Source organism: Pseudophryne corroboree, chromosome 6 (genome assembly GCF_028390025.1).
Source record: "Pseudophryne corroboree isolate aPseCor3 chromosome 6, aPseCor3.hap2, whole genome shotgun sequence".
Classification (NCBI taxonomy): Eukaryota; Metazoa; Chordata; class Amphibia; order Anura; family Myobatrachidae; genus Pseudophryne; species Pseudophryne corroboree.
The window spans coordinates 816432532-816504620 of NC_086449.1; the positions used below are offsets into that span (position 1 = coordinate 816432532).

Sequence of the window (72089 nt, forward strand, 5' to 3'; positions counted from 1 at the left end):
GGATACAGAGCTGTGATATATAAGTAGAGATACAGAGCTGTGATATATAAGTAGAGATACAGAGCTGTGATACATAAGTAGAGATACAGAGATGTGATATATAAGTAGAGAGGCTGGGCTGTGATATTTAAGTAGAGAGACAGAGATGTGATATATAAGTAGAGATACAGAGCTGTGATATATAAGTAGAGATACAGAGATGTGATATATAAGTAGAGATACAGAGCTGTGATATATAAGTAGAGAGGCAGAGCTGTGATATATAAGTAGAGATACAGAGCTGTGATATATAAGTAGGGATACAGAGCTGTGATATATAAGTAGAGATACAGAGCTGTGATACATAAGTAGAGATACAGAGCTGTGATATATAAGTAGAGAGGCAGAGCTGTGATATATAAGTAGAGATACAGAGCTGTGATATATAAGTAGGGATACAGAGCTGTGATATATAAGTAGAGATGCAGAGCTGTGATATATAAGTAGAGATGCAGAGCTGTGATATATAAGTAGAGATACAGAGCTGTGATATATAAGTAGAGATACAGAGCTGTGATATATAAGTAGAGAGGCAGAGCTGTGATATATAAGTAGAGATACAGAGCTGTGATATATAAGTAGAGATACAGAGCTGTGATACATAAGTAGAGATACAGAGATGTGATATATAAGTAGAGATACAGAGCTGTGATATATAAGTAGAGAGGCAGAGCTGTGATATATAAGTAGAGATACAGAGCTGTGATATATAAGTAGGGATACAGAGCTGTGATATATAAGTAGAGATACAGAGCTGTGATATATAAGTAGAGATACAGAGATGTGATATATAAGTAGAGATACAGAGCTGTGATATATAAGTAGAGAGGCAGAGCTGTGATACATAAGTAGAGATACAGAGATGTGATATATAAGTAGAGATACAGAGCTGTGATATATAAGTAGAGAGGCAGAGCTGTGATATATAAGTAGAGAGGCAGAGCTGTGATATATAAGTAGAGATACAGAGCTGTGATATATAAGTAGAGAGGTAGAGCTGTGATATATAAGTAGAGATACAGAGCTGTGATATATAAGTAGATACAGAGCTGTGATATATAAGTAGAGAGGCAGAGCTGTGATATATAAGTAGAGAGGCAGAGCTGTGATATATAAGTAGAGATACAGAGCTGTGATATATAAGTAGAGATACAGAGATGTGATATATAAGTAGAGAGGCAGAGCTGTGATACATAAGTAGAGATGCAGAGCTGTGATACATAAGTAGAGAGGCAGAGCTGTGATATATAAGTAGAGATACAGAGCTGTGATATATAAGTAGAGATACAGAGATGTGATATATAAGTAGAGAGGCAGAGCTGTGATATATAAGTAGAGAGGCAGAGCTGTGATATATAAGTAGAGATACAGAGCTGTGATACATAAGTAGAGATACAGAGATGTGATATATAAGTAGAGAGGCAGAGCTGTGATACATAAGTAGAGATGCAGAGCTGTGATACATAAGTAGAGATACAGAGATGTGATATATAAGTAGAGAGGCAGAGCTGTGATACATAAGTAGAGATGCAGAGCTGTGATACATAAGTAGAGATACAGAGATGTGATATATAAGTAGAGATACAGAGCTGTGATATATAAGTAGAGAGGCAGAGCTGTGATATATAAGTAGAGATACAGAGCTGTGATATATAAGTAGAGATACAGAGCTGTGATGTATAAGTAGAGATACAGAGCTGTGATACATAAGTAGAGATACAGAGCTGTGATATATAAGTAGAGATACAGAGCTGTGATATATAATTAGAGAGGCAGAGCTGTGATATATAAGTAGAGATACAGAGCTGTGATATATAAGTAGAGATACAGAGATGTGATATATAAGTAGAGAGGCAGAGCTGTGATATATAAGTAGAGAGACAGAGCTGTGATATATAAGTAGAGAGGCAGAGCTGTGATATATAAGTAGAGAGGCAGAGCTGTGATACATAAGTAGAGATGCAGAGCTGTGATACATAAGTAGAGATACAGAGCTGTGATACATAAGTAGAGATACAGAGATGTGATATATAAGTAGAGATACAGAGATGTGATATATAAGTAGAGATACAGGGCTGTGATATATAAGTACAGATACAGAGCTGTGATATATAAGTAGAGAGGCAGAGCTGTGATATATAAGTAGAGATACAGAGCTGTGATACATAAGTAGAGATACAGAGATGTGATATATAAGTAGAGAGGCAGGGCTGTGATATATAAGTAGGGATACAGAGCTGTGATATATAAGTAGAGAGGCAGAGCTGTGATATATAAGTAGGGATACAGAGCTGTGATATATAAGTAGAGAGGCAGGGCTGTGATATATAAGTAGGGATACAGAGCTGTGATATATAAGTAGAGAGGCAGAGCTGTGATATATAAGTAGAGATACAGAGCTGTGATATATAAGTAGAGAGACAGAGCTGTGATATATAAGTAGAGATGCAGGGCTGTGGTATATAAGTAGAGAGGCAGAGCTATGATATATAAGTAGAGATACAGAGCTGTGATATATAAGTAGAGATGCAGAGCTGTGATATATAAGTAGAGAGGCAGAGCTGTGGTATATAAGTAGAGAGGCAGAGCTATGATATATAAGTAGAGATACAGAGCTGTGATATATAAGTAGAGAGGCAGGGCTGTGATATATAAGTAGAGAGGCAGAGCTGTGATATATAAGTAGAGAGGCAGAGCTGTGATGTATAAGTAGAGATACAGAGCTGTGATATATAAGTAGAGATGCAGAGCTGTGATATATAAGTAGAGATACAGAGCTGTGATATATAAGTAGAGAGGCAGTGCTGTGATATATAAGTAGAGAGACAGAGCTGTGATATATAAGTAGAGATACAGGGCTGTGATATATAAGTAGAGAGGCAGAGCTGTGATATATAAGTAGAGATACAGAGCTGTGATATATAAGTAGAGATGCAGAGCTGTGATATATAAGTAGAGTTACAGAGCTGTGATATATAAGTAGAGAGGCAGAGCTGTGATATATAAGTAGAGATACAGAGCTGTGATATATAAGTAGAGATGCAGAGCTGTGATATATAAGTAGAGATGCAGAGCTGTGATATATAAGTAGAGAGGCAGAGCTGTGATATATAAGTAGAGAGGCAGGGCTGTGATATATAAGTAGAGATACAGAGATGTGATATATAAGTAGAGAGGCAGAGCTGTGATATATAAGTAGAGATACAGAGCTGTGATATATAAGTAGAGATACAGAGCTGTGATATATAAGTAGAGAGGCAGGGCTGTGATATATAAGTAGAGAGGCAGTGCTGTGATATATAAGTAGAGAGGCAGAGCTGTGATATATAAGTAGAGAGGCAGAGCTGTGATATATAAGTAGAGATACAGAGCTGTGATATATAAGTAGAGATGCAGAGCTGTGATATATAAGTAGAGATGCAGAGCTGTGATATATAAGTAGAGAGGCAGAGCTGTGATATATAAGTAGAGAGGCAGGGCTGTGATATATAAGTAGAGATACAGAGATGTGATATATAAGTAGAGATACAGAGATGTGATATATAAGTAGAGAGGCAGAGCTGTGATATATAAGTAGAGATACAGAGCTGTGATATATAAGTAGAGATACAGAGCTGTGATATATAAGTAGAGAGGCAGGGCTGTGATATATAAGTAGAGAGGCAGTGCTGTGATATATAGGTAGAGAGACAGAGCTGTGATATATAAGTAGAGAGGCAGAACTGTGATATATAAGTAGAGATACAGAGCTGTGATATATAAGTAGAGATGCAGAACTGTGATATATAAGTAGAGATACAGAGCTGTGATATATAAGTAGAGATGCAGAACTGTGAGCTGTGATATATAAGTAGAGATGCAGAGCTGTGATATATAAGTAGAGATGCAGAGCTGTGATATATAAGTAGAGAGGCAGAGCTGTGATATATAAGTAGAGAGGCAGAGCTGTGATATATAAGTAGAGATGCAGAGCTGTGATATATAAGTAGAGAGGCAGAGCTGTGATATATAAGTAGAGATACAGAGCTGTGATATATAAGTAGAGATGCAGAGCTGTGATATATAAGTAGAGTTACAGAGCTGTGATATATAAGTAGAGAGGCAGAGCTGTGATATATAAGTAGAGATACAGAGCTGTGATATATAAGTAGAGATGCAGAGCTGTGATATATAAGTAGAGATGCAGAGCTGTGATATATAAGTAGAGAGGCAGAGCTGTGATATATAAGTAGAGAGGCAGGGCTGTGATATATAAGTAGAGATACAGAGATGTGATATATAAGTAGAGAGGCAGAGCTGTGATATATAAGTAGAGATACAGAGCTGTGATATATAAGTAGAGATACAGAGCTGTGATATATAAGTAGAGAGGCAGGGCTGTGATATATAAGTAGAGAGGCAGTGCTGTGATATATAAGTAGAGAGACAGAGCTGTGATATATAAGTAGAGAGGCAGAGCTGTGATATATAAGTAGAGATACAGAGCTGTGATATATAAGTAGAGAGGCAGGGCTGTGATATATAAGTAGAGAGACAGAGCTGTGATATATAAGTAGAGAGGCAGAGCTGTGATATATAAGTAGAGAGGCAGAGCTGTGATATATAAGTAGAGATACAGAGCTGTGATATATAAGTAGAGATGCAGAACTGTGATACATAAGTAGAGATACAGAGCTGTGATATATAAGTAGAGATGCAGAACTGTGATATATAAGTAGAGATACAGAGCTGTGATATATAAGTAGAGAGGCAGAGCTGTGATATATAAGTAGAGAGGCAGAGCTGTGATATATAAGTAGAGATGCAGAGCTGTGATATATAAGTAGAGAGGCAGAGATGTGATATATAAGTAGAGATACAGAGCTGTGATATATAAGCAGAGATGCAGAGCTGTGATATATAAGTAGAGAGACAGAGCTGTGATATATAAGTAGAGAGGCAGAGCTGTGATATATAAGTAGAGAGGCAGAGCTGTGATATATAAGTAGAGATACAGGGCTGTGATATATACGTAGAGATACAGAGCTGTGATATATAAGTAGAGATGCAGAACTGTGATATATAAGTAGAGATGCAGGGCTGAGATATATAAGTAGAGATACAGAGCTGTGATATATAAGTAGAGATACAGAGCTGTGATATATAAGTAGAGAGGCAGAGATGTGATATATAAGTAGAGAGACAGAGCTGTGATATATAAGTAGAGAGGCAGAGATGTGATATATAAGTAGAGATACAGAGCTGTGATATATAAGTAGAGATACACAGCTGTGATATATAAGTAGAGATACAGAGCTGTGATATATAAGTAGAGATACAGGGCTGTGATATATAAGTAGAGATACAGAGCTGTGATATATAAGTAGAGATACAGAGCTGTGATATATAAGTAGAGATGCAGAACTGTGATATATAAGTAGAGATACAGGGCTGTGATATATAAGTAGAGATACAGAGCTGTGATATATAAGTAGAGATACAGAGCTGTGATATATAAGTAGAGAGGCAGAGATGTGATATATAAGTAGAGAGGCAGAGCTGTGATATATAAGTAGAGATGAAGAGCTGTGATATATAAATAAAGATACAGAGCTGTGACATATAAGTAGGGAGGCAGAGCTGTGATATATAAGTAGAGAGGCAGAGCTGTGATATATAAGTAGAGATGCAGGGCTGTGATATATAAGTAGAGATACAGAGCTGTGATATATAAGTAGAGATGCAGAGCTGTGATATATAAGTAGAGAGGCAGTGCTGTGATATATAAGTAGAGATGCAGAGATGTGATATATAAGTAGAGAGGCAGAGCTGTGATATATAAGTAGAGAGGCAGAGCTGTGATATATAAGTAGAGATACAGAGCTGTGATATATAAGTAGAGATACAGAGCTGTGATATATAAGTAGAGATACAGAGCTGTGATATATAAGTAGAGAGGCAGAGATGTGATATATAAGTAGAGATACAGAGATGTGATATATAAGTAGAGATACAGAGCTGTGATATATAAGTAGAGATACAGAGCTGTGATATATAAGTAGAGATGCAGAGCTGTGATATATAAGTAGAGATACAGAGCTGTGATATATAAGTAGAGAGGCAGAGCTGTGATATATAAGTAGAGATACAGAGCTGTGATATATAAGTAGAGAGGCAGAGATGTGATATATAAGTAGAGATACAGAGATGTGATATATAAGTAGAGATACAGAGCTGTGATATATAAGTAGAGATGCAGAGCTGTGATATATAAGTAGAGATACAGAGCTGTGATATATAAGTAGAGATACAGAGCTGTGATATATAAGTAGAGAGGCAGGGCTGTGATATATAAGTAGAGAGGCAGAGCTGTGATATATAAGTAGAGAGCAGAGCTGTGATATATAAGTAGAGAGGCAGAGCTGTGATATATAAGTAGAGATGCAGAGCTGTGATATATAAGTAGAGAGGTAGAGCTGTGATATATAAGTAGAGATGCAGAGCTGTGATATATAAGTAGAGAGGCAGGGCTGTGATATATAAGTAGAGAGGCAGGGCTGTGATATATAAGTAGAGAGGCAGGGCTGTGATATATAAGTAGAGAGGCAGAGCAGTGATATATAAGTAGAGATGCAGAGCTGTGATATATAAGTAGAGAGGCAGGGCTGTGATATATAAGTAGAGAGGCAGAGCTGTGATATATAAGTAGAGAGGCAGAGCTGTGATATATAAGTAGAGATACAGAGCTGTGATATATAAGTAGAGAGGTAGAGCTGTGATATATAAGTAGAGAGGCAGGGCTGTGATATATAAGTAGAGAGGCAGAGCTGTGATATATAAGTAGAGAGGCAGAGCTGTGATATATAAGTAGAGATACAGAGCTGTGATATATAAGTAGAGAGGCAGAGCTGTGATATATAAGTAGAGATACAGAGCTGTGATATATAAGTAGAGAGGCAGAGCTGTGATATATATGTAGAGAGGCAGAGCTGTGATATATAATTAGAGAGGCAGGGCTGTGATATATAAGTAGAGAGGCAGAGCTGTGATATATAAGTAGAGATGCAGAGCTGTGATATATAAGTAGAGAGGCACGGCTGTGATATATAAGTAGAGAGGCAGAGCTGTGATATATAAGTAGAGAGGCAGAGCTGTGATATATAAGTAGAGAGGCAGAGCTGTGATATATAAGTAGAGATACAGAGCTGTGATATATAAGTAGAGATACAGAGCTGTGATATATAAGTAGAGATGCAGGGCTGTGATATATAAGTAGAGATACAGAGCTGTGATATATGAGTAGAGAGGCAGAGCTGTGATAAATAAGAGGCAGACATATATAAAGCCATATGAGTAGAGCTGCAGAGTGAGAAGGTCTGAGTAATAAATGTAGTAACTGCATATGAGCTGAGTGTGGACCTAGTGCCAGTAAGAGCCTCATAAAACATGTGTAATATGTTTGGGTTCCCAGGAACCATGAGATGTATATATTGCTATTGTCATAGTGCACTGGTGGCACGTCCACATTCAGCAGCTGCAAGAAGTCATAAACTTTCTATCGGCCGATGTCGGACCGCATGACATCATTACACAATAACCTTACAATAAATATGACTAACTTAACTTATCTAGAAGTAAATGACACAGAGAAATAACGACACAGACCACTGAAATGCCATTAAAATCGGTCAACCGTTATTTATTATGATATCTTTAAACTAAGCATGGTGGCAATAAGAAAGAACGGCCAGATAAACAGTGACATTACGACTTATTGCCGCTACGCATGTCCACGACATGACTTTATTATCACATTGGCTATGCCAATAAGTGCTCGGTTTCCAACTCTCTCCCCAATACACCACAATGGAGCCGGCCAGACAGCCGAGCCCCAATGACCCCCGGTAAGGAGGGCCAGAGTATACAATGTATTGGGCAAAGAGCGCACCCATAAACAGCGGCGCAATAGCCACTGTAACTGCCGTTCTTTCCCGCCACAGAGAGTGGTTGACAAACCCCAACCGGCAAAGAAAAAAGGTTGGGGAAAACGTGACTCGGGACGGGAGGGTGGGAAACTCCTGAGAGAAAGAGATAGGATGTAGTTCCTGTCTGACTAAAATGTCTGCTAGCTCCTCCCAACACTCCCACTATTCTTATTAAGACCAACCCCCCCCCAAGCCTATTAACTATTAGATAACCTGCGAAAATTGTGCAAAGCCCATGCTATCCTAACAGCCTAGAAGTTTACGCCAGCTTGCGCTATTCGCACGCGCTCTTCATTACCAGTCGTTTACCTATTCCCCACAGTGGAGGGGACAAGGTAAACGCCCATATACCATATATGTGTAATTGCATACCCTCCAACTGTACCTTTTTAATAGGTACAGTACCTTTTTTTCATGGTCTGTACCGATTTTTGGCTCTCCAAACTTCCATTGAAAGTATAGGAAAAGGGGCGTGACCACGCCCCTTTTACCCGCGGTCACGCCCCTTTTTCGGATTTGTACCGATTTTTCAGTGTAAAATGTTGGAGGGTATGTAATTGTTCTTAAAATTCTGTCTTTGCGTTGGACACATACATATATAAATAACACATCACAGTATGCACAGTCACATCTGCGAGTTGAACTTACCCAATACTTACACCCCACTTCCCCTATTTGTGAGGTAAACGCTATTAACATATTAGCAATGTGGATTGCAGCAGAATTATGCTACATCTCCTATATATTTGCCCTGTGACTGTGTGTGCCTGGCCCTCTAACGCTGGGTGGAGTCACAGTGGTGGGCGGAGTTAGCAGCTCCTCCCCTGTCCCAGCACACCACTAGCAGGACGGAGCTGCAGACACATAATCCGCCCACCAGCCTAATGAGGAGAAGTTTATGCAGCAGCTCCCTCCTCCTTACACTGTCCGAGTGACAGTGTGAACCTGGCTGCTGCCGCTGCTGGCTGCCTGTAGGGGGAGCTGCAGCGGAAGCGCGCAGCTCCTCTCAGGCAGTACAAGGGGCCATGAGACAGAGCTACGTGAGGCAGTGGCTGATGTCTTCTGCTCCCACTGTAGTGTAAGGTGAGGAGGGGGTTCTGTTCAATGTTACTGGATGTGTGTATTGCTATGTAACATGTATAGTGTGTGTGTATTACTGTATGTATGCTAAGTACATGTATAGTGTGTGTGTATTACTGTATGTATGCTAAGTACATGTATAGTGTGTGTGTAACTATGAATGTTTGCTGTGTGCATATATAGTGTGTAACTATGTAAGCTGTGTGTGTATGTATATATGCTGTATGCATGTGTACACCATACTTGCCTACCTGACCCTCTCCATGAGACGATGCTGAAGTTAGCTTCTTATTCGGCCAGCTTCTTATTCACTTCTTATTCAAGCTCCAGCTTCTTATTCACTTCTTATTCGAACTCCAGCTTCTTATTCACTTCTTATTCAAGCTCTAGCTTCTTATTCACTTCTTATTCGAACTCCAGCTTCTTATTCAGATCATTCAGTTTTGCAAGGGTTAATGAGTCTTGGGCCACAAATTTGACACCTGAAATCAACAGAGTTGGTTCCCTTACATATGACCCGCTTGTATTTTGCCTGGCCCAACGATGTTTTGGGCATGAAATACACTGGCAAAGTGGGCACACACACCATATTTTACCATTTTGAATAAGTAGCTGTAGTTTTGCAAGGGTTAACCAGTCTTGGGCCACAAATCTGACACCTGAAATCAACAGAGGGTGGTCACTTACATATGACGCAGTTGTATTTTGCCTGGCCCAACGCTGATTTGGGCATGAAATACACTGGCAAAGTGGGCACACACACCATATTTTACCATTTTGAATAAGTAGCTGTAGTTTTGCAAGGGTTAACCAGTCATGGGCCACAAATCTGACACCTGAAATCAACAGAGGGTGGTCACTAACATATGACGCAGTTGTATTTTGCCTGGCCCAACGCTGTTTTGGGCATGAAATACAGTACACTGGCAAAGTGGGCACACACACCATATTTTACCATTTTGAATAAGTAGCTGTAGTTGTGCAAGGGTTAACCAGTCTTGGGCCACAAATTTGACCCCCAAAAACAACAGAGGGTGGTCACTTACATATGACGCAGTTGTATTTTGCCTGGCCCAACGCTGTTTTGGGCATGAAATACACTGGCAAAGTGGGCACACACCATATTTTGCCATTTTGAATAAGTAGCTGTAGTTTAGCAAGGGTTAACTAGTCTTGGGCCACAAACTTGACCCCCAAAAACAACAGAGGGTGGTCACTTACATATGACGCAGTTGTAGTTTGCTTGGCCCAACGCTGTTTTGGGCATGAAATACACAGGCAAAGTGGGCACACACACCATATTTTGCCATTTTGAATAAGTAGCTGTAGTTTAGCAAGGGTTAACTAGTCTTGGGCCACAAATTTGACCCCCAAAAACAACAGAGGGTGGTCACTTACATATGACGCAGTTGTATTTTGCTTGGCCCAACGCTGTTTTGGGCATGAAATACACTGGCAAAGTGGGCACACACACCATATTTTGCCATTTTGAATAAGTAGCTGTAGTTTAGCAAGGGTTAACTAGTCTTGGGCCACAAATTTGACCCCCAAAAACAACAGAGGGTTGTCACTTACATATGACGCAGTTGTATTTTGCTTGGCCCAACGCTGTTTTGGGCATGAAATACACTGGCAAAGTGGGCACACACACCATATTTTACCATTTTGAATAAGTAGCTGTAGTTTTGCAAGGGTTAACCAGTCTTGGGCCACAAATCTGACACCTGAAATCAACAGAGGGTGGTCACTTACATATGACGCAGTTGTATTTTGCTTGGCCCAACGCTGTTTTGGGCATGAAATACACTGGCAAAGTGGGCACACACACCATATTTTGCCATTTTGAATAAGTAGCTGTAGTTTAGCAAGGGTTAACTAGTCTTGGGCCACAAACTTGACCCCCAAAAACAACAGAGGGTGGTCACTTACATATGACGCAGTTGTAGTTTGCTTGGCCCAACGCTGTTTTGGGCATGAAATACACAGGCAAAGTGGGCACACACACCATATTTTGCCATTTTGAATAAGTAGCTGTAGTTTAGCAAGGGTTAACTAGTCTTGGGCCACAAATTTGACCCCCAAAAACAACAGAGGGTGGTCACTTACATATGACGCAGTTGTATTTTGCTTGGCCCAACGCTGTTTTGGGCATGAAATACACTGGCAAAGTGGGCACACACACCATATTTTGCCATTTTGAATAAGTAGCTGTAGTTTAGCAAGGGTTAATGAGTCTTGGGCCACAAATTTGACCCCCAAAAACAGAGGGTGGTCACTTACATATGACGCAGTTGTATTTTGCTTGGCCCAACGCTGTTTTGGGCATGAAATACACTGGCAAAGTGGGCACACACACCATATTTTACCATTTTGAATAAGTAGCTGTAGTTTTGCAAGGGTTAACCAGTCTTGGGCCACAAATCTGACACCTGAAATCAACAGAGGGTGGTCACTTACATATGACGCAGTTGTATTTTGCTTGGCCCAACGCTGTTTTGGGCATGAAATACACTGGCAAAGTGGGCACACACACCATATTTTACCATTTTGAATAAGTAGCTGTAGTTTTGCAAGGGTTAACCAGTCTTGGGCCACAAATCTGACACCTGAAATCAACAGTGGGTGGTCACTAACATATGACTTCAATAATGAATAAGTAGCTGGGGAGGGTCAGTCAAGCCAGATGACCTCTCCTTAAAGCAACAGTCTAAGTTATCAACATTCACTATATATATATTTAACATACTATCCCTTTAAACAAGGAAACTCATGAATTACACAGGTTCTGTGGCTGCTGACTTCAAGCCTGCATTTCACTTTGTTTTAATCAGCCACAGAACCTGTGCAATCTATGAGTTTCACAATTTATTTATTTTTCTGTAGCGGGGTACACTGCAGTGACGTGCGGTGGGGTGAGGCAGGTGAGGATGAGCCTTTCTGGTGCAGTTTTATTGTTTGTAATAATTTCTGCATTGTACCTGTGACTGTGTGTGCCAATAGCTGCTGTGTGGTTCTTATTCCATGTATCTCTCCCTATATTCTGTACCCTGAGGGGGCTATGTAAGTCAGGATCATAAATAGATAGATAGATAGATAGATAGATAGAAAGAGAGAGAGTTTCACAGGAAATACTACATCGGTATCTTTTTCTGTCTATTTTAGTCACCATATACTGCTTAAATCCTCTGTTTGTGTTCTGCATCTGCAGTCACACTCCACAGGGGGTTTATGTCAGGTAGTGCGTCTGGCTATGTTGTACTGTTACGCCCTAAGTCTATGTTTCTATATTATGTCTGCATCACAGGGCGAGAGATCCATGGCGAATCCTGCGTCATGCAGTGCTGACGCCGAGGATTTATCTAAGGAAAATATTCCAGCTGAGGGTCGAAGTACCGATGGCTATGTAGCCCTCAGTCAGCCTGTAGCACTGGTGGCTTACCAAGAACCACCTCGGACTGCCTTTTCTAATGTGCTGACTATGCTAATAACGAGACTTACGCCCCCTGTGGGACCTCCTGTGCCATTACAGCCACATATTGTCCCTGCAGTTAATCCGCCTTGGGCAGATATGCTGTCAACTCATGTACAGCAATTAAATCGGTCTCTGGTTAAACAAAAACCTAGCCCTCGCGCCCCCTAAGACCAAAGGGTAATCTAAGCGGACAATTACCTCCTCACAATCCACGCATGTAACGGATACTTCATCACATGAAGATGGTGTATACACTGACCCCACAGACACTGATGCAGATGCTTCTGATGGGTAATCTATTTTTCACAGGTGGATGTTCTTGACCTCCTTGAGGCTATCAGGCTGATTCTTTTGATGATGAATCTGCACCTCAAGATATGTCTAAGAAACCTGATAAGTTCAAACGTCAGAAGGTCACTAAATTAATTTTGCACCATTCTGACCATTTAGTTGACATACGTCAGGAATCCTGGGAGTCTCCAGGAAAGAAATTTGCCCTCTCTAAGAAAATGCTAGCTCATTATCCCCTCGCTGCAGAGTTAAGTATGAATTGGGAAACTCTGCCACCAGTGGACTTGCATGTCTGGTCTGTGGATCCAGACTCTAAAAAGACCTTGGAGGTTATCCCTTTTAAGGGAGACATCCTTTTTGGGGAAGATTTGAACAAAATTGTTGCTGACTTAGCGTCTGCTACAACTGCATGTATGACGTGTACTAATCCTTCCGCTCCGAAGGCTAAAAGTACCACTTTTCATTCCTTTCTACCTCCAAGTAAAGCAAAGGGTCAGGCGTACTGAAAACAGGCTTACACTTCCAAAACCTCTAAGCCCAAACCTAAACGTTCCTGGGTGGGCCGTCAGCCTGCTTCTAAACCAGAAAAGCCTGCTGCATGATGGGGTGGGCCTCCCCTTGGGGGATCCCAGGGTGGGAGGCCGACTTCTAAGGTTCGCACAGGTATGATTACAGACCACTTCAAATGACTGGGTAAGGGAAGTCGTCACTCACGGATACGCTATCTCTTTCAAGAAATGTCCCCCTTGCCAGTTTTGCTTGACAAACATCCCCTCAGACACGGTAAAAGCAAAAAGTCTCCATTTGGTGGTACAATCCCTTCTGGACACAGGAGTGATAGTAACGGTGCCTCTGGCTCAGAGAGGCAGGGGGTACTATTCAACGTTGTTCCTAGTTCCGAAACCGAATGGATCCTCCCGACCTATTCTAAACCTCAATTCTTTGAACAATTTTGTGAAGGTTTCCAAGTTCCGTATGGAAACCCTTCACTCTATTGTTCTGGCTTTGGAGCCCATGGACTATATCGTATCTATGGACACACAGGAAACTTACCTACATATACCTATTGCCATATCGCATCAACAAAACCTGCGGTTTGCTATTGGCAACCTACATTATCAATTCCAGGCCTTACCTTTTTGCCTGACCACGGCTCCACAAATCTTCAACAAGGTCATGGCAGTTATGACTGCCCTACTCCGCTGTTAGGGTATCAGGATCCCAACAGGTCTGGACGATTTGTTTATCCTGGGAAACTCCCCAGAGGTTCTCCTCCGTCATCTGGAACTGACGGTCCAATTTCTGCAAGCCCACGGGTGGCTTATCAACTGGAAGAAATCCTCCCTGGTCCCTGCTCAAAGCATGGTGCACCTGGGGGCATTGTTGGACACACTCAACCAACGGTTGTTCTTGTGTCAGGAGAAGGTCCTGAAGCGTCAGGACAGTATACAATACTTCCTTTCTCGCCCACGAGTGTCGATACACTCGGCGATGCAAGTACTAGGCCTCATGGTGTCGGCTTTGGACATGGTGGAGTATGCTCAGTTTCACTCTCGCCCTCTGCAGAAGCTAATCCTTGCCAAGTGGGACTGCCTGCCTCACAGGATCAGATCTCGCATGATATCCTTGACTCCAGAGGTTCGTCTGTCACTGACCTGGTGGCTACAGGACCAACAATTGAGCAGGGGTCGTCCCTTCTGGATCTCCAACTGGGTCCTTCTGACGACGGATGCCAGTCTGCGGGGTTGGGGTGCAGTGTTGGAACTACATTCTCTTCAGGGTCGGTGGACCAGGTAGGAATCTCTCCTCCCGATAAATATTCTGGAGTTGCGGGCAGTGTTCAATGCTCTGAAACTTGCCCTGACTCTGGTGCAGAACAGGCCTTTTCAAGTACAATTGGACAATGCTACCACGGTGGCGTACATAAACCATCAAGGCGGCACTCGAAGCCGCATGACAATGTTGGAAGTGTCAAAGATCCTTCACTGGGCGGAACGCCATCTGCCAGCCATATCGGCAGTGTTCATTCTGGGGGTCAGCTGGAAAGTGGACTTCCTCGGTCGTCAGAACATACACGCCAGAGAGTGGAGCCTTCATCCTGAAGTATTTCAACTCCTAGTAGACAAGTAGGGTCTACCAGATGTAGACCTGATTGCGTCTCGACACAATGACAAGGTTACGGTCTTCGGAGCAAGAATAAGGGATCCTCAAGCAGCGTTCGTAGACACACTGTCAATTCCATGGAACTTTCGGCTGCCGTACGTGTTCCCTCCGGTGTCACTCCTGCCCAGGGTAATAAGGAAGTTCAAGCAAAAAGGAGGAATCCTACTTCTACTCGCTCCAGCATGTCCCAGAGTACATTGCTTCTCAGACCTACAGGGTCTCTCGATAGAGCGTCCTCTTCTACTTCCACAATGCCCAGACCTCCTAGTTCAGGGCCCCTGTGTCTAACAGGATTTGTCCCGTCTGGCTTTGACAGCGTGGCTCTTGAAGCTTCCGTCCTGAGTGCCAAAGTTTTTTCTGAGGTGGTCATTCAAACGATGTTGAAAGCCTGTAAACCAGCTTCGGCTCGGATTTATTATAGAGTCTGGAATTCTTACTTCACCTGGTCTGCGGCTAAGAATTATGATGCATACAAGTTCAGTACTGCAAAACTTTTGGCATTCCTGCAACAGGGCCTGGACTTAGGCCTTCGTCTGGCCTCCCTCAATGTTTATATTTCAGCCTTGTCGATATGGATTCAGAGAAAAATTGCGTCTCTGCCTGACGTTCATACTTTCACTCAGGGTGTTCTAAGGATTCAATCTCCCTATGTCCCTTCTGTGGCACCTTGGGATTTGTCTGTTGTTCTAGATGCCCTGCATGAGGCTACGTTTGAACCTCTTAAGTCTGTGGACCTTAAGTGGCTTACGCTTAAGGTTTTGTTTTTGCTGGCTATTGCCTCTGCTAGACGGGGTTCGGACTTGGGTGCCTTGTCATGTTGGTCACACTTTCTGATTTTTCACTGTGACCGTGCGATTCTTAGAACTCGCCCTGGTTATTTACCTAAGGTTGTGTCATCATTCCACCTTAGCTAAGAGATTGTGGTTCCGGCCTTTATCTCTCCTGATTTGTCCTCCAAAGAGCGGTATTTGGATGTGGTACGGGCTCTCTGTATCTACGTGAAGAGAACCGTTTCCATTAGGAGATCGGATTCTCTATTTGTTCTTTTTGGTTTTCATAAACCGTGGCTGGCCTGCTAATAAGCAGAACTTGGCCAGATGGATTAGAATGGTGATTGCACAAGCTTATGTACAGGCTGGTCTTCCAGCTCCTGCAACTATCAAGGCCCATTCTACTCGGGCTGTTGGACCTTCTTGGGCGGCCTGCCGTGGCTCCTCCCTCGAAAAATTGTGCAAGGCGGCTACGTGGTCCTAAGTGAACACGTTCATGAGGTTCTATGCCTTTGATTATTCCGCCTCCCTTGATGCTTCCTTTGGACGCGAGTTTCTTGTGCCCGCTACACTGCATCCCCACCCATGAGGAACTGCTTTAGGACATCCCCGATGTTATTCCCTGTGGAATACTAATGTACCCAGCTGCAGAAAAGGAGATTTATGGAAAGAACTTATCCTTTGTTAAATCTCTTTCTGCGAGGTACACTGGATTCCACAGGGCACCCACCCTGACACACTTAGCTTCTTTGGGTTTGTATGGCATTAGCCGCTGGTACCTTCTCCTGTTGTGAGAATGTGGGTCTGTGTGGCTACTAACTGTTGTCGTATCTTTTACCTGCTACTGCATTGGACTGGTTAACAAAACTGAGCTCCTGTGCATGCAGGCGGGGTTATAGAGGAGGCAGTGCAAGGCATCCTGGGAACAGTCGAAGCTTTAGCCTATTGGTGCCTCGGATCAATATCCAACTCTACACCCCAATGTTATTCCCTGCGGAATCCAGTGTACCTCGCAGAAAGAGATTTAACAAAGTTAAGTTCTGAAAATAAATCTCCTTATTATCAGATTCTTATATAGCGCAGCAAATTCCGTTGAACTTTACAATTGTAAACAACTGTGAAAAAACAAAAACTGGGTAAAAACAGACAGATATAAGGTAGGAAAAATGTACAAACAAAGACTAGTTAACCCTTGCAAAACTACAGCTACTTATTCAAAATGGTAAAATATGGTGTGTGTGCCCACTTTGCCAGTGTATTTCATGCCCAAAATAGCGTTGGGCCAAGCAAAATACAACTGTGTCATATGTAAGTGACCACCCTCTGTTGTTTTTGGGGGTCAAATTTGTGGCCCAAGACTAGTTAACCCTTGCTAAACTACAGCTACTTATTCAAAATGGCAAAATATGGTGTGTGCCCACTTTGCCAGTGTATTTCATGCCCAAAACAGCGTTGGGCCAAGCAAAATACAACTGCGTCATATGTAAGTGACCACCCTCTGTTGATTTCAGGTGTCAGATTTGTGGCCCAAGACTGGTTAACCCTTGCAAAACTACAGCTACTTATTCAAAATGGTAAAATATGGTGTGTGTGCCCACTTTGCCAGTGTATTTCATGCCCAAAACAGCGTTGGGCCAGGAAAAATACAACTGCGTCATATGTAAGTGACCACCCTCTGTTGTTTTTGGGGGTCAAATTTGTGGCCCAAGACTAGTTAACCCTTGCAAAACTACAGCTACTTATTCAAAATGGTAAAATATGGTGTGTGTGCCCACTTTGCCAGTATATTTCATGCCCAAAACAGCGTTGGGCCAGGCAAAATACAACTGCGTCATATGTAAGTGACCACCCTCTGTTGTTTTTGGGGGTCAAATTTGTGGCCCAAGACTAGTTAACCCTTGCTAAACTACAGCTACTTATTCAAAATGGCAAAATATGGTGTGTGTGCCCACTTTGCCAGTATATTTCATGCCCAAAACAGCGTTGGGCCAGGCAAAATACAACTGCGTCATATGTAAGTGACCACCCTCTGTTGTTTTTGGGGGTCAAATTTGTGGCCCAAGACTGGTTAACCCTTGCAAAACTACAGCTACTTTTTCAAAATGGCAAAATATGGTGTGTGTGCCCACTTTGCCAGTATATTTCATGCCCAAAACAGCGTTGGGCCAGGCAAAATACAACTGCGTCATATGTAAGTGACCACCCTCTGTTGTTTTTGGGGGTCAAATTTGTGGCCCAAGACTGGTTAATCCTTGCAAAACTACAGCTACTTATTCAAAATGGTAAAATATGGTATGTGTGCCCACTTTGCCAGTGTATTTCATGCCCAAATCAGCGTTGGGCCAGGCAAAATACAACTGCGTCATATGTAAGTGACCACCCTCTGTTGATTTCAGGTGTCAGATTTGTGGCCCAAGACTAGTTAACCCTTGCAAAACTACAGCTACTTATTCAAAATGGTAAAATATGGTGTGTGTGCCCACTTTGCCAGTATATTTCATGCCCAAAACAGCGTTGGGCCAGGCAAAATACAACTGCGTCATATGTAAGTGACCACCCTCTGTTGTTTTTGGGGGTCAAATTTGTGGCCCAAGACTAGTTAACCCTTGCTAAACTACAGCTACTTATTCAAAATGGCAAAATATGGTGTGTGTGCCCACTTTGCCAGTGTATTTCATGCCCAAAACAGCGTTGGGCCAAGCAAAATACAACTGCGTCATATGTAAGTGACCACGCTCTGTTGTTTTTGGGGGTCAAATTTGTGGCCCAAGACTAGTTAACCCTTGCTAAACTACAGCTACTTATTCAAAATGGCAAAATATGGTGTGTGTGCCCACTTTGCCAGTATATTTCATGCCCAAAACAGCGTTGGGCCAGGCAAAATACAACTGCGTCATATGTAAGTGACCACCCTCTGTTGTTTTTGGGGGTCAAATTTGTGGCCCAAGACTGGTTAACCCTTGCAAAACTACAGCTACTTATTCAAAATGGCAAAATATGGTGTGTGTGCCCACTTTGCCAGTATATTTCATGCCCAAAACAGCGTTGGGCCAGGCAAAATACAACTGCGTCATATGTAAGTGACCACCCTCTGTTGTTTTTGGGGGTCAAATTTGTGGCCCAAGACTGGTTAATCCTTGCAAAACTACAGCTACTTATTCAAAATGGTAAAATATGGTATGTGTGCCCACTTTGCCAGTGTATTTCATGCCCAAATCAGCGTTGGGCCAGGCAAAATACAACTGCGTCATATGTAAGTGACCACCCTCTGTTGATTTCAGGTGTCAGATTTGTGGCCCAAGACTAGTTAACCCTTGCAAAACTACAGCTACTTATTCAAAATGGTAAAATATGGTGTGTGTGCCCACTTTGCCAGTATATTTCATGCCCAAAACAGCGTTGGGCCAGGCAAAATACAACTGCGTCATATGTAAGTGACCACCCTCTGTTGTTTTTGGGGGTCAAATTTGTGGCCCAAGACTAGTTAACCCTTGCTAAACTACAGCTACTTATTCAAAATGGCAAAATATGGTGTGTGTGCCCACTTTGCCAGTATATTTCATGCCCAAAACAGCGTTGGGCCAGGCAAAATACAACTGCGTCATATGTAAGTGACCACCCTCTGTTGTTTTTGGGGGTCAAATTTGTGGCCCAAGAGTGGTTAACCCTTGCAAAACTACAGCTACTTATTCAAAATGGTAAAATATGGTATGTGTGCCCACTTTGCCAGTGTATTTCATGCCCAAAACAGCGTTGGGCCAGGCAAAATACAACTGCGTCATATGTAAGTGACCACCCTCTGTTGTTTTTGGGGGTCAAATTTGTGGCCCAAGACTAGTTAACCCTTGCTAAACTACAGCTACTTATTCAAAATGGCAAAATATGGTGTGTGTGCCCACTTTGCCAGTATATTTCATGCCCAAAACAGCGTTGGGCCAGGCAAAATACAACTGCGTCATATGTAAGTGACCACCCTCTGTTGTTTTTGGGGGTCAAATTTGTGGCCCAAGACTGGTTAACCCTTGCAAAACTACAGCTACTTATTCAAAATGTCAAAATATGGTGTGTGTGCCCACTTTGCCAGTATATTTCATGCCCAAAACAGCGTTGGGCCAGGCAAAATACAACTGCGTCATATGTAAGTGACCACCCTCTGTTGTTTTTGGGGGTCAAATTTGTGGCCCAAGACTGGTTAATCCTTGCAAAACTACAGCTACTTATTCAAAATGGTAAAATATGGTATGTGTGCCCACTTTGCCAGTGTATTTCATGCCCAAATCAGCGTTGGGCCAGGCAAAATACAACTGCGTCATATGTAAGTGACCACCCTCTGTTGATTTCAGGTGTCAGATTTGTGGCCCAAGACTGGTTAACCCTTGCAAAACTACAGCTACTTATTCAAAATGGCAAAATATGGTGTGTGTGCCCACTTTGCCAGTGTATTTCATGCCCAAAACAGCGTTGGGCCAGGCAAAATACAACTGCGTCATATGTAAGTGACCACCCTCTGTTGTTTTTGGGGGTCAAATTTGTGGCCCAAGACTAGTTAACCCTTGCTAAACTACAGCTACTTATTCAAAATGGCAAAATATGGTGTGTGTGCCCACTTTGCCAGTGTATTTCATGCCCAAAACAGCGTTGGGCCAAGCAAAATACAACTGCGTCATATGTAAGTGACCACGCTCTGTTGTTTTTGGGGGTCAAATTTGTGGCCCAAGACTAGTTAACCCTTGCTAAACTACAGCTACTTATTCAAAATGGCAAAATATGGTGTGTGTGCCCACTTTGCCAGTAGATTTCATGCCCAAAACAGCGTTGGGCCAGGCAAAATACAACTGCGTCATATGTAAGTGACCACCCTCTGTTGTTTTTGGGGGGCAAATTTGTGGCCCAAGACTGGTTAACCCTTGCAAAACTACAGCTACTTATTCAAAATGGCAAAATATGGTGTGTGTGCCCACTTTGCCAGTATATTTCATGCCCAAAACAGCGTTGGGCCAGGCAAAATACAAGTGGGTGATATGTAAGTGACCACCCTCTGTTGTTTTTGGGGGTCAAATTTGTGGCCCAAGACTGGTTAATCCTTGCAAAACTACAGCTACTTATTCAAAATGGTAAAATATGGTATGTGTGCCCACTTTGCCAGTGTATTTCATGCCCAAAACAGCGTTGGGCCAAGCAAAATACAACTGCGTCATATGTAAGTGACCACCCTCTGTTGATTTCAGGTGTCAGATTTGTGGCCCAAGACTGGTTAACCCTTGCTAAACTACAGCTACTTATTCAAAATGGCAAAATATGGTGTGTGTGCCCACTTTGCCAGTGTATTTCATGCCCAAAACAGCGTTGGGCCAGGCGAAATACAAGCGGGTCATATGTAAGGGAACCTACTCTGTTGATTTCAGGTGTCAAATTTGTTACCCAAGACTCATTAACCCTTGCAAAACTGAATGATCTGAATAAGAAGCTGGAGTTCGAATAAGAAGTGAATAAGAAGCTAGAGCTTGAATAAGAAGTGAATAAGAAGCTAGAGCTTGAATAAGAAGTGAATAAGAAGCTAGAGCTTGAATAAGAAGTGAATAAGAAGCTGGCCGAATAAGAAGCTAACTTCAGCATCGTCTCATGGAGAGGGTCAGGTAGGCAAGTATGGTGTACTGTGTGTATGCACAGTATGCTGTGTGCATGTATAGTGTGTAACTATGTATGCTGTGTGTGTGTGTGTGTGTGTGTGTGTGTGTATGTATATATGCTGTGTGCATGTGTACTGTGTGTATGTTGTGTGCATGTATATTGTGCGTGTGGCTGTGTGCATGTATACTATGTTTGCATGTATACTGTTAGTATGTAAACTGTGTGTCCACATGTATGCTGTGTACAGTATGTGCGTATGTCTATGTACAGATGTTCTGTGTGTGTGTGTGTGTGTGTGTGTATAAATGTGTGTATGTACGTACGTATGTATATACATACATACACACACACACACACACACACACACACACACACACACACACACACCTTGTGCAGTGTGCTGGCTACTCAATTACGAGCACACACACATACATACATACATACATACACGCGCGCGTGCACGGAAACACCCCCATGAAAATCCTGCGTTTGCCACTGAGCCAGAAGCCACCGGGGCATGGACACCCCACACTGCCTGGTAACAGACCCCTCCCGTGCCACCTACACCCCAATGCCACCCGCACCACACACCCCAAACCCCCCTCCAGCAGCCACTGAAAGCCCAGACACCCCCGACCCCGACGCCTGCATAACTCACCAGCACACACTGCCCAGCCTAACCCACCGCACCGAACCCACCCGCCGCACAAGCCAGCACCTCCCACAGCCATCCGCGCCATGGACACGGTGGCCGGGCCGTGCCGCCCGCACCACGGCCGACCAGACAGCCGCAGCCCGCACCACCCTTCTCGCCCTCCACATACCCCCAACGCCAGCTCCCGCACTGCAGCAGCGCCTGGGACCCACTGTCCCGCCAGACGCCGTCCGCACAATGGATGAAGAGATTGCAGTTACGGCGCAGCATCACCCGCGCCTGTAACTGCTGCCGCCGCTGCCATACACATCAGGAGGGACGGATGGTGCAGGAGAAGGCTTGATAGCCCCCCCTGCGCCGGTACAGACACCCGCTGCCTCCTCCGCACACCGAACACAACGCTGCCTCCCACCATCCCCAGATTCCCGGACTGTACACCACAGGGCCTGGGCTGCCGGCTCCACAGGCCAGAGACGGGGGACAGCGCGCCTGCTAATGTGGCAGCTACACCAACTTCACAGGTGAGAGTGCACAGGCAGCTCCGCCTCTCTGCGTTCCCTCCCAGCCGCCCGCGTCTCTGCGTCCCCTCTCTGCCACCCCCGCATCTCTGCATCCCCTCCCTACGTCTCTGCGTCCCCTCCCTGCCGCCCCCGCATCTCTGCATCCCCTCACTGCGTCTCTGCGTCCCCTCCCTGCCGCCCCGCGTCTCTGCGTCCCCTCCCTGCATCCCCTCCCTGCCACCCCGCGTCTCTGCGTCCCCTCTCTGCCACCCCGCGTCTCTGCATCCCCTCCCTGCCACCCCGCGTCTCTGCGTCCCCTCTCTGCCACCCCGCGTCCCCTTCCTGCCACCCCCGCGTCTCTGCATCCCCTCCCTGCATCTCTGCGTCCCCTCCCTGCCGCTCCGCATCTCTCTATCCTCTCCCTGCCGCCCCATGTCTCTCTATCCCCTCCCTGCCGCCCGCGTCTCTGCGTCCCCTCCCTGCCGCCCCGCGTCTCTGCCTCCCCTCTCTGCCGCCCGCGTCTCTGCGTCCCCTCACTGCCGCCCACATCTCTGCGTCCCTCCCTGCCGCCCGCCTCTCTGCGTCCCCTCCCTGCCGCCCACATCTATGCGCCCCCTCCCTGCCGCCCGCCTCTCTGTGTCCCCTCCCTGCCGCCCGCCTCTCTGTGTCCCCTCCCTGCCGCCCGCCTCTCTGCGCCCCCTCCCTGCCGCCCGCATCACTGCGTCCCCTCCTTGCTGCCCCGTGTCTGTGTCCCCTCTCTGCGTCCCCTCCCTGCCTCTCTGCGTCCCTTCCCTGCCGCCCCGTGTCTCTGCGTCCCTTCCCTGCCGCCCCGCGTATCTGCCTCCCCTCCCTGCTGCCCGCCTCTCTGCCGCCTCTCTGCGTCCCCACATCTCTGCGTCCCCTCTCTCCCCGCATCTCTGCGTCCCCTCCCTGCTGCCCCGTGTCTCTGCGTCCCCTCCCTGCCGCCCGCGTATGTGCCTCCCCTCCCTGCCGCCCCGCCTCTCTGCTTCCCCTCCCTGCCGCCCCGCCTCTCTGTATCCCCTCCCTGCCACCCTGCGTCTCTGTGTCCCCGCCCCGCGTCTCTGTGTCCCCTCCCCGCGTCTCTGTGTCCCCGCCCCGCCGCCCCGCGTCTTTGTGTCCCCTCCCCGACGTCCGCGTCTCTGCAGGGGTTAAAGGGGCGCAGCCCCTTCCAACGGTGTGAAGAGCGCCCGTAGGGCGTGATGAAGCACCTAGTACAGTATATTTGTTAATCCAGACAGATTACCAAGCAGCATTAGCGTCACTACGGTGGGTGTCACCTTGTGCGCCTACTCACCCTGCCACCTCTATACCTGGATGTAAAAGGGGTTGTGGTCTTGTGTCGTTTTTTTGGGGTGACCACATCTCACTCTCCCGTTTTCATCACGCTTGAGACACAGGGGCGTCACTTACCTTGCAGAATGTGAGGACACAGAGGGTGCTGCTATGGTTGAGCCTGATCATCAGCCCCCACGGTCCTCCGGACATTCCCTGCAGCTGCGATCACGGTCATGGTTTGTGTCTCCATCTCAGAAACATTTGGACAATCAGGGGGTATTCTGGGTACTCAGACCATCCCCCCCCCCCCCCCTTCCCCTTGCATGCACATCTGAGTGTACATGGTAAGATATATTAATAAATACTAATATTATACTTATCTAGTTACACAGTCACAGCAATTACTTTGGTCAATATTCATTATTACAAATTTGGAACAAATTAACTGTATTTTTTACTACGTAATCTGTCCCTTAGTTTAAATGAGCTCAGCCTCGCCCTGTGTGCAGAATGTGACCCCACTGGTATCTGAGTGACAGCTCAGCCTCGCCCTGTGTGCAGAATGTGACCCCACTGGTATCTGAGTGACAGCTCAGCCTCGCCCTCTGTGCAGAATGTGACCCCACTGGTATCTGAGTGTCAGCAACTTTCACTTTCATTTCCCTCTCCTGCTTCCAGCGATGGCGTCTGCTGATCTGAGACAGGAGCTGCACTGTTCCATCTGCCTGAGCATTTATACAGATCCTGTAACCCTGAGATGTGGCCACAACTTCTGCCGGGTCTGTATTGATCGTGTGCTGGATACACAGGAGGGGGCTGGAGCTTATACCTGTCCTGAATGCAGAGCAGAGTGTCAGGAGCGTCCTGCAATGATACGGAACATTCCTCTGTGTAACATAGTGGGGAGGTTCCTGTCTGCTCGGCCAGATCAGGAGGAGACTGGGATCTTCTGCACTTACTGTATTCACTCTCCTGTACCTGCTGCTAAATCCTGTCTGCTGTGTGAGGCTTCTCTGTGTGATAAACACCTGAGAGTACACAGCAAGTCAGCAGAACACGTCTTATGTGATCCCACCACTGCCCTGGGGAACAGGAAATGCTCCTTCCATAAGAAGGTCCTGGAGTATTACTGCACCGAGGACGCTGCCTGTATCTGTGTGTACTGTTCAGCTGGAGAACATCGGGGACACCATGTGGAGATGCTGGATGAGGCCTCTGAGAAGAAGAAGGAGAAGCTGAGAAATGTTCTGCAAAAACTGACTACAAAGAGAGCGGAGACTGAGCAAAGAGTCCAGAGTCTACAGGAGCGCAGGAGAGAAGATCAGGGAAAAGTGGCTGATGTAAGAGAGACAGTCACTGCCTTGTTTAGAGACATCAGGAGACAGCTGGAAGACCTGGAAAAGAGAGTCCTGAGTGAGATCTCCAGGCAGGAACAGCGCGTTTCACTCTCAGTTTCTGATCTGATCCGGCAGCTGGAAATAAAGAAGAACGAGCTGTCCGGGAAGATGCGTCACATTGAGGAGCTGTGTAACATGTCTGACCCAGTGACTGTCTTACAGGAACCAGACACAGGGGACTTGTGTGATACTGAGGACACAGAGAGACATGATACCCAGGTCCGCGGTGCAGGAGATCTGGATGTGGGTCTCATCTCAGGGACATTACACACATCTGATATAACAGGTATAAATACAGGTGACTTGTGTGATACTGTGTACACAGAGAGACATGATAACCAGGTCCATTGTGTAGCAGATCTGGATGTGGGTCTCTCAAGGACATTACACACAATATCTGATATAATAACAGGTATAAATGTATGCTTTTATTTTCTGGAACCGATAAACATATTACTGGATGTAAACACAGCTGGTAATAATATACACATATCTGGTGACAGGAAAACTGCATCCTGGTCACCAGACCAGATTCCTTCAGAAACACCAAAGAGATTTCAGTGGCCTCAGGTAATAAGCACCAGGGGATTCTCCTCAGGGCGACATTACTGGGAGGTGGATGTCAGTAAATCAGGGCGATGTATGGTGGGGATGTGTTACCACAGTATAGACAGAACAGGAGATCATTCAGACATTGGATATAATAACAAGTCCTGGGGCTTGTGGAGATGGTGGTATAATAATCAGTACTCAGTGAGACATGACAGAAGAGAAATCAAGTTATCTCAGAATATCCGCTGTGACAGAGTGAGGGTATATCTGGATTATGAGGCAGGACAGCTGTCCTTTTATGAGCTACGTGACCCTATCAGACACTTACACACCTTTACTACCACCTTCACTGAGCCCCTGCATGCTGTATTATGCGTATGGGAAGGGTATGTAAAGATATCTGGGGGAGCCAGGAGCCAGTAGGAATGATAATAATTTAAGATGTCTGCCCAGATATTGATTAGATCACAGGGATGGGAATCTGATTGGTGAAATATTCAGTCAATAGAATGAAGCAGTGGGTGGAGCTACAGCTGAGCCCCTCCCCCTGTGTATCTAGGTGACCAGGGTGTCTGGATTTGTTCACTTGTAGGTTTGTTAGAAACTGTCATTATAAATAGATAAATAAATACTAATATAACGGATCACATCAGGCTCTGCCGCTATTCGGCCTTCCACCTCTCAGGCCACCCCGCACCCTTTCTGCTGTTTGCCGCCTCCGAGACTCCACACTGACTCCGCACCCATCAATATCTGTCTGTCGGCCAGTGTGTACTCTATTAGTGCAGTCAGTGCTATATTTATTTCTGTTTTTACACAACACAAAATGGGTTGGACAATTCCCAGAATGCTTAGAAACATAGAATTTGACGGCAGATAAGAACCACTTGGCCCATCTAGTCTGCCCCTTTTTTTTTATTATTCTTTAGGTAATTCACTGTATTATCTTTATTATTATAAAATTATCTCTAATAGAAGATTGTTTTTATACCGTGTTCCCTCTTTACACCATCCCTTTAATGATATAATGTCACATTTGCTTAACAGTAAATACTCTCTCAGCGCCTTAAAATCTTTTAATTACATTATAAGTCACCTTCGCTATGACACCAGTTTTGCCCATGTGTTAAAAGAACATTATAAAGAAGGAGCATCGTACATATAGCAGAAAGGGAATATGACCTACATTCTGCAGGATGGTATCCGTAAATCATACTTACCTACTCAGGCAGTCCCCCACACACCCGGAATTATGGTCCGTGATAACTAAGGAGCGTGGCTAAAATGATGCAAATACACAGTTCACAGCATTTTGCCACCACTGGGGTGGGACCTAATGGCGTTATGCGCCTGGCCCCTTCCCCGGTTTGGCCAACTGCACCTACTGGAGTGGAGACTCTTAAAGTAGGCAAGTATGTCTTATGTCTGTTATTAGATAGTAACACAATGTTTTATGATTACCCTTAGAGTCTAAGGGGCTTATTTATCACCATCCGCATCTTGGTTGCGGATGTCATGTGATATAATTGCCCAAACTCGCACTGTGATAAATGATTACATCGCAGAGATGCATCAATTATCGCATGCTGGGACAGAGCTTGCGGTCAAGCTCAGTCCCTGCGATGCCTCTTTGCAGCATCATCGGGGTATTTTTCGTAAAAAATACCCCGATGTCCTGATGCGTATGCGCAGCCCCCGCCGACATCGCCGATACCGCCGCCACCTGGTCGACCCCCCCCCCCCTCATCGCGACTACCCCCGCGCACTGCGGACCCCCACCAGCAGGATAATATACTTATCTGTCCAGGGAGCCGGTCCGCGCTGCTTCTGCTGGGCGCCAGATCTTGTGCGCTGCGGTGACCCCCGGTGCTGTAAAGTGCGCTGCTGCTTTGCAGCATCACTTTACTGCACCGGGGTCACATTGCAGCATATGGGGGACCCGACACCCGGCAGCGCTCAGCGGAGCAGTGGACACCGGAGCAGTGATTAGCTATGTGTGTCCATCAGATACACAGGGTCCCCGCTCAGCTCTCTCTGCCAGGGGCAGAGAAAGCTGGGCAAAAGTGTGCACATCGGAGTGCTGCCCTGTGATCTCGCCAGCCTGAGTTGGAGAGATTATCACAGGATACACTGCGGCGTTTTTTTTGTAAATCTGGTCAGATCGCTTTTCCCATTATAAGTATGGGGAATGTGATCTGGAATACTAAAAAAAAGTGAATTAAAGGGTTTTTCATGAACATTGCTCCAAATGCCCTTTAATACATTCAGGTGATACTAAAATAATGTGAAAAGGGTGTGAAAACAGAAAACTTCCTTATTCACATTATTTTTGTAAAAATAATGTTAATAAATAGACCCCTAAGAGTTTTATTTTACTTTAAAAAATAATTATAATTATAATTTATACAGAGTTGGACAATAAATCTGATTGTGCAGAGGATTTACAGTTTTTTGGGCCTAATTCAGACCTAATCGCTCGCTAGCTGTTTTTTGCAGTGCTGCGATCAGATAGACGCCGCCTATAGGGGAGTGTATTTTAGCTGTGCAAGAGTGCGGGCGCATGTGCAGCCGAGCGGTACATAAACAGTTTGTGCAGTCTCTGAGTAGCCCAGAACTTACTCAGCCGCTGCGATCACTTCAGCCCGTCCAGGACCGGAATTGACGTCAAACACTTGTACGCGCCTGCGTTTTACCAACCACTCCCAGAAAACGGTCAGTTGACACCCACAAACGCCCTCTTCCTGTCAATCTCCTTGCGATCGGCTGTGCGAATGGATTCTTTGTTAAATCCTTCGCACAGTAACGATCCGCTTTGTTCCCCGTGCGACGCGCCTGCGCATTGCGGTACATACACATGCGCAATTGTGACCTGATCGCTGCACTGTGAAAAAATCTAGCGTGCAATCAGGTCGGAATGACCCCCATTGTGTAGAATAAAGACGTTATTTTTTTATTATCTTTGCTGCTGTCTACTCTCTATAATGGGTCATGACCCCAATTTCATAGGGAGCTGCTCCCAAGAACAGGTCAGGGCAGGGATGTGGAGTCAGGGGAGGCGGAGCCTCACCAGTCATACTCCAATGAAAGTAGAAGGTTTTTCCACTGACCTATTTATAACACAGATCATTGGAAAAATCTGCTGTTTTCACTGGAGTATGACAAGTACCAAATGTGTGGCCCTCAAATGGGAACCGGTCTCTAGGACGACAGTAACTAGGTCGACCACTATTGGCCGACAGTAACTAAGTTGACAGGATTTCTAAGTCGACAGGGTCTCTAGGACGACAGGTCAAAAGGTCGACATGAGTTTCTCACGATTTTTTTCTTTTTTGAACCTTTTCATACTTTTCATACAATTGGGAGCGGTAACCAGTGCCGATCGAAGCGGCAGCAGAGCGTGGCACCTTGCCCGAAGTATGGCGAGCAAAGCGAGCCATGGGAGGGGACACGGTGCACTAATTGGGGTTCCCGGTCACTCTATGAAGAAAATGACACCAAAAAAACATTAAAAATCTAATGTCGACCTTTTGACCTGTCGACCTAGACCATGTCGACATAAAGGCCATGTCGACCTAGTTACTGTCGACCAATAGTGGTCAACCTAGACACTGTCAACCTAGTTACTATCTACCTTCCATACCACACCCCCTGCAAATATAGAGAGGAGGCAGCGACGAGCTCTATCCCCCCATCTCATCATCAGAAACTGCCTGGAGGACGGGGCCTCATAGCAGGCAATAACAGTCTGGCAGGGCTGGATCAAAGAGATCATTCAACTGTCTGCCGATGCAACAGGACCTGGTGGATCCTGGAGGACCCTCTCCCCGTCCGTCCTTACTGCAGAGCACGGTAACACCTGTAGGTTCAGTGGTGGTGGGGTGTTTCCACCGCTGACCTCTTTGCACAGTGGCAGGTGACCCAGTTAAAATTGGAGCCACAAGCCGTGATTGGCTTGCTTGCAGCACCATTTTTTTAATTCAAAATGGTCATGGCGAGCCAATGGTGGCCCACCACAGCATTGCCCCGCCCCCTTGGGCTGACTGATGTTAACTAGTGCGAGGCAGTGACAGGAAGTCCAATGGCAGGGAAGGAGCAGACAAGCTCCTGAAGGAAAAAAAATAGTCTGTTGCCCACCGGGTGAAGATGTCATCACTAAAGTGCTCAAATATTTGGTGCCCTGTCTCTATTTAAATATTTTCTTAACAAGTGGACTATAGGTACCAGAGGTCCCTTAATGTTTGGGCATGCTGGCACTTGTTACAACTTTGTTTTACCTTGTAAATGATTGCCACTATAAAAATGCGGCCAATCTCGGCTGAAATCCCGAACCTCCGCAACTTGGACCCTACTACATTAACCTGGTAATCTCAGCACAAATACTGGAGAAACACATACATAGATACACATGTAATCTCAGCACACATAGATAGACACACGTGTAATCTCAGCACACATACATAGACACATGTAATCTCAGCACACATAGACACACTTGTAATCTCAGCACACATAGACACACATACATACGTAGACACACTACTTAGACACACATGTAATCTCAGCACATTAATACCCCTTTCACATCGCAAAAATAACCCGGTATATTGCCGAGTTTGAGCCGTGTCAACCCGGTTTGAGGTGCAGTGTGAAAGCGCCATTATGAATTTACCGTGTCAAACAACCCGGTATTTCAACCCGTGTAAAAAGAAGGATCCTACACGGTTCAGAACCGGTTCATTTGGCAGTGTGAAAGCCTCAGACCCGCTATATTCAACCCGGTAATCTTAAAAAGGAGGTGATAGGTCGTCTCCCTGCATGATGTCACCTGTCTGAACCCGGAAATAAACAGGCAGCACGCTTTAAACAGTGTGTTTTTATTTATACTACATTCACAGTGCTACATTGTTACAGTGCTTGGAGAATATGGCAAACTGGAGTGAGGATGAGGTTAGGGAGCTGTTATGGATAAGAGGGGAGTCGGACATCACCCACCAAATGACAGGGACTGTTAAGGATGCAATCACGTACAAAAACATAACAAAGATGCTTGCAGCCTCTGGATTCCACCGTACCTCCCAGCAGGTAATCAATAAACTAAAGGCCCTTAAAAAGAATTTCCATAAGGTCCACGACCACAACAGAAACAGAAGTGGTGCTGCCCGTATGGAGTAATACCTCCTTGTAATACCTTTCAAACCTCATCAATAGGAGACAGAAAAGTCCATTTATAATGACATCACAAATGTTTTCAAAGGGTGAACCGGGTTCAGTGTGAAAGGCACCAACCCGGGAATAACCCAGTAATAACACAGCTCCAAACTGCGATGTGAAAGGGGTATAGCGTGTTCAGACCCGGGTCGGAAGCGTGTTCAAAAGCCGGTTCTTTACCGGGTTAGCGATGTGAAAGCGGTAATAGATAGACACACATGTAATCTCAGCGCACGTAGATAGACACACATGTAATCTCAGCACACATAGATAGACACACATACTGTACATAGACACATGTTATCTCAGCATCCATATATAGACACACATGTAATCACAGCACACATACATAGACACACATGTAATCTCAGCACACATAGATACGCATGTAATCTCAGAACACATAGATAGACACACATGTAATCTCAGCACACATACATACACATGTAATCTCAGCACACATAGACACACATGTTATCTCAGCACACATAGATAGACACACATGTAATCTTAACACATATATTATACACAGACACACATGTAATCTCAGCGCACATAGATAGACACACATGTAATCTCAGCACACATAGGGGGTAATTCTGAGTTGATCGCAGCACCAATTTGTTAGCAATTGGGCAAAACCATGTGCACTGCAGGGGGGACAGATATAACATTTGCAGAGAGAGTTAGATTTGGGTGGGTTATTTTGTTTCTGTGCAGGGTAAATACTGGTTGATTTATTTTTACACTGCAATCTAGATTCCAGTTTGAACACACCCCACCCAAATCTAACTCTCTCTGCACGTTATATCTGCCCCTCCTGCAGTGCACATGGGCCCTCATTCCGAGTTGTTCGCTCGCAAGCGGATTTTAGCAGATTTACTCACGCTAAGCCGCCGCCTACTGGGAGTGAATCTTAGCTTCTTAAAATTGCGATTACACACTTCTTAGCAGTTTCAGAGTAGCTTCAGAATTACTCGGCATCTGCGATCAGTTCAGTGCTTGTCGTTCCTGGTTTGACGTCACAAACACACCCAGCGTTCGGCCAGACACTCCTCCGTTTCTCCGGCCACTCCTGCGTTTTTCCCGGAAACGGTAGCGTTTTTCCGCACACACCCATAAAACGGCCAGTTTCCGCCCAGAAACACCCACTTCCTGTCAATCACATTACGATCAACAGAACGATGAAAAAGCCGTGAGTAAAATACCTAACTGCATAGCAAATTTACTTGGCGGACATTGCGCATGCGCACTAAGCGGAAAATCGCTGCGATGCGAAGAAATTTACAGAGCGAACGACTCGGAATGACCACCATGGTTTTGCCCAACTGCTAAAAAATTTCCTGCTGCGATCAACTTGGAATTACCCCCATAGATAGACACACATGTAATCTCAGCACACATATATAGACACACATGTAATCTCAGCACACATAGATAGACACACATGTAATCTCAGCACACATATATAGACACACATGTAATCTCAGCACACATAGATAGACACACATGTAATCTCAGCACACATAGATAGACACACATGTAATCTCAGCACACAGACACACATGTAATCTCAGCACACATAGACAGACACACATGTAATCTCAGCACACATAGATAGACACACATGTAATCTCAGCAAACATATATAGACACACATGTAATCTCAGCACACATAGATAGACACACATGTAATCTCAGCACACATAGATAGACACACATGTAATCTCAGCACACATAGATAGACACACATGTAATCTCAGCACACATAGACACACATGTAATCTCAGCACACATATATAGACACACATGTAATCTCAGCACACATTGATAGACACACATGTAATCTCAGCACACATAGATAGACACACATGTAATCTCAGCACACACAGATAGACACACATGTAACCTCAGCGCACACAGACACACATGTAATCTCAGCACACATAGATAGACACACATGTAATCTCAGCACACATAGATAGACACACATGTAATCTCAGCACACATAGATAGACACACATGTAATCTCAGCGCACACAGACACACATGTAATCTCAGCACACATAGATAGACACACATGTAATCTCAGCACACATAGATAGACACATGTAATCTCAACACACACATATAAACACACATGTAATCTCAGCGCACACAGACACACATGTAATCTCAGCACACATAGATAGACACACATGTAATATCAGCACACACATACATAGACACACATGTAATGCATACCTCCCAACTTTCACGGGACAGTCCCGTTTTTTGGGGTCTGTCCCGCTGTCCCACCCGCGGGACGTAGTGTCCCGCGGTAGGAGGGGCAGTTGCGAGGCTCAGTCTCTCGCTGCCCTGCTTCGCAGAGCAGCGGTGAATAGACGCTGTGCACATGCGCACAGCGTCTATTCATTGTAGACAGAGGGAGAGGGGGCATGCCAGCGGCTCACGGAGCGCTGGGCATGCCCCCTCAGTGACAAAATCGGGGGCGTGGCTCACGATCTCGGGTCTTCCCGCGAAGCCACGCCCCCTTTTCACAGACCACGCCCCTTTTTCGGGAGCGGCCGCGCGTGTGTCCCTCTTTCAAGGCGGCCAAAGTTGGGAGGTATGGTAATGTCAGCACACTAGACACACATGTTATCTCAGCATCCATATATAGACACAGGGCCGGCTCCAGGCCTACTAGCACCCTGAGCGAGAAAATATAACCCCCCCCCCCCCCCTCCAAAAAAACAAAACACCCCAGGGACAGTGGGTGTGGCCTCCTGGAAAGGTGGGCATGGCCTCGTATATTATCACACTATAAATATATTTTCTCTGACGTCCTAGTGGATGCTGGGGACTCCGTAAGGACCATGGGGAATAGCGGCTCCGCAGGAGACTGGGCACAAAAGTAAAGCTTTAGAACTACCTGGTGTGCACTGGCTCCTCCCCCTATGACCCCCCTCCAAGCCTCAGTTAGATTTTTGTGCCCGAACGAGAAGGGTGCACACTAGGTGGCTCTCCTGAGCTGCTTAGTGAAAAGTTTAGTTTTAGGTTTTTTATTTTCAGTGAGTCCTGCTGGCAACAGGCTCACTGCATCGAGGGACTAAGGGGAAAAGAAGCGAACTCACCTGCGTGCAGAGTGGATTGGGCTTCTTAGGCTACTGGACATTAGCTCCAGAGGGACCGATCACAGGCCCAGCCATGGATAGGTCCCAGAGCCGCGCCGCCGGCCCCCTTACAGAGCCAGAAGACAGAAGAGGTCCGGAAAATCGGCGGCAGAAGACGTCCTGTCTTCAGCAAGGTAGCGCACAGCACTGCAGCTGTGCGCCATTGCTCTCAGCACACTTCACACTCCGGTCACTGAGGGTGCAGGGCGCTGGGGGGGGGCGCCCTGAGACGCAATAAAAACACCTTGGATGGCAAAAAAATGCATCACATATAGCTCCTGGGCTATATGGATGAATTTAACCCCTGCCAAAATACACAGAAAAACGGGAAATAAGGCTGCCGAGAAGGGGGCGGAGCCTATCTCCTCAGCACACTGGCGCCATTTTCGCTCACAGCTCCGTTGGAGGGAAGCTCCCTGGCTCTCCCCTGCAGTCACTACACTACAAAAAGGGTTAAAAAAGAGAGGGGGGCACTAATTACGCGCAGTATTAAAAATAACAGCAGCTATAAGGGGAAAAACACTTATATAAGGTTATCCCTGTATATATATAGCGCTCTGGTGTGTGCTGGCAAACTCTTTCTCTGTCTCCCCAAAGGGCTAGTGGGGTCCTGTCCTCTATCAGAGCATTCCCTGTGTGTGTGCTGTGTGTCGGTACGTTTGTGTCGACATGTATGAGGAGAAAAATGATGTGGAGACGGAGCAGATTGCCTGTAATAGTGATGTCACCCCCTAGGGGGTCGACACCTGAGTGGATGAACTGTTGGAAGGAATTACGTGACAGTGTCAGCTCTGTATAAAAGACAGTGGTTGACATGAGACAGCCGGCTACTCAGCTTGTGCCTGTCCAGACGTCTCATAGGCCGTCAGGGGCTCTAAAGCAGATATAGACGCCGACACGGATACTGACTCCAGTGTCGACGGTGAAGAGACAAATGTGACTTCCAGTAGGGCCACACGTTACATGATTGAGGCAATGAAAAATGTTTTACACATTTCTGATAATACGAGTACCACCAAAAAGGGGTATTATGTTCGGTGAGGAAAAACTACCTGTAGTTTTCCTGAATCTGAGAAATTAAATGAGGTGTGTGATGATGCGTGGTTTTCCCCCGATAACAACTGATAATTTCTAAAATGTTATTGGCATTATATCCTTTCCCGCCAGAGGTTAGGGTGCGTTGGGAAACACCCCCTAGGGTGGATAAAGCGCTCACACGCTTGTAAGAACAAGGGCTCTACCCTCTCCTGAGATGGCCGCCCTTAAGGATCCTGCTGATAGAAAGCAGGAGGGTATCCTAAAATGTATTTACACACATACTGGTGTTATACTGCGACCAGCAATCGCCTCAGCCTGGATGTGCAGTGCTGGGTTGGCGTGGTCGGATTCCCTGACTGAAAATATTGATACCCTAGATAGGGACAGTATATTATTGCCTATAGAGCATTTAAAAGATGCATTTCTATATATGCGTGATGCACAGCGGAATATTTGCCGACTGGCATCAAGTCTAAGTGCGTTGTCCATTTCTGCCAGTAGAGGGTTATGGACACGACAGTGGTCAGGTGATGCGGATTCCAAACGGCATTTGGAAGTATTGCCTTATTAAGGGGAGGAGTTATTTGGGGTCGGTCTTTCAGACCTGGTGGCCACGGCAACAGCTGGGAAATCCACGTTTGTACCCCAGGTCGCCTCTCAACATAAGAAGACGCCGTATTATCAGGCGCAGTCTTTTCGTGGGCAAGCGGGCAAAAGGTTCCTCATTTCTGCCCCGTGACAGAGGGAGAGGAAAAAGGCTGCAGAAATCAGCCAGTTCCCAGGAACAGAAACCCTCTCCCGCCTCTGCCAAGCCCTCAGTATGACGCTGGGGCTTTACAAGCAGAATCAGGCACGGTGGGGGCCCGTCTCAATGAATTTCAGCGCGCAGTGGGCTCACTCGCAAGTAGACCCCTGGATCCTTCAGGTGATATCTCAGGGGTACAAATTGGAATTCGAGACGTCTCCCCCTCGCCGTTTCCTAAAGTCAGCTTTACCGATGTCTCCTTCTGACAGGGAGGCAGTTTTGGAAGCCATTCACAAGCTGTATTCCCAGCAGGTGATAATCAAGGTACCCCTCCTGCAACAGGGAACGGGGTATTATTCCACACTGTTGTGGTACCGAAGCCGGACGGCTCGGTGAGACCGATTCTAAATCTAAAATCTTGAACACTTACATACGGAGGTTCAAATTCAAGATTGAGTCACTCAGAGCAGTGATTGCGATCCTGGAAGAAGGGGACTACATGATGTCTCGGGACATCAAGGATGCTTACCTTCATGTCCCAATTTACCCTTCTCACCAAGGGTACCTCAGGTTTATGGTACAGAACTGTCACTATCAGTTTCAGACGCTGCCGTATGGATGGTCCACGGCACCCCGGGTCTTTACCAAGGTAATGGCCGAAATGATGATACTCCTTCGAAGGAAGGGAATTTTAGTTATCCCTTACTTGGACGATTCCCTGATAAGGGTAAGATCCAGGGAACAGTTGGAGGTCGGTGTAGCACTATCTCAGGTAGTGTTGCGGCAGCACGATTGGATTCTCAATATTCCAAAATCGCAGCTGATTCCGACGACTCGTCTTCTGTTCCTAGGGATGATCCTGGACACAGTCCAGAAAAAGGTGTTTCTCCCGGAGGAGAAAGTCAGGGAGTTATCCGAGCTAGTCGGGAACCTCCTATAACCGAGCCAAGTCTCAGTACATCAATGAAATGGTTCTGGGAAAAATGGTGGCTTCCTACGAAGCAATCCCATTCGGCAGATTCCACGCAAGAACTTTCCAGTGGGACCTGCTGGACAAATGGTCCGGGTCGCATCTTCAGATGCATCAGCGGATAACCCTGTCACCAAGCACAAGGGTGTCTCTCCTGTGGTGGTTGCAGAGTGCTCATCTTCTAGAGGGCAGCACATTCAGGACTGGGTCCTGGTGACCACGGATGCCAGCCTGCGAGGCTGGGGAGCAGTCACACAGGGAAGGAATTTCCAGAGCTTATGGTCAAGCCTGGAGACATCACTTCACATAAATATCCTGAAGCTAAGGGCCATTTACAATGCTCTAAGCTCAGCAAGACCTCTGCTTCAAGGTCACCCGGAGTTGATCCATTCGGACAACATCACGGCAGTCACCCACGTAAACAGACAGGGTGACACAAGAAGCAGGAGGGCAATGGCAGAAGCTGCAAGGATTCTTCGCTGGGCGGAAAATCATGTGATAGCACTGTCAGCAGTATTCACTCCGGGAGTGGACAACTGGGAAGCAGACTTCCTCAGCAGACACGACCTCCACTCGGGAGAGTGGGGACTTCACCCAGAAGTCTTCCACATGTTTATAAAACTCGACAAGTATTGCGCCAGGTCAAGGGACCCTCAGGCAATAGCTGTAGACGCTCTGGTAACACAGTGGGTGTACCAGTCAGTGTATGTGTTCCCTCCTCTGCCTCTCATACCCAAGGTACTGAGAATTATAAGATGGAGAGGAGTAAGCACTATATTCGTGGCTCCGGATTGGCCAAGAAGGACTTGGTAACCGGAACTTCAAGAGATGCTCACGGAGGATCCGTGGCCTCTACCTCTAAGAAGGGACCTGCTCCAGCAAGGACCCTGTCTGTTCCAAGACTTACCGCGGCTGCGTTTGACGGCATGGTGGTTGAACGCCGGATCCTGAAGGAGAAAGGCATTCCGGATGAAGTCATTCCTATCCTGATCAAAGCCAGGAAAGATATAACCGCAAAACATTATCACCGCATTTGGCGAAAATATGTTGCGTGGTGCGAGGCCAGTAAGGCCCCGACGGAGGAATTTTCAACTAGGTCGATTCCTACATTTCCTGCAAACAGGAGTGTCTATGGGCCTGAAATGGGGGTCCATTAAGGTTCAAATTTCGGCCCTGTCAATTTTCTTCCAAAAAGAACTAGCTTCAGTCCCTGAAGTTCAGACGTTTGTGAAAGGGGTACTGTATATACAGCCTCCTTTTGTGCCTCCAGTGGCACCTTGGGATCTTAATGTAGTTTTTGGGTTCCAAAAGTCACATTGGTTTGAACCACTTAAATATGTGGAGTTAAAATATCTCACATGGAAAGTGGTCATGTTGTTGGCCCTGGCCTGGGCCAGGTGCGTGTCAGAATTGGCGGCTTTATCCTGTAAAAGCCCTCATCTGATTTTCCATTCGGACAGGGCGGAATTGAGGACTTGTCCTCAGTTTCTCCCTAAGGTGGTTTTCAGCGTTTCACCTGAATTAACCTATTGTGGTGCCTGCGGCTACTAGGGACTTGGAGGACTCCAAGTTGCTAGACGTTGTCAGAGCCCTGGAAATATAGGTTTCCAGGACGGCTGGAGTCAGAAAATCTGACTCGTTGTTTATTCTGTATGCACCCAACAAGCTGGGTGCTCCTGCTTCTAAGCAGACTATTGCTCGTTGGATTTGTAGTACAATTCAGCTTGCACATTCTGTGGCAGGCCTGCCACAGCCAAAATCTGTAAAAGCCCATTCCACAAGGAAGGTGGGCTCATCTTGGGCGGCTGCCCGAGGGGTCTCGGCTTTACTACTTTGCCGAGCAGCTACTTGGTCAGGAGCAAATACGTTTGTAAAATTCTACAAATTTGATACCCTGGCTGAGGAGGACCTGGAGTTCTCTCATTTGGTGCTGCAGAGTCATCCGCACTCTCCCGCCCGTTTGGGAGCTTTGGTATAATCCCCATGGTCCTTACGGAGTCCCCAGCATCCACTAGGACGTCAGAGAAAATAAGAATTTACTTACCGATAATTCTATTTCTCGTAGTCCGTAGTGGATGCTGGGCGCCCATCCCAAGTGCGGATTGTCTGCAATACTGGTACATAGTTATTGTTACCAAAAAATCGGGTTATTGCTGTAGTGAGCCATCTTTTCTAGAGGCTCCTCTGTTATCATGCTGTTAACTGGGTTTAGATCACAAGTTATATGGTGTGATTGGTGTGGCTGGTATGAGTCTTACCCGGGATTCAAAATCCTTCCTTATTGTGTACGCTCGTCCGGGCACAGTATCCTAACTGAGGCTTGGAGGGGGGTCATAGGGGGAGGAGCCAGTGCACACCAGGTAGTTCTAAAGCTTTACTTTTGTGCCCAGTCTCCTGCGGAGCCGCTATTCCCCATGGTCCTTACGGAGTCCCCAGCATCCACTACGGACTACGAGAAATAGAATTATCGGTAAGTAAATTCTTATTTTCACACCCCCTCTACGCACACAATTAGCAGCCTTACACATAACAGCCACAGTAGTGTTCCTTACACACAATGTCTCCAGTATATTGGCAGATACACATAATGTGCAGTGCCAGATAGATATGATATGCCCCCCAGCAGTGCCAGCTACACATGACATGCCCCGCAGCCAGAGGCGTAAATAGGGGGGTGCGAGCAGGGCACGTGCCCTGGGCGCCATAACAGACCCTGCAGAGGGGGGCGCCCTAACAGCATATCCACTGAAGAGTTTTTTTATTTTTATCCCCACCGTTGGAGGATTCCTTCACCAAACATACTTGCAGGCACAGAGATCTGCATTGCTGGGAGCCCTCATTTTACTGACGAGGCCGCGGCCGCCCCTGTGGCTGCTGCTGGATGATGTGCGGGCCAGCTGCGGTGCGGGCCGGCCGAGTCCCCGCTGAATGGAGTATGCCGAGCGCTGGATAGGGCATGGTGCGTTCTCCCTCCCAGCTCACTTACAGCTGCATCTCCGCAGCCTCCCGGACTTTCAGGCTGCCAGACGCGGTGAGCTGTCTGCGGTGGTGCTCTCACCAGACAGCCTCTGCCCCGGGAATATGGCTCACACAGCTTCAGCTCCGCAGCCTCCTGCACTTTCAGGATGCCGAAGGTGATGAGCTCCCGGGCTGCGGCGGTGCTCTCCACAGCCAGCCTCTGCCGTGGGGACATGGTGGCCCTGCTGCTGAGGAATGTCTGATTCAGGGTGGCCAAGCTGGGGATGGTTGCTGCCGACCTCAGCGCCGACGTCTGGAGAGAGCCCCTGAGGCACTGCCTGGAGACCGGTGGCCGTATCACCAGCCAGGTCTTGTCACATGAGTGTGCCTCATGTATGTAATGTTTGTATCATGTATGTTGTATGTAATGTATGTGTCCTGTATGTATCATGTACTGTATGTGTGATGTATATGATTCATGTACTGTGTGTGTGATGTATGTATCATGTTTGTGTGTGTGTCATGTAGTGTTCACTGTAGGGATCTCTAAGGCTCCCTGTGAGGGGGCTACTCAATATGTAATAATGTACTGTGGGATCTGTTATTGTATATAACACACCTGTGTTACTTTACCGTATAGCTCATACACACACACGTAACACAACACCACATACACACACTGACACACCGACATACACACACTGACACCTATTTATACACCGACATACACACACTGACACCTAGACATACACACGCTGACACCTAGATGCCCACTGACACCTCTACATACAATGACACCTATGTATACACACGCTGACACCTATGTATGCACCTACATAGCAACAGAGGCGTAACTAAGGGGGTGGTCGAGCAGGGCACGTGCCCTGGGCGCCTTGGCAGGCCCAGCAGAGGGGGGGCACCACCGGCGGCCAGGGCATCATGCACACTCGCCCCCGCTTGCCCACACTGCCTCCGGCAATACAATGAGTCAGTGTGACTCATTGTATGCCACTGTCAGCGCTGCGCCGCCCGCCGCCAGAGTGTGTGCGTGTGTCGCACCGCAGCCGGCTGGTGTTCAGCTCCCGGACAGAGCGGGAGGAGGTGGCGCTCTTCCCTCTCTCTGCCCGGCTGTGTCCATCTGCTGGGTTGACGGGGAGCAACGGGAGCTGTGATCTGGGTCTGGGTTGGTGCTGAGGAGATCGTACGCACTGGAGCAGCAGCAGTCAGGTAAAGTATGTTTTAGGAGTGGAGGGGGTGCAGGGGGGGGTGCAGTTAGCAGTGTGTGTGTGTGTGTAGATCTGTGGGTGGGTGTGTTTATGTGTGTGTGTATGCACAGTGTGTGTGTGTGTGTGTATATATATATATATATATATATATACACATACCCCCACACACATACACTGTGCATACACACATATATACATCTGCACGCACGCGAGGAAATGATGGCGGGTGGGCTGAGCTGTGTGGCCAGCCACCCAAAACAGACTCTAAGTCAGACTTTGTTGTGGGTGGCTGGCTGCACAGCCCAGCCCACCAGCGGTCATATCCTCACGGTGTGACATCAGCACGTCCTCCCTCCCTGCTGCCGCTGACTGGAGCCCCTAGGACCGCTGGAGGAGGACATAATGGTGGTGACACTGACAGTGTAAGTATATTTTCTATCTGTGTGTATATTTATGTGTTTGTGTATAATTGTGTATTTCGTGTGTGTGTGTGTGTGTGTGTGTGTTCCATGTTTGTGTTCTATGTGTGCGTATAAGTAAGTGTATGTGTTCTATGGATATGTGTGTGGTTTATGTGTGTGTGTGTGTGTGTGTGGAGAAGTGCCACCACTTCGACCAACATGTTGTTCAAAGTGGCGGCACTTCTCCACAGACCCGAAAGTATATATATTTTTTTAATTAGCAGACAGCATCAGCACGTAGGAAGGAGGCCCTGGAGGACTCACGCCTGCACCTGTCACCGGATCGACCACAGCCGTCCGCGCTGAGTGGAGAAGATGCCGCAGAAGAGGAGTCCAGCCAGCCGCAGGACTGGGGAAGGACATCCAACCTTCAGTGGACCGGGGCCCTGCAGCAAAGGAGAAGACTGACCAGCGACGGGAGCACCAACAGAAGACCCCGGCTGGCTTAAAGAAGACGGCGCGGAACAGCGGGGAGGACAGCGCAGATTGGGATCCTGCAGCAGGAGAGAATATCCCCCTTCGAAGCACAGCGGACCACACTGAAAAGGGTGCATCCCCGGTGCGGGTGCTCTGCATCCCGGATTGCGCCGAAGACGTGGAGTGTCGGAGGTGGCAGAAGCGCCGCAGCTTTGGGTGAGAAATCGCTGCAACCCTTCAGCTGCTAAACTCTGCAATTTGTCAATTAAGGGGGTAGGCTCCCTCACCACAGTGCCCCACAGGCCTTGTTAATTAAGGGGGTAGGATCCCCTCACTCTATAATGTGAATCTTGGCTCATCCTGTGTCCTATAATGTGAATTTTGGCTCATTCTGTGTGCAATAATGTGAATTTCAGCTCATACCGTGTGCTATAATGTGAAAGGGGCACCAGTACTAGATAGTATAAGGGGTCCTACTACACAGAAGGGCACGCCCCTTTTAGTGGCCACGCCCCTTTTCCGGACCGTGCGTGCCTACGGCGCGCATAATTGCTAATTTCACTTTTTCATTCCACTTCAACCACTGCACCTACAGTACATCTATACATACACACCCTGACATCTTTATGTACGGTGACACCGTTCTTTATTTTTTTTTTTGGGGGGGGGGGGGGCGCCATTATTGATCTTGCCCTGGGCTCCAAAAACCCTAGTTACGCCTCTGCCCGCAACAGTGCCAGCTACACATGACATGCCCCGCAGCCATGCCAGCTACACATGACATGCCCCCCAGCAGTGCCAGATACACGTGACATGCCCTCCAGCAGTGCCAGATACACGTGACATGCCCCCCCAGCAGTGCCAGATACATAAATGCCCCCACAGTGCCAAATAAATGCCCCACAGTGCAAGATAAATAAATGCCCCCACAGTGCCGATATGCCCCCCAGCAGTGCCAGATACATAGATGCCCTCACAGTGCCAGATAAATAAATGCCCCCACAGTGCCAGATACATAAATGCCCCCACACTGCAGATATGCCCCCACAGTGCCAGATACATAAATGCCCCCAGTGCCAGATAAATAAATGCCCCCACAGTGCCAGATAAATAAATGCCCCCACAGTGCCAGATAAATATATGCCCCCACAGTGCCAGATAAATATATGCCCCCACAGTGCCAGATAAATATATGCCCCCACAGTGCAGATATTCCCCCACAGTGCCAGATACATAAATGCCCCCAGTGCCAGTTAATATATGCCCCCACAGTGCAGATATTCCCCCACAGTGCCAGATACATAAATGCCCCCAGTGCCAGATACATAAATGCCCCCACAGTGCAGATAAGACCCCACAGTGACAGATATGCCCCCACACAGTGCCAGTGCCCCTACAGTGCAGACAACCCACAGTGCAGATATGACCCCACAGTGCCAGTGCCCCCACACAGTGCCAGTGCCCCCACACAGTGCCAGTGCCCCCACACAGTGCAGATGACCCCACAGTGCCAGATATGCCCCCAAAGTGCAGATATGACCCCACACACAGTGCCAGTGCCCCCACAGTGCAGATGACCCCACATGGACAGATATGCACCCACACAGTGCCCGATGATCCCAACAATACCTGCGGCGGCGCTGGGAGGGGAAGTGCTGCCGTCTGAGCCTGAGGGCACCGACTGTTCCCGGCCGCTTGAGCGCTCAATGCGCACTGCGCGGCGGCGGCATCTGACGTCAGACGCCGGCGCCGCGCAGCGCACAAACAGTCAAAGGCCGGGGACGGCGGGGAGAGCTGCAGTGTACAGGGCCGGCTCCAGGTACGACTATGGCGGCGCCCATTAAGGGTGGTGCCCCGCGCGGCCGCTCTAGTCGAACGTGCCTAGAGCCAGCCCTGTATAGACACACATGTAATCTCAGCACACATACATAGACACACATGTAATCTCAGCACACACATACATAGGCAAACATGTAATCTCAGCACACATACATAGGCACACATGTAATCTCAGCACACATAGATAGACACACATGTAATCTCAGCACACACATACATAGGCACACATGTAATCTCAGCACACATAGATAGACACACATGTAATCTCAGCACACATAGATAGACACACATGTAATCTCAGCACACATAGATAGACACACATGTAATCTCAGCACACATAGATAGACACACATGTAATCTCAGCACATATAGACACACATGTAATCTCAGCACACATAGATAGACACACATGTAATCTCAGCACACATACATAGACAAACATGTAATCTCAGCACACATACATAGACACACATGTAATCTCAGCACACATAGACACACATGTAATCTCAGCCCCCATATTTAGACGGGTGTGGTTCGTTTTATCGACAGTGCCTAGGTCGACAATGTTTAGGTCGACCACTATAGGTCGACAGTCACTAGGTCGACATGGATGGAAGGTCGACAGGGTTTCTAGGTCGACATGTGCTAGGTCGACAGGTCTAAAGGTCGACATGAGGATTTTATTTTATTTTTGTGTCGTTTTCTTCGTAAAGTGACCGGGATCCCAAATTAGCGCACCGCGTCCCATCGCATGGCTCGCTTCGCTCGCCATGTTTCGGGCATGGTGCCTTCGCTTCGCTCGGCACACTTTACCGTTCCAATCGTAGTCCACATGGATCGTTAAGTATGAAAAAAAAAAAAAAAAAAAAAAAAACAACTCATGACGACCTTTAGACCTGTCGACCTAGCAGATGTCGACCTAGAAACCCTGTCGACCTTCCATCCATGTCGACCTAGTGACTGTCGACCTATAGTGGTCGACCTAAACATTGTCGACCTAGGCACTGTCGATCTTCGGACCGGATCCCTATTTAGACACACATGTAATCTCAGCACACATATATAGACACACATGTAGTCTCAGCACACATATATAGACACACGTAATTTCAGCACACATATATAGACACACATGTAATCTCAGCACACATACATAGACACACATGTAATCTCAGCACACATAGACACACATGTAATCTCAGCCCCCATATTTAGACGGGTGTGGTTCGTTTTATCGACAGTGCCTAGGTCGACAATGTTTAGGTCGACCACTATAGGTCGACAGTCACTAGGTCGACATGGATGGAAGGTCGACAGGGTTTCTAGGTCGACATGTGCTAGGTCGACAGGTCTAAAGGTCGACATGAGGATTTTATTTTATTTTTGTGTCGTTTTCTTCGTAAAGTGACCGGGATCCCAAATTAGCGCACCGCGTCCCATCGCATGGCTCGCTTCGCTCGCCATGTTTCGGGCATGGTGCCTTCGCTTCGCTCGGCACACTTTACCGTTCCAATCGTAGTCCACATGGATCGTTAAGTATGAAAAAAAAAAAAAAACAACTCATGACGACCTTTAGACCTGTCGACCTAGCAGATGTCGACCTAGAAACCCTGTCGACCTTCCATCCATGTCGACCTAGTGACTGTCGACCTATAGTGGTCGACCTAAACATTGTCGACCTAGGCACTGTCGATCTTCAGACCGGATCCCTATTTAGACACACATGTAATCTCAGCACACATATATAGACACACATGTAGTCTCAGCACACATATATAGACACACGTAATTTCAGCACACATATATAGACACACATGTAATCTCAGCACACATATATAGACACACATGTAGTCTCAGCATACATATATAGACACACGTAATTTCAGCACACATACATAGACAAACATGTAATCTCAGCACACATAGATAGACACACATGTAATCTCAGCACACATAGATAGACACACGTACTGTGCATAGACACACATGATATTTCAGCACACATACATAGACAAACATGTAATCTCAGCACACATACATAGACACACATGTAATCTCAGCACACATAGACACACATGTAATCTCAGCCCCCATATTTAGACACACATGTAATCTCAGCACACATATATAGACACACATGTAGTCTCAGCACACATATATAGACACACGTAATTTCAGCACATATATATAGACACACATGTAATCTCAGCACACATATAGACACACATGTAGTCTCAGCACACATATATAGACACACGTAATTTCAGCACACATACATAGACAAACATGTAATCTCAGCACACATAGATAGACACACATGTAATCTCAGCACACATAGATAGACACACATACTGTGCATAGACACACATGATATTTCAGCACACATACATAGACAAACATGTAATCTCAGCACACATACATAGACTCACATGTAATCTCAGCACACATAGACAAACATGTAATCTCAGCCCCCATATTTAGACACACATGTAATCTCAGCACACATATATAGACACACATGTAGTCTCAGCACACATATATAGACACACGTAATTTCAGCACACATATATAGACACACATGTAATCTCAGCACACATATATAGACACACATGTAAATTCAGCACACATATATAGACACATGTAATCTCAGCACACATAGACACACATGTAATCTCAGCACACATATATAGACACACGTAATTTCAGCGCACATATATAGACACACATGTAATTTCAGCACACATATAGACACACATGTAAATTCAGCACACATATATAGACACATGTAATCTCAGCACACATAGACACACATGTAATCTCAGCACACATACATAGGCACACATGTAATCTCAGCACACATAGATAGACACACATACTGTGCATAGACACACATGATATTTCAGCACACATACATAGACAAACATGTAATCTCAGCACACATAGATAGACACACATGTAATCTCAGCACACATAGATAGACACACATACTGTGCATAGACACACATGATATTTCAGCACACATACATAGACAAACATGTAATCTCAGCACACATAGACACACATGTAATCTCAGCACACATAGACACACATGTAATCTCAGCCCCCATATTTAGACACACATGTAATTTCAGCACACATATAGACACACATGTAAATTCAGCACACATATATAGACACACGTAATCTCAGCACACAGACACACATGTAATCTCAGCACACATACATAGGCACACATGTACTCTCAGCACACATAGATAGACACACATGTAATCTCAGCACACATAGATAGACACACATGATATTTCAGCACACATACATAGACAAACATGTAATCTCAGCACACATACATAGACACACTTTTAATCTCAGCACACATAGACACACATGTAATCTCAGCACACATAGACACACATGTAATCTCAGCCCCCATATTTAGACACACATGTAATCTCAGCACACATATATAGACACACATGTAGTCTCAGCACACATATATAGACACACGTAATTTCAGCATACATATATAGACACACATGTAATCTCAGCACACATATATAGATACACATGTAATTTCAGCACACATATAGACACACATGTAAATTCAGCACACATATATAGACACACGTAATCTCAGCACACAGACACACATGTAATCTCAGCACACAAACATAGACACACATGTAATCTCAGCACACATATAGAGACACACATGTCATTTCAACACACATAGATAGACACACATGTAATCTCAGAACACATATATAAACACACATACATACGTAGACACACATGTAATCTCAGCACACATAGATAGATGATTGCCACTTTAAAAATGCGGCCAATCTCGGCTGAAATCCCGAACCTCCACAACTTGGACCCTACTACATTAACCTGGTAATCTCAGCACAAATACTGGAGAAACACATACATAGATACACATGTAATCTCAGCACACAAAGATAGACACACGTGTAATCTCAGCACACATACATAGACACACATGTAATCTCAGCACACATAGATAGACACACATGTAATCTCAGCACACATAGACACACACGTAATCTCATCACACATAGATAGACACACATACATACGTAGACACACTACTTAGACACACATGTAATCTCAGCGCACGTAGATAGACACACATGTAATCTCAGCACACATAGATAGACACACATACTGTACATAGACACACATGTTATCTCAGCATCCATATATAGACACACATGTAATCTCAGCACACATATACATAGGCACACATGTAATCTCAGCACACATAGATAGACACACATGTAATCTCAGCACACATATAGACACACATACTGTGCATAGACACACATGATATTTCAGCACACATACATAGACAAACATGTAATCTCAGCACACATACATAGACACACATGTAATCTCAGCACACATAGACACACATGTAATCTCAGCCCCCATATTTAGACACACATGTAATCTCAGCACACATATATAGACACACATGTAGTCTCAGCACACATATATAGACACACGTAATTTCAGCACACATATATAGACACACATGTAATCTCAGCACACATATATAGACACACATGTAATTTCAGCACACATATAGACACATATGTAATTTCAGCACACATATATAGACACACGTAATCTCAGCACACAGACACACATGTAATCTCAGCACACAAACATAGACACACATGTAATCTCAGCACACATATAGAGACACACGTCATTTCAACACACATAGATAGACACACATGTAATCTCAGAACACATATATAAACACACATACATACGTAGACACACATGTAATCTCAGCACACATAGATAGACACACGTGTAATCTCAGCACAAATACATACCTCCGAACTTTAGTCGTTTGCTGGTCGGGACCTGCCGCGCCACAGGCGTGTCCACGGCCAAAAAGGGGTGTGGTCTCTGGAGGAGTGGATGGAGCTTTGGGGGAGTGTGCGTGGACTAGTGCAGCAACACCCGTTTTCATCATTTTTGGGGCGTGCCTAGCGCAGGATGCAATGCGGGAACACTGCGGAGTCAGGCTGCACCGCAGGATGGTAACTGGTGTGGGTCTCAGTGGAGCTGGAATACCTGGAAGAACAAGCTGGATAAACCACAGACAGGAGAGACATGTACTGTATCACTGGGTTAGACAACCAAACCACTGACAATTAGGCAGCCTTAATGCAGGATATTTATACTAGCTGGCAAGCCGGCATACCTCCCAACTGTCCCGATTTTCGCGGGACAGTCACGTTTTTTGGGGACTGTCCCGCTGTCCCACCCGCGGGCCGCAGTGTCCCGCGGTGGGGGGGGGGGGGGGGGCAGTTGGGAGGCTCCGTCTCTCGCTGCCCTGCTTAGCAGAGCAGCGGTTAACAGACGCTGTGCGCATGCGCACAGCGTCTATTCAGTGGAGTCAGAGGGAGAGGGAGCATGCCAGCGGCTAACAGAGCGCTGGGCATGCCCCCTCAGTGACGAAAACAGGGACGTGACTCGCGATCGCGGGTCCTCCCGCAAAGCCACGCCTCCTTTTGGAGGCCATGCCCCCTTTTCGCCGCGCGAGTGTCCTGCTCCGCAGGAAAAGAAAGTTGGGAGGTATGAGCAGGTATTGGCTGGGTAATTAGGAAGAGTCCAGAGTGCAGCTGCTGGGTAATCAGGCAGATATCAGTGTGCAGTTGATAGGCTGTAAAGCAACATGTGATGTAAACAAACATGGCTGCGCCCATGTTTGAAATTGGAGGGAAAGACTGTTTGTAACTTGCATGTGGGTTTTAACAGTGATGCTGTCTGGATCACAGTGAAGAGACTTGAGGCAATAGAGTGCAGCGCGCTGCACGCAGACAGCGCAGATAGAATCCAGGCTTGGAACGCTGGGCCAGTCTCAGGAGGCATTTGGAAGGTAAACACTGATGAGAAATTACCCGGATCGTGACATGCATGATATATTAATTACTGGGGGGCCTGTTTGGTGCTCACAGCTAATTGGTCCAGCCTGTTCTTTTAAGCTTCTCAATCCCAAGATGCTTTTCCAATTATAGCTACTCCATGCAGTGTTCTGCTCTCTGGTTGCTCTCTGGTCTCAGTTCATCTGTCCAGTGGGTTTTGCCTTGCTCCTGCATTGAATTCCAACTTCACCATCTTGCTGACGAACCTAGTCTGCCGACTACAGTTACCCTGTCTCCAAGTGTCTGCACCCCAGTCCGTCCGTGTACCGCTACTTCCTATGTCTCTCCTAATGTTCCTGCTGTTGTTCCATCTCCACAGCCCCAATGTACCATCTGGCCATGCACACCCCGCCACCTTCTGCAGTTCCCGTTTGTTCCTGCTACCCCTGCAGTTTGCCGTATACATCTGGACTATCATACAACACCTCTGCCATAACTCTAGTCCAGTTCAGGTATCAAGTGACTCAGACATGGGGCCGCGACCTGCACGTCAGGAGCCGCAAACCCCATATCCCCTTGCGGGGTTCCCTGGTAAAAACCTTCTGGTGTGTTAGACTCCGCGCCTCTGTTCTGGGTAACGTCAACCACTTGGTACCTGATCCCAAATTCTGGATTCTACACCAGTTCCTGACAAGGACACGCCCCTTTTCAGTGACCATGCCCCTTTTTAGTGGCCACACCCTCTTTTCCGGAGCACGCGCATAATTACAACCTTCACTTTTCCATACCCCCACTTCAAAATTTCCATTTCGACAACTGAGTATAGGTATATGCCCATGGGGGGTGGGGTAACCGCCAGGGGGAAACTTTAACCATTAGGGGTGAGGGAGATTAAGATAAATATTGAACTTATGCTGGAGGGGGGTAAAATAATAATAAAAAAATTACCTGGTCATAAGGGGGATGCAGTCAATTTACCAACAATCAAAATCTTCATGGATATCTCTTTTGCTCGCTCCTGGAACATTCCTATACTAAGGATGTAGCCTCCTATGACTATTTGTGGCCTGGACCGTAACCCCCTCCTCAGGGGTCTGAGGATCTCATTTCGGTACCTAATGGCAGTCAGGCTACCTCTGGCGAGCACATGGAGGGCTGTGCTGCCCCCCAAATAAATGCCACCCCACACCATTACAGACCCACTGCCAAACCGGTCATGCTGGAGGATGTTGCAGGCAGCAGAACGTTCTCCTTGGCGTCTCCAGACTCTGTCACGTCTGTCACATGTGCTCAGTGAGAACCTGCTTTCATCTGTGAAGAGCACAGGGCGCAGTGGCGAATTTGTCAATCTTGGTCTTCTCTGGCAAATGCCAAATGTCCTGCACGGTGTTGAACTGTAAGCACAACCCCACCTGTGGACGTCGGGCCCTCATACCACCCTTATGGAGTCTGTTTCTGATCGTTTGAGTAGACACATGCACATTTGTGGCTTGCTGGAGGTCATTTTGCAGGGCTCTGGCAGTGCTCCTCCTGTTCCTCCTTGCACAAAGGCGGAGGTAGCGGTCCAGTTGCTGGGTTGTTGCCCTCCTACGGCCTCCTCCACGTCTCCTGATGTCCTGGCCTGTCTCCTGGTAGCGCCTCCATGCTCTGGACACTACGCTGACAGACACAGCAAACCTTCTTGCCACAGCTCGCATTGATGTGCCATCCTGGATGAGCTGCACTACCTGAGCCACTTGTGTGGGTTGTAGACTCTGTCTCATGCTACTACTTGAGTGAAAGCACAGCCAGCTTTCAAAAGTGACCAAAACATCAGCCAGAAAGCATAGGAGCTGAGAAGTGGTCTGTGGTCACCACCTGCAGAACAACTCCTTTATTGGGGGTGTCTTGCTAATTGCCTATAATTTCCACCTGTTGTCTATTCCATTTGCACAACAGCATGTGAAATTGATTGTCAATCAGTGTTGCTTCCTAAGTGGACAGTTTGATTTCATAGAAGTGTGATTGACTTGGAGTTACATTGTGTTGTTTAAGTGTTCCCTTTATTTTTTTGAGCAGTGTATATAATTTATTAACCCTCCAGTAGTGATGCCAAATTTTGTGACACGAACGCTGACGCTGGATTTCTGCGGGTTTTTTTTTAGGAATTCTATAGTATTGTATAGGAATGGAAATAGAAACCCCTTGTTAATCTTCAACTATTAATTGTTTTATTAATTCACCCAGAAAACATTATTATTATTATTATTATTATTATTATTAATAATTACTTTTCCTATACAGTATTTTTCAGCATTCCTCACACATACATTTTGATTGCTCCACACACAGAAAATTATAAAAAATGTTACAGTAACATTGTGTTTTCTATCCTTGTTGATGTATTTGCTGCATCTTCTTCGTTTTCCTGGCAGAGGCAATTTCTCCGTACAGCAGTGACTACAGGCACTCAGAAGCGTTACGTCAGTACAGACAAAGGAAGGGCTGTTGCAGCAATCGCGACTAGCACATTGTTCTGCTTTATCGGTCAACGGATAATAAATGACATGATACGAAGGTACTGAAAAGTTTATCGCTCCTTCTCTGAAATTTGACCATAGAACAACAATCAGAATGGCTGGGTCTCTCAGCGAAGGGTTAAAAAAACTTTTTAAACTGTTCCTTTATGTATTGGCTCCTATCCTTTAGTATAACTGATCTCAGCTTCACTGTGGGTGGAGAACAGGAAACACACTGGTTTCTGAGACTTTCACTTTCATTTCTCTCTTCTGCTTCCAGCGATGGCGTCTGCTGATCTGAGACAGGAGCTGGACTGTTCCATCTGTCTGAGCATTTATACAGATCCTGTAACCCTGAGATGTGGCCACAACTTCTGCCGGGTCTGTATTGATCGTGTGCTGGATACACAGGAGGGGGCTGGAGCTTATACCTGTCCTGACTGCAGAGCAGAGTGTCAGGAGCGTCCTGTACTGCAGAGGAACATAACGCTGTGTAACATAGTGGGGAGGTTCCTGTCTACTCGGCCAGATCAGGAGGAGACTGGGATCTTCTGCACTTACTGTGTGGACTCTCCTGTACCTGCTGCTAAATCCTGTCTGCTGTGTGAGGCTTCTCTGTGTGATAAACACCTGAGAGTACACAGCAAGTCAGCAGAACACGTCTTATGTGATCCCACCACTGCCCTGGGGAACAGGAAATGCTCCGTCCATAAGAAGATCCTGGAGTATTACTGCACTGAGGATGCTGCCTGTATCTGTGTGTACTGTTCAGCTGGAGAACATCGGGGACACAATGTGGTGATCCTGGGTGAGGTCTGTGAGAAGAAAAAGGAGAAGCTGAGAGATGCTCTGCAGAAACTGACCATAAAGAGAGAGGAGACTGAGAAAAGAGTCCAGAGTCTGCAGGAGCGCAGGAAAGAAGAGGAAGGAAAAGCGGCAGGTGTAACAGAGACAGTCACTGCCCTGTTCAGAGACATCAGGAGACAGCTGGACGACCTGGAGAAGAGAGTCCTGAGTGAGATCTCCAGGCAGGAACAGCGCGTTTCACTCTCAGTCTCTGATCTGATCCGGCAGCTGGAAATAAAGAAGGACGAGCTGTCCGGGAAGATGCGTCACATTGAGGATCTGTGTAACATGTCTGACCCAGTAACTGTCTTACAGGAACCAGACACAGGGGACTTGTGTGATACTGAGGACACAGAGAGACATGATACCCAGGTCCATGGTGCAGGAGATATGGATGTGGGTCTCATCTCAGGGACATTACACACATTATCTGATATAATAACAGGTATAAATACAGGGATCTATGTGCAGGAAGCTACAGACCTATTACTGGATGTAACCACAGCTGGTGAAGGTATACAAATATCTGATAACAGAAAAACTGCATACAAGTCAATAATCCAGAGATATCCAGAAACACCAGAGAGAGTTCCATACTTTCATGTAATAAGCACCAGAAGATTCTCCTCTGGGCGACATTACTGGGAGGTGGATGTCCGTAAGTCACAGTACTGGAGGGTGGGGATGTGTTATCCCAGTATAGGTAGGGGAGAAAATCAGTCACAAATTGGGGAGAATGACAAGTCCTGGTGTTTGTGTAGACGTAAGAATCAGTACTCAGTGATACATGACCGTAGGTGGATCCGGGTAGCTGACGATATCCGCTGTGACAGAGTGAGGGTATATCTGGATTATGAGGCAGGACAGCTGTCCTTTTATTTTCTGCGTGACCCCATCAGACACTTACACACCTACACTGCCGCCCTCACTGAGCCCCTCCATGCTGCATTAGGTGTATGGGACGGGTGTATAACTATATCTGGTGTAAAACTATAAGGGAACAAGGTGCTGTTTCCTGGGGTAAATGGCAGCAAGCAGCAGCTGAGCAATCATACAAGTCCAGTTTGTGGTGCAACTGGCCACAACCAGTTTTATTAAACAGAAAATAAAACAAACATCAAAAGAAAATACCTTGCATATCCGGCACTAACTAAACACAAGATGTTCCTAACTGTCTCTAAACAAAAACACAAAGTTTTCCAGTCAATACTGTATGGCTCACTTGTATAAGGAAGCGTGTTTCTCTCACAGAGATTCTCCAGTCTCCTCAGGCAGTCTGCATACACTAATCAGGCTAGCAGCCCTATAAGGCTCTTGCACAGCTGAAAGCCCTGATTAGCCCTCTGTGAGGCCAAAGATCCGTACTGGGCCCAATGTCCGGAACTTGCCCTCTCTCTCTCTCTCTCTCTCAGGGCCCTTATCCAGCTTTTCCAGCAAACTGAAAAGGTTCTAACAAAACAAAAACATTTTCCTAGAAGTTTACATTTTCTAAAACATGTAAGGCAAGAACCTGGGACAAACACACCTGCCCTCAAACACTATTCCAGTGTTCTTGTCACACTGGGCCTGGAGGAGCTGGGAGAAATGAGCATAAGAAATTTGCCCAGATAGACTGGTGACATCACAGGGAGAGGAATATAATGATGCTGTAGGTGGAGCTACAACAGAGCCCCTCCCCCTGCGTAACCAGGCAACCAGTATGTATGGATGTGTTGTTCCCATGTTGGTGTATTAAATACTGTTATAAATATCCATCTCTGTGGGGTTTCTCCATCTCTGACTCACTGACAGCTGTGATTGGCTGCTATATCTGTCTGTCACGTTGTGTGCACCATGTAATCCAGGCCTGGCCAACCTGTGGCTCTCCAGATGTTGTAAAACTACACACTCTGCCACAATTTTAGCATTACCTGATAGCAAAGCATGATGGAACTTGTAGTTTTACAACAGCTGGAGAGCCACAGGTTGGCTAAGCCTGATGTAATCACTGCATTACCATAGCCAATGCTACGCTTGCTCCTATTGGCTGTAACTTTCACAGTGGATGAATGAGGTGTTGACTCTATAAATCTTCCCTTACTGGGAATTGTAGTATAAGTGTGTTCCTTACATAACACAAGACAGGTTGTACTTAGTGATGTGCACCGGAAATTTTTCGGTTTTGTGTTTTGGTTTTGGATTCGGTTCCGCGGTCGTGTTTTGGATTTGGACGCGTTTTGGCAAAACCTCCCTGAAAATGTTTTGTCGGATTCGGGTGTGTTTTGGATTTGGGTGTGTTTTTTTACAAAAAAACTTCAAAAACAGCTTAAATCATAAAATGTGGGGGTCATTTTGATCCCTTAGTATTATTAACCTCAATAACCATAATTTCCACTGATTTTCAGTCTATTCTGAACACCTCACACCTCACAATATTATTTTTAGTCCTAAAATGTACACCGAGGTCGCTGGATGACTAAGCTAAGCGACCCAAGTGGCCGACACAAACACCTGGCCCATCTAGGAGTGGCACTGCAGTGTCAGACAGAATGGCACTTCAACAAAATAGTCCCCAAACAGCACATGATGCAAAGAAAAAAAGAAGTGCAATGAGGTAGCTGTGTGACTAAGCTAAGTGACACAAGTGGCCGACACAAACACCTGGCCCATCTAGGAGTGGCACTGCAGTGTCAGACAGGATGGCAGATTTAAAAAATAGTCCCCAAACAGCACATGATGTAAAGAAAAAAAGGTGCACCAAGGTCGCTGGATGGCTAAGCTAAGCGACCCAAGTGGCTGACACAAACACCTGGCCCACCTAGGTGTGGCACTGCAGTGTCAGACAGGATGGCAGATTTAAAAAATAGTCCCCAAACAGCACACGATGCAAAGAAAAAAAGAGGTGCACCAAGGTCGCTGGATGGCTAAGCTAAGTGACCCAAGTGGCCGACACAAACACCTGGCCCATCTAGGAGTGGCACTGCAGTGTCAGACAGGATGGCAGAGTAAAAAAAATAGTCCCCAAACAGCACATGATGCAAAGAAAAAAAGAGGCGCAATGAGGTAGCTGTGTGACTAAGCTAAGCGACACAAGTGGCCGACACAAACACCTGGCCCATCTAGGAGTGGCACTGTAGTGTCTGACAGGATGGCACTTCAAAAAAATAGTCCCCAAACAGCACATGATGCAAAGAAAAAAAGGCGCAATGAGGTAGCTGTGTGACTAAGCTAAGCGACACAAGTGGCCGACACAATCACCTGGCCCATCTAGGAGTGGCACTGCAGTGTCAGACAGGATGGCACTTCAAAAAAATAGTCCCCAAACAGCACATGATGCAAAGAAAAAAAGAGGCGCAATGAGGTAGCTGTGTGACTAAGCTAAGCGACCCAAGTGGCCGACACAAACACCTGGCCCATCTAGGAGTGGCACTGCAGTGTCAGACAGGATGGCAGAATTAAAAAATAGTCCCCAAACAGCACATGATGCAAAGAAAAAAAGAGGTGCACCAAGGTCGCTGGATGGCTAAGCTAAGCGACACAAGTGGCCGACACAAACACCTGGCCCATCTAGGAGTGGCACTGTAGTGTCTGACAGGATGGCACTTCAAAAAAATAGTCCCCAAACAGCACATGATGCAAAGAAAAAAAGGCGCAATGAGGTAGCTGTGTGACTAAGCTAAGCGACACAAGTGGCCGACACAATCACCTGGCCCATCTAGGAGTGTCACTGCAGTGTCAGACAGGATGGCACTTCAAAAAAATAGTCCCCAAACAGCACATGATGCAAAGAAAAAAAGAGGTGCAATGAGGTAGCTGTGTGACTAAACTAAGTGACACAAGTGGCCGACACAAACACCTGGCCCATCTAGGAGTGGCCCGACACAATTGGACTCTCCTTGGGGATTTGTGATTTAGAAGAACGCACAGTTCTTTGCTGTGCTTTTGCCATCTTAACTCTTTTAAGTTTTCTAGCAGGAGGATGAGTGCTTCCATCCTCATGTGAAGCTGAACCACTAGCCTTGAACATAGGCCAGGCCCTCAGCCGTTCCTTGCCACTCCGTGTCGTAAATGGCACATTGGCAAGTTTACGCTTCTCCTCAGATGATTTTGATTTAGATTTTTGGGTCATTTTACTGAGCTTTATTTTTTGGATTTTACATGCTCTCTACTATGACATTGGGCATCGGCCTTGGCAGGCGACGTTGATGGCATTTCATCGTCTCGGCCATGACTAGTGGCAGCAGCTTCAGCACGAGGTGGAAGTGGATCTTGATCTTTCCCTATTTTACCCTCCACATTTTTGTTCTCCATTTTTTAATGTGTGGAATTATATGCCAGTAATATATCAATGGCAATGGCCTACTACTATATATACTGCGCACAACTGAAATGCACCACAGGTATGGATGGATAGTATACTTGACGACACAGAGGTAGGTAGAGCAGTGGCCTACTGTACCGTACTGCTATATAGTATATACTGGTGGTCAGCAAACTGTGCAAAACTGAAATGCACCACAGGTATGGATGGATAGTATACTTGACGACACAGAGGTAGGTAGAGCAGTGGCCTACTGTACCGTACTGCTATATAGTATATACTGGTGGTCAGCAAACTGTGCAAAACTGAAATGCACCACAGGTATGGATGGATAGTTTACTTGACGACACAGAGGTAGGTAGAGCAGTGGCCTACTGTACCGTACTGCTATATAGTATATAGTGGTGGTCAGCAAACTGTGCAAAACTGAAATGCACCACAGGTATGGATGGATAGTATACTTGATGACACAGAGGTAGGTAGAGCAGTGGCCTACTGTACCGTACTGCTATATATATAGTTATACTGGTGGTCAGCAAAATTATGCACTGTCCTCCTACTATATACTACAATGCAGCACAGATATGGAGCGTTTTTCAGGCAGAGAACGTATAATACTGGTGGTCACTGATCAGCAAAACTCTGCACTGTCCTCCTACTATATAATACTGCTGGTCCCCAGTCCCCACAATAAAGCAATTAGCACACTGAGTACAGATATTTGCAGCACACTGAGCACAGTCAGATATGGAGCGTTTTTCAGTCAGAGTATGTAGATATGTGCACTTGCAGCACACTGAGCACAGATATTTGCAGCACACTGAGCACAGATATTTGCAGCACAATTTGCAGCCCACTGAACATAGAAACTGAGAGGACGCCAGCCACGTCCTCTCACGATCATCTCCAATGCACGAGTGAAAAATGGCGGCGACGCGCGGCTCCTTATATAGAATACGAATCTCGCGAGAATCCCACCGCGGGATGATGACGTTCGGGCGCGCTCGGGTTAACCGAGCAAGGCGGGAGGATCCGAGTCTGCCTCGGACCCGTGTAAATGGGTGAAGTTCGGGGGGGTTCGGATCCCGAGGATCCGAACCCGCTCATCACTAGTTGTACTACAGCTCCCAGCATGCCTCATTACTTTTCCACAATGACTTTGTTATTTTTTATTGCGCTCCCTTATTATAACGCCTCACTCACCTGCCGCCAGGTACTTTATCAGCACATGAGAGCTTTATGACATTATAAGGGGCACTGGCTAAAACAGCAGATCTGGCCGGTGTTTGCTATTGGCACTATACAGAGGGGGCATTGTATATATTCCATAGACAAAAAACCTTACGGTTTCACATGTCCCATTAAGGCTTCTTAGACATGATCGAAATTTCAGAGACCTGTTGTAACTCTTCCACTCAAACTCCAAAAAGCAATGAAATTCCGATCATTAAGGCTGACGCCTTAATGGACGTGTTCCTTGCGCAATACAGATATGGTATGCCATCACAGGCTGTGGGTAAGTGCAGATTCAGCACTCTCACAGAGTGAGATTGCTGTCACTCACACAATGGTGGAGCTGCTAATTCACAGATTTGTGTGCTCATTGGAATACACACATGCAGTCTATGCAACTGAAGGTCTGAGCAGTTTTGTGGTGCTCCCATCCCACACAGTGCCCACAACCATCCCATTCGGTCACCACAACAATCCCACCGTGTTACAACAGCTTCTCACTCCATACATCCATCTCACTTAGTATACACATTTAGCTCCCTCAAAATATCTTGGTTAATTGCTAAAACTATAATACCACATCTACTGTCTATGCATCTACACTTGCTTCCCCTATACACCTTCATGCTGCTGTCTTCCCCTATCCCTACTGCTGTGTTCTCCCATCTGTGCTAGTCTGTACTAACTTATCTGCACCATCTGTCTTTCCGCACCTGTGCCTTGTCTGTATCACCGTTTCCTTCTCTCTGTGCTGCTCAGTGTTTCCCTCTTCAACGTCACTCTGTCTCCTCCAGTACAGGGCACACTGTCTTCTCTCCCATCTGCACCAGTTTTCTACCCATCTGCACCCTTTCCCCCATCTGCACCGCTCTGTCTCCCTTCCCATACTTGCTGCTTAATCTACCCCCTATCCACACCACTCTTACCCCATTCATGTAGCCGACATCCTGAAGATAAATTTCGTGGGTCCTGCGCTCTTGGCAGGGAAATAACCGCCACAGCCCACCCCTCAGTGGTCCGGAAACGCCTCCGTTGTGCAGACCATGCCCTGCCAATGGCATTCTAACGCTGTTTGCACACCCCCTCCTTCCCCGCAACCCCCTCTGCCTATCAATCAGGCAGGGTGATCGCAGCCAGTGAGATGCTGATAGCATCTCACTGGGCTCCTGGGGTACGTACGCGCAGTGCAGCCATTGCACGTGCGCACCTCACAAACTAATTCAGACTGCGATCGCTGCTGCTGCGGTCTGAATTACCCCGTGTTTCTTTGCCCCCCCCCCATCAGTGCTGCTTAGTGTTCCCTCTATCCACACACTTCTGTTCCCCCATCCACACCACTCTCCTCCCTCCAATTGTTATGAGCCACGGCTGTGGCTCATTCCTGTTTTGCAGTTTTGTTCTGTATTTCATGTTATACTTTTGTTTATGTTCCCCGTGGGTGTCATGGGGTGCTCGGAGCTCACCCTTAAGGAGGGGATACTGTTATGAACCACAGGTAGTGGTTCATTCCTATTTTATGTTTATTTAGTTGTCTTGCATGCCAGGATTTCCCATTGCTCTGTTTTGGATTACTCTTGTCTGCTGCCGCTGGTGAGTCTGTGCAATTGCAGCTTGTTCCCATGTGTTCAGCCTCATCTGGCTGCTGATTGCATCTTGTCAGCTTAGTCGTGCAGCAGGCCAGCTGCTAGAGATAATTAATTAGGCCTCTCTGATATATGCTGGCTCACTGCAGTTAGCAGATGCTGATGATATTCCTTGGTTTGCAGTCTGCTTTAAGTTTGAGCTGGTTCTTGTCAGTCCCTGTGTGGATTCCTGTGTCAGTCCCTGTGTGGATTCCTGTGTCAGTCCCTGTGTCTGATCCCGTGTCCTACCCTGAGTTCCAGTGGATTCTGCCTGTCCTCCAGTTCTGAAAGTCGGTGTCGGCAGCTTCCTGTTTGCCTATGTCAGTTGCAGAAAGTATCCAGTCCTGCTCAAGCCGGTTGTTCCTGTCCTCAGTGGTCCTGTACTCAGAGATTTGTCATCTTTTCCTGGAGTCTGACTGAGCACCTTTAACATCCTGTGGTGTTCGTGAGTCACGGCGCAGCCGTGTGTTGCGGCTTGTCCGCTTACTGTTTATTATTTAGTATATTTGTGTCCTGGAGCTTTTGCGGAGGATTCCGCTCTCCCTGATCCACTCTGGTATCCAGCAGTGCTGGATAGGAGTAACGGATCAGTGGATCTTTGGTTGTCCTTTTCCCTGGCGGCTAGTCCGCACATACCTTTTGATTTAGTTAGTTAGCTTGTAACCCCTGGCCTGGTTGCTTAGTCAGAGGGCCCCTTGTTATCACCCTGTCTCGGATTTCCCTTTGTCTCCCATTAAGACCTGAGGGGGCATCGGGGTTGGGCAGACATAATCCGCCCTTCGAACGCGGCTGCCATGGGCTCAAGCAACCATAGTCTCGCAGGGGATTTCTGATAACACGGGCGAGACAACGGAGTTAGGGCGCCAGGGGTTACTAGGCTTTCCTGCTCCCACAACCAGCATATCTTCCCAGTACTCTGACCTCAGCCATACGATCTCCTCTGGTCTGGAGTACGGGAATCATAACATTATCATCAGCCATACCACAAAAAAGAAATAAAACTTTTTTTCTTTTTTGGCCCAGTCCAGTGTTTAGTCTAGAATCCAGTCCTGTCTAGAATTCAGTGTGCAGAATCCAGTCCGGTGTTTAGAATCCAGTCCGGTGTTTAAAAAAAAAAAAAAAAAAAAAAAAAGTCTTGTTTTGTTTAGCAAAATTTAGTCTTGCCTTGCCTTGCCTTGCCTTGTCTTGCCTTGCCTTGCCTTGCCTTGCCTTGTCTTGCCTTGTCTTGTCTTGTCTAGTTTTAAATCCTCCTATGTCAACTATGCAAGCCCTGCAGGCATCTCTCGCAGCCCTGAACTCTGTATTCAGTGCTTTGAGACCAGAGCGACTTGAAGTTTTGCAGCAATCCCTAAAGCAACTGCAAAACCTTCTGACTAAAATCTTGCTTATTTTGCCAGAAGTCGTTGAGAGTACATCTATCTCTAAAGAGACTCTTGTTCACAGTATGGTGACAAGAGAATCCTCTGGTTTAATTGAAGAGAAAAAGTTTAAAAGTTTTCTGCGGCCCAGGCTCTCAGAAGAGGAGCGTCTGCGTCGCAGAAACTTAAACTTATGCCTATATTGTGGGGGTTTAGGCCATTATCTGCAGACCTGTGAGTTGCGCAAGCCAAAGTGTGGTGACGAGTCTTGCCCTCTGGCCAAGTTGAGTCATGATACAAGACCTACTCCTGTCTCTACTGTGGCAGAGGTACTTGTCACACAACCCACACAAAAAAGCTCTCTGTCCTATAATTGGGGTCCTTGGGCAAGGGAGCCCCATTATAGATTCAGGAATCAAAAGAGAATGTTTCTCTCCTCTCTTGAGGTTCCTGTGGAAGCGGAGTTGCAAGTCCCTGGAGTGGTGCCCGTAGCCCAGGGTCCTGGAGTGGTGCCCGTAGCCCAGGGTCCTGGAGTGGTGCCCGTAGCCCAGGGTCCTGGAGTGGTGCCCGTAGCCCAGGGTCCTGGAGTGGTGCCCGTAGCCCAGGGTCCTGGAGTGGTGCCCGTAGCCCAGGGTCCTGGAGTGGTGCCCGTAGCCCAGGGTCCTGGAGTGGTGCCCGTAGCCCAGGGTCCTGGAGCGGTGCCCGATGCCCAGAGTGCTGGAGCGGTACCCGATGCCCAGAGTGCTGGAGCGGTACCCGATGCCCAGAGTGCTGGAGCGGTACCCGATGCCCAGAGTGCTGGAGCGGTACCCGATGCCCAGAGTGCTGGAGCGGTACCCGATGCCCAGAGTGCTGGAGCGGTACCCGATGCCCAGAGTGCTGGAGCGGTACCCGATGCCCAGGGTCCTGGAGCGGTGCCCGATGCCCAGAGTGCTGGAGCGGTACCCGATGCCCAGAGTGCTGGAGCGGTACCCGATGCCCAGAGTGCTGGAGCGGTACCCGATGCCCAGAGTGCTGGAGCGGTACCCGATGCCCAGAGTGCTGGAGCGGTACCCGATGCCCAAGCTTATAGAGGGACATCAAATATTGTAGCTCAGGTTTCCATACCAGAAGGGGTCTCAGAAGCTGTTACCCCAGGTAGGGACTTGGGGAGCGCAACCTCAGAAAGGGTATCTAAAACCATAGTTCTTGAAGGGAACTCGAGAAGCAAAACCCCAGAAGGGATCTTTGAAGTAATATCCCCAAGTGGGGTCTCGAGAGACGCAGCCCCAAAGAAGGGTCTAGAAGTCGCTTCCCCAGGAAAGAACTTAAGAAGCATAGCATTAGTGGAGGATCTGAACGTTATTGCTTCAGCAAAAGTCCCGGAAGTCATAGTCCCGGGAGAACTTTCGATTATTATCGACTCAGAGAGGGAGGCCGATGGCCCGATCCCAGTCAGGGAGGCCAACGACCCGGTCCCAGTAAAAGAATCCGAGGTGCTGGCCCCAGCGGGGTTCCCGGAGGCCACTGCCCCAGCGGGGTTCCCGGAGGCCACTGCCCCAGCGGGGTTCCCGGAGGCCACTGCCCCAGCGGGGTTCCAGAAAGTCACTGCCCCGGGTGGGGTTCAGAAAGTCATTGCCCCGGGTGGGGTTCAGAAAGTCACTGCCCCGGGTGGGGTTCAGAAAGTCACTGCCCCGGGTGGGGTTCAGAAAGTCACTGCCCCGGGTGGGGTTCAGAAAGTCACTGCCCCGGGTGGGGTTCAGAAAGTCTCAGCCCCGGGTGGGGTTCAGAGAGTCTCAGCCTCGAGTAAGGTCAATAGTGACCAGGTCCTAGCAAAGCACTCCAGTCAGTCAGATGAGAAGGAAACAGATCCTGACTCTGATATCTCAACATCCATAATCTTTGATGGGGACTTAGCCCAATTTCTGGCGCTTTACAAACACTATTACATTATCATGTTGTCTAGACCATTTCTGGGCATCACTCCAGAGAACATTGTGCTCTATCTTATTTATTCTTTTAAAGGAGAGCCTTTTGAGTGGGCGACCAGCCTAATGAAAGCTGAAGATCCCATTCTTCAGGATCCCCCAGCATTCAGTGATGCAATTATTAAAAGATATGGTTCCAAAGAAATTGGTTCAGGTTCCTCTAAGTCACCCGTCTTGTCTGCTGAGAGTCCACAAAATACTGTAAACTCGGCACAGGAGTCTCAGCCCATTGTTGTGACTACAGGATGTGCTTTTCTGACTACTTCTTCTAATAATAGTACTTTACCAGAAAGTTCAGCTCCCAAGGGTAAGAGACCTGTCTCTGATTTGAACGCAGCCTTGCTGGGTGGTACCATCAGTTCAGACAATGTTTGGGGAATTACCTTGGTCAGACCTAAAGAGCTTTGTAAAAAGAAGAAGAAGAAAAAGAAATAATTTTTTGACTCTTGCCTTGATAAAAAAAAAAAAAAAGATTTTTTTTTCCCTTGTCTTGTGTCCAGTGGCCACCATCAAGGGGAGGGCACTGTTACAAGCTGTGGTTGCAGTTTGTTTCTGTTTTCGTGTCTGTTAGACCAATGTGTCAGGTTTTTTTTTGTATCCCTTGTTCTGGATAGTCTGAATTTTGGGGTCTTTTGACCCCTCCTCAAGGGGGGGGTACTGTTATGAGCCACGGCTGTGGCTCATTCCTGTTTTGCAGTTTTGTTCTGTATTTCATGTTATACTTTTGTTTATGTTCCCCGTGGGTGTCATGGGGTGCTCGGAGCTCACCCTTAAGGAGGGGATACTGTTATGAACCACAGGTAGTGGTTCATTCCTATTTTATGTTTATTTAGTTGTCTTGCATGCCAGGATTTCCCATTGCTCTGTTTTGGATTACTCTTGTCTGCTGCCGCTGGTGAGTCTGTGCAATTGCAGCTTGTTCCCATGTGTTCAGCCTCATCTGGCTGCTGATTGCATCTTGTCAGCTTAGTCGTGCAGCAGGCCAGCTGCTAGAGATAATTAATTAGGCCTCTCTGATATATGCTGGCTCACTGCAGTTAGCAGATGCTGATGATATTCCTTGGTTTGCAGTCTGCTTTAAGTTTGAGCTGGTTCTTGTCAGTCCCTGTGTGGATTCCTGTGTCAGTCCCTGTGTGGATTCCTGTGTCAGTCCCTGTGTCTGATCCCGTGTCCTACCCTGAGTTCCAGTGGATTCTGCCTGTCCTCCAGTTCTGAAAGTCGGTGTCGGCAGCTTCCTGTTTGCCTATGTCAGTTGCAGAAAGTATCCAGTCCTGCTCAAGCCGGTTGTTCCTGTCCTCAGTGGTCCTGTACTCAGAGATTTGTCATCTTTTCCTGGAGTCTGACTGAGCACCTTTAACATCCTGTGGTGTTCGTGAGTCACGGCGCAGCCGTGTGTTGCGGCTTGTCCGCTTACTGTTTATTATTTAGTATATTTGTGTCCTGGAGCTTTTGCGGAGGATTCCGCTCTCCCTGATCCACTCTGGTATCCAGCAGTGCTGGATAGGAGTAACGGATCAGTGGATCTTTGGTTGTCCTTTTCCCTGGCGGCTAGTCCGCACATACCTTTTGATTTAGTTAGTTAGCTTGTAACCCCTGGCCTGGTTGCTTAGTCAGAGGGCCCCTTGTTATCACCCTGTCTCGGATTTCCCTTTGTCTCCCATTAAGACCTGAGGGGGCATCGGGGTTGGGCAGACATAATCCGCCCTTCGAACGCGGCTGCCATGGGCTCAAGCAACCATAGTCTCGCAGGGGATTTCTGATAACACGGGCGAGACAACGGAGTTAGGGCGCCAGGGGTTACTAGGCTTTCCTGCTCCCACAACCAGCATATCTTCCCAGTACTCTGACCTCAGCCATACGATCTCCTCTGGTCTGGAGTACGGGAATCATAACACCAATCAACAACACTCATACCTCATCTGAGCAGCTTTGTCTTCCGCTCAGACCTTCAGTTGCATAGACTGCATGTGTGTATTCCAATGAGCACACAAATCTGTGAATTAGCAGCTCCACCATTGTGTGAGTGACAGCAATGTCACTCTGTGAGAGTGCTGAATCTGCACTTACCCACAGGCTGTGATGGCATACCATATCTGTATTGCGCAAGGAACACGTCCATTAAGGCGTCAGCCTTAATGATCGGAATTTCATTGCTTTTTGGAGTTTGAGTGGAAGAGTTACAACAGGTTTCTGAAATTTCGATCATGTCTAAGAAGCCTTAATGGGACATGTGAAACCGTAAGGTTTTTTGTCTATGGAATTTCATCGCTTTTTTTAAATTTATTTTTTTTATTCAGAAATGTAAAATTTCACTGTAAGAATAAACATTTGATTTTTTAAATGTTTAATGAAAATGTTCGTATAACATCACTGTTCTGTGCAAAATAATTTTATTTACCAAACCGAATTGTTTAAGGTCCGTACACACTTAACGATTTAATGAGCGACGTCGCTCATTTCCCCCCTCCTTGAGCGACGTCGCTCGTTTTATCGTTAAGTGTATATGCCACCAGCGACGAACGATGCGCTGCCCCGCGGGTCGGCAACAATCGTCGCTGTCGGTAGGGCATGCATGAAGGATGTGGACTGTCGTCCACGACCTTCATGCAGGGCTGGCGGGGGCGTGACATCACTGAGTGATATGAGCGGTCATATCGCTCAGTGTGTACAGTCGGCCTTTAGACTTTGGTCAAAATATTTTGCTGCCTTTGCAGCTGATGCAGGGAGGGGGGTAGGCGGCAGCAGCCTGTAACTGAGGCTGGAGGTAGGCGTGAAATGCATTGCTTGTACGTGTGAGTGCGTGGTGTCAGGTGCTGCGCGTGTATATGTGTGTGTCAGGTGCTGCCTGTGTATGTGTGTCAGGTCCTGTGTGTGTATGTGTGCGTCAGGTGCTGCGTGTATATCTGAGTGTGTCTGATGGTGCGTGTGTATGTGTCAGCTGCCGCACGTGTGTGTGTGTCAGGTGTTGCGGGTGTATATGTGTGTGAGTATCAGGTGCTCCGCGTGTGTACAAGTGTATGTCTGGTGCTGCACATGAATACGTATGTCTGTGTCAGGTGCTGCGCGTGTACATGAGTGTGCGTCAGGTGCTGCGCGTGTACATGAGTGTGTATTAGGTGCTGTGCGTGTACATGAGTGTGCGTCAGGTGCTGCGTGTGTACATGAGTGTGCGTCAGGTGCTGCGCGTGTACATGTGTGTGCGTCAGGTGCTGCACGTGTCTATGTGTGTGTGAGTAAGGTGCTGCGTGTGTATGTGTGTGTCAGGTGCTGCATGTGTATATTAGTGTGTCTGATGGTGTGCGTGTATATGTATGTGTCAGGTGCTGCGTATATATGTATGTGTCAGGTGCTGCGTGTATATGCATGTGTCAGGTGCTGCGTGTATATGCATGTGTCAGGTGCTGCATGTTTATTTTATTGTGTCTGATGCTACGTGTGTGTGTCAGGTGCCGCATGTGTATATGTGTGTGTGTCAGGTGTTGCGCGTGTATGTGTGTGTCAGGTGCTGCATGTTTATTTTATTGTGTCTGATGCTACGTGTGTGTGTGTCAGGTGCCGCACGTGTATGTGTGTGTGTGTCAGGTGTTGCGCGTGTATGTGTATGTCAGGTGCCGTTCCCCTTCTTCCCATCCCAGCTCTCTCTGTAGAATACAGCTCTGCACCCAGAGAGAGGGAAAGACCAGGGGGCTGATCACTGCACTGCTCACTTTTTGGTCATGAGTTCGGCCTCCTGTTTCTTCCAGTGCTGTGTTCCTGCAGCCCAGCCCTCCCTGTTGTGCCAGAGAATCAGCCCTTCCTTCCCCTGCCAGAGAGAGAGAGCCTGAGGCAGAGACACTCTTCCCGTAGCTGGCCTACTCCCAGTACTTCAGCACTGGCCATGCGGCAGTCAACAAAGGAGACCAGCAGGGGGTCCAGGCAGCATCAGCTGTGGCCGCAGCTGGATCGGGGAGGCCTGCAGTGTCTGAGGTGGGCAGCACTTCCTCCGCCGCTGTCACCTTCCCCTGCCGGAGAGAAAGCCAGAGACATACCCTTCCTGCAGCTGGGCTACCCCTAGTACCTCAGCGCTGGCCAGGCAGAAGTCTATGGAGGGGACCGGCAGGGGTTTCGGGCCGCAGCAGCAGCGGCCGCAGCCAGATCAGGGAGGCCTGCAGGGTCAGAGCTGGGCAGCACTTCCACCAACACTGTCTCCTCTGTGCTGGGCATGTACACCAGTCCGTACGGACGGAGGTGTCCACAACAGGCAGCAGTATAATGAGTCAGACAAACTCATTACACGCTGCCCACTGCTGCGCCGCATGCCCTCGATGGAGGAAGCCTAGATGCGGTCCCCAGCTGCAGCGAGGGAGAAGGGTGATCACATCACCCTTCAACCCGGCACCTCACAATCAGCTGGGGATCTGCAGTAGCTTCATCTCTCTCTTCCTCTCCCTCTCTGGCAGCACAGCAGCCCCTCTGGGTCCCATGTAGCTCTGCCCCCCTGCTCACAGTTCACTCGGCCTCTCCTGATTAAAAAGAAAATAAGAGCCTGACCTGCTGCTCAGATGCGAGGAGGGGACGGGCGGTAGGTCCTCTGTGAGTGCACTACACAGCAAAATTAACTGACTCCTCACAACAGTGTGGACTGCGGGCGACGTCAGACGCCAATTTGGGTGTGCTTGCCGCACTACCTGCCCATCAAGCCCAACGTGGTGCCATGGTGCCAGCCCCGCCCACTATACGGATTCCATTTTGTATTAGGAATCCTATAACAGCATTCCGACATCCCTCCCTATGACGCTGCCATCCATTACTGCCGCTCTCATACATCCGTACACCGCCACTCTCATACATCCGCACGCTGCCGCTCTCACACAACTGTACACTGCTGCTCTCATACATCCGTACAACCCCGCTCTCATACATCCGCACACTGCCGCTCTCATACATCCACACACTGCCGCTCTCATACATCCACACACTGCCACTCTCATACATCCACACACTGCCGCTCTCATACATCCACACACTGCCGCTCTCATACATCCACACACTGCCGCTCTCATACATCCACACACTGCCGCTCTCATACATCCACACACCGCCGCTCTCATACATCCGTACAACCCCGCTCTCATACATCCGCACACTGCCGCTCTCATACAGCCGCACACTGCCGCTCTCATACAGCCGCTCTCATACAGCCGCACACTGCCGCTCTCATACAGCCGCACACTGCCGCTCTCATACTACAGCCGCACACTGCCGCTCTCATACTACAGCCGCACACTGCCGCTCTCATACTACAGCCGCACACCGCCGCTCTCATACAGCCGCACACCGCCGCTCTCATACAGCCGCACACCGCCGCTCTCATACAGCCGCACACCGCCGCTCTCATACAGCCGCACACCGCCGCTCTCATACAGCCGCACACCACCGCACTCATACATCCACACACCACCGCACTCATACATCCACACACCACCGCACTCATACATCCACACACCACCGCACTCATACATCCACACACCACCGCACTCATACATCCACACACCGACGCAGTTATACAGCCGTACACTGCCGCTCTCATACAGCCGCACACTGCCGCACTCATACAGCCGCACACTGCCGCACTCATACAGCCGCACACTGCCGCTCTCATACAGCCGCACACTGCCGCTCTCATACAGCCGCACACTGCCGCTCTCATACAGCCGTACACTGCCGCTCTCATACAGCCGTACAACCCCGCTCTCATACATCCGCACACTGCCGCTCTCATACAGCCGCACACTGCCGCTCTCATACAGCCGCACACTGCCGCTCTCATACAGCCGCACACTGCCGCTCTCATACAGCCGCACACTGCCGCTCTCATACTACAGCCGCACACTGCCGCTCTCATACTACAGCCGCACACTGCCGCTCTCATACTACAGCCGCACACCGCCGCTCTCATACAGCCGCACACCGCCGCTCTCATACAGCCGCACACCGCCGCTCTCATACAGCCGCACACCACCGCACTCATACATCCACACACCACCGCACTCATACATCCACACACCACCGCACTCATACATCCACACACCGACGCAGTTATACAGCCGTACACTGCCGCTCTCATACATCCGCACACTGCCGCACTCATACAGCCACACACTGCCGCTCTCATACAGCCGCACACTGCTGCTCTCATACAGCCGCACACTGCTGCTCTCATACAGCCGTACACTGCCGCTCTCATACAGCCGTACAACCCCGCTCTCATACAGCCGCACACTGCTGCTCTCATACAGCCGCACACCGACGCAGTTATACAGCCGTACACTGCCGCTCTCATACATCCGCACACTGCCGCTCTCATACATCCGCACACTGCCGCACTCTTACAGCCGCACACTGCCGCACTCTTACAGCCGCACACTGCCGCTCTCATACATCCACACACCGCCGCACACCACCACACGCATACAGCCACACACCATCGCACTCATACAGCCGCACACCGACGCAGTTATACAGCCGTACATTGCCGCTCACATACATCCGCACACTGCCGCTCTCATACATCCGCACACTGCCACTCTCTACATCCGCACACTGCCGCTCTCATACATCCGCACACTGCCGCTCTCATACATCCGCACACTGCCGCTCTCATACATCCGCACACTGCCGCTCTCATACATCCGCACACTGCCGCTCTCATACATCCGCACACTGCCGCTCTCATACATCCGCACACTATCGCTCTCATACATCCAACCACTTCCACTCACATCTATACATACATAGCCTCCATACATCTACACATTCAATCCCCGCGCAAGGGAACACTGAAATCACTATCACTTTTCCCCGGGGTGTGACCACAGCCAGCCACTACTCCGGCTACCTTCTTGTGACACCAAAATGCATCTTACCTATCATCAGGGTGGTGCTGCTGCTGGGGGCGGGTTGCTGCCTCAGTCTCCTGGTTGGTGCTGCGATTGGAGGGGGTACTGCTTCCCTGTGCTGCCACTGTCTCCCGGATCATCGTGCCGCTGGCTGAATTGCAGCTTGACGCTACTGCTGCCGGGAGTAACAGCTTCCTGACTGTTGTTGCTGGTGGCTGCCTACTGCTCATTGCCGCCGGAACACTGACCGGCTCGGCAGTGATGCTGGCGGAGTAGTGGCGGTGGGGTGGGGGGTGCCTGCTCCCTTCCCTCGAGCATGCCGCAGTGCAAAAAATAAATAATAAATAGAGAGCATACCAGGGTGAGAGTCTGTATGGATCACAGTGATTACACGGGGCACAGCATAAGGACACCTTGCTGTGAGGGGCTCTGCCCACACAGATTGCTGCACCCTCTCTGATGTCAGCCGCTGCCCTCTCGTTCTCTGGGCGGCCAGTTCCAGTGTGAGGTAGGAGAGGAAGAGAACACACAGGAGAGCAGCCCTGATATATAACAGAGGTGGAAGTTCTATAGGCAGCAGAGACGGAGACCAGCCAGCCAGTCTCCCAGTGCCCTGATCACTACACGCCGCCAGCACAGCATTACAGGAGGGCCCTATAGTGCTGCCCTGAGCTAACAGGTGTGTGTACCAAGTGTACCCCATACAGTGTGCTGCGCCCTGGTGTCTCTGAGAGGGGTGAGGTCACCGTGCCGCTTTAGTATATGGCTTTTCCTTAGTACTGTACGTTACAGCCCTGCACTAGTAGTGGCAACTCTGCCCTATGTGAACCTGTGAGGTTATTTTTCTATTTACAGAATAACCGGGGAGAAGGCGGCCATATTGCGGCTCTCAAGTGAAGGCCCTCTAGTACACCCCCTGCTGGCGGCCACTGCGCAGGCGCAACAAATTGAAATGCCCTCTCTCTATAATGGGGCATATTTCTCTTAATTAAAAAAAACCTGTAACTTTCTGAAAAACCACAACCCCAAAAGGCACTTCACTGGGACATGCTCTATCTAATAAAACAAACCCCAAGTCTTATTTTTATACATATATATATATATATATATATATATATATGCACACACACTCATGTATATACATGCATATACATGTATACACAAATACACGTATGTACATGTTTATGTATGTATAATACACTGATAGAGTACATTATATTTATGAATTAATTGCTTCCAGATTCTGCAGCAGCATCATCAGCACCACCAGTGTTACTCACAGTCACTTCACACTGACTGCTGCACAACACATCACTTAATTTCCGGGCCGCCCGCCACCTGGTGAAGAGACATGGGAGATGAAGGACCAGCAGTGCCACGTTGAGCGGAAGTATTGTGAATTAGTTACCCACACACTCCTTGTGACACCTGCTCCCCGTCTGCCCTCCCACCCGCCGCCTGCCGTCCGGAACCCGCACTGACAAGTAAGTCTCAGCAGAATGTGTCTGCCAGCAGCTCCCAGTCCCTCCTGGAGGAACACTGCCAGTGGTGTGGCGGCCGCGGCACACTAGGACTGAGAGACCGCAGCAGGAGGAAAGCACAGGTGGGCGGGAGGAGAGCATGGGCGGACATCACCACGTCACATTGCAAGGTGACG

General features: G+C 47.4%; 2 protein-coding genes across 3 annotated transcripts; both read left to right on the plus strand.

Annotated features, from left to right (window-relative positions):
• Positions 1 to 8956: 8956 nt before the first annotated feature.
• Positions 8957 to 28745, plus strand: LOC134933717 (E3 ubiquitin/ISG15 ligase TRIM25-like). Its single transcript, XM_063929119.1, has 2 exons — positions 8957 to 9086; positions 24540 to 28745. The coding sequence occupies exon 2, from the start codon at positions 24542 to 24544 to the stop codon at positions 26231 to 26233; it is 1692 nt and encodes a 563-aa protein (XP_063785189.1). The 5' UTR covers positions 8957 to 9086; positions 24540 to 24541; the 3' UTR covers positions 26234 to 28745.
• Positions 28746 to 41798: 13053 nt separating this feature from the next.
• Positions 41799 to 54826, plus strand: LOC134933718 (E3 ubiquitin/ISG15 ligase TRIM25-like). Of its 2 annotated transcripts, XM_063929120.1 has the most exons (4): positions 41799 to 42204; positions 49624 to 49744; positions 52145 to 52287; positions 52509 to 54826. In XM_063929120.1, exon 4 carries the CDS (start codon positions 52511 to 52513, stop codon positions 54068 to 54070), a length of 1560 nt encoding a protein of 519 aa, XP_063785190.1. In that variant the 5' UTR covers positions 41799 to 42204; positions 49624 to 49744; positions 52145 to 52287; positions 52509 to 52510; the 3' UTR covers positions 54071 to 54826. The 2 variants fall into 2 exon arrangements, with proteins under 2 accessions (XP_063785190.1, XP_063785191.1); XM_063929121.1 differs by lacking the exons at positions 41799 to 42204; positions 49624 to 49744 and having other exon boundaries at positions 52085 to 52287.
• The last annotated feature ends 17263 nt before the right edge of the window (positions 54827 to 72089 follow it).

What these genes read in the sequence shown, in the direction of transcription:
- LOC134933717 (XM_063929119.1), top strand. Translation starts at nt 24,542, where the DNA reads ATGGCGTCTGCTGATCTGAGACAGGAGCTGCACTGTTCCATCTGCCTG.
- LOC134933718 (XM_063929120.1), top strand. Translation starts at nt 52,511, where the DNA reads ATGGCGTCTGCTGATCTGAGACAGGAGCTGGACTGTTCCATCTGTCTG.